At 39.2% G+C, this 60,948-nt stretch overlaps 3 protein-coding genes across 3 annotated transcripts in view; all 3 read right to left on the bottom strand.

Moving 5' to 3' along the window:
* Window positions 1-2,333: 2,333 nt before the first annotated feature.
* Window positions 2,334-9,732, bottom strand: LOC128509205 (BOLA class I histocompatibility antigen, alpha chain BL3-7-like). Its single transcript, XM_053480829.1, has 7 exons — window positions 9,502-9,732; window positions 7,264-7,530; window positions 5,397-5,666; window positions 3,025-3,306; window positions 2,835-2,942; window positions 2,596-2,622; window positions 2,334-2,497 (listed from the first exon to the last, which is right to left on the bottom strand). Exons 1-7 carry the CDS (start codon window positions 9,569-9,571, stop codon window positions 2,424-2,426), a joined length of 1,098 nt encoding a protein of 365 aa, XP_053336804.1. The 5' UTR covers window positions 9,572-9,732; the 3' UTR covers window positions 2,334-2,423.
* Window positions 9,733-17,768: 8,036 nt separating this feature from the next.
* On the bottom strand, window positions 17,769-29,547 carry LOC128509199 (BOLA class I histocompatibility antigen, alpha chain BL3-7-like). Its single transcript, XM_053480824.1, has 5 exons — window positions 29,441-29,547; window positions 23,997-24,275; window positions 22,660-22,941; window positions 22,476-22,577; window positions 17,769-18,223 (listed from the first exon to the last, which is right to left on the bottom strand). The coding sequence occupies exons 1-5, from the start codon at window positions 29,463-29,465 to the stop codon at window positions 18,219-18,221; spliced, it is 693 nt and encodes a 230-aa protein (XP_053336799.1). The 5' UTR covers window positions 29,466-29,547; the 3' UTR covers window positions 17,769-18,218.
* Window positions 29,548-49,285: 19,738 nt separating this feature from the next.
* LOC128509173 (BOLA class I histocompatibility antigen, alpha chain BL3-7-like) overlaps window positions 49,286-60,948 on the bottom strand; it is a 19,078-nt gene continuing 7,415 nt past the window's right edge. The window contains exons 3-9 of the mRNA XM_053480791.1: window positions 59,815-60,093; window positions 59,126-59,410; window positions 58,933-59,043; window positions 58,818-58,844; window positions 52,920-53,068; window positions 49,732-49,964; window positions 49,286-49,609 (exon numbers count right to left, since the gene is read on the bottom strand). Of these exons, the coding sequence (XP_053336766.1) occupies window positions 52,962-53,068; window positions 58,818-58,844; window positions 58,933-59,043; window positions 59,126-59,410; window positions 59,815-60,093 (809 nt within the window). The 3' untranslated portion in view covers window positions 49,286-49,609; window positions 49,732-49,964; window positions 52,920-52,961. The remainder of the gene's footprint in view (window positions 49,610-49,731; window positions 49,965-52,919; window positions 53,069-58,817; window positions 58,845-58,932; window positions 59,044-59,125; window positions 59,411-59,814; window positions 60,094-60,948) is intronic.

The raw sequence follows: 60,948 nt of genomic DNA, 5'->3' as shown, positions 1-60,948 counted from the left end.
CTCTCTGGAGCGACAGAGCAATCCACTGGGCTCTCTGGAGCGACGAAGCCCTCTACTGGGATCTCTGAAGCGACAGAGCACTCCACTGTCTCCCTGTTGAGCTGGGCGAGCTGATCTCGGAGTAGTGCCCCCAACTTCAGCAGGCCCGACATATGTCAATCTGCTCTATGAGCTCACCGGCCAGTTGTTGGAGCTCTAACCACCTCCGTCGATGCTCCTCGCTCTCCAGATTGTTCCGCCGGATGGCAAGCTGGCTACCCAAAATGCCTGCTTGCCCCGGCGTCACAGTCTCAGGCCCCCCAAAAAAATTTCAAGGGGAAGCCTCTCCACTATGCCACTGTTTTGGTCGTGCATTCTGTTGAAGTTATCCTTGTTGAGTTATCCTTGGAATGTTTCTGCGTCATGAAATGCTCCGCATCTTTTGGTCCGTGGTATTCCTGTTATGTTAGCTCCTAGACTGTTATGTTAGCTCCTAGACTGATATGTTAGCTCCTAGACTGTTATGTTAACTCTTATTCTGTTGTGTTTAAGTTTTGATAAAGTTATGTTTAGGTTAACTTCTAAATCTGCTAGGTCAGGATAGTTTATGTTCAAGTTCGGTTTGGTGTCTGTTTATGTTCTGGTTTCCTTATTAAAGACCCATTCCAGCAAATCACCTCTGCCACTATATCTCATGTCATGTCCACACCCCGGTTCCGAAACAATGACCTCCAGACTGGACTATTGTAATGCATTACTACTGTAGGTGGTTGTCCTGCAACCTCAATAAACAAGCTTCAGTTAGTCCAAAATGCAGCCGCTAGGGTTCTCACTAGATCCAGAAAATATGATCATATAACCCCAATATTATCATCCCTGCATTGGCTACCTATTCAGTTTAGAATTAATTACAAAATAGTACTACTTACATACAAGGCTTTAAATGGTTTAGCTCCCACATACCTAACCAGTCTTCTGATATGCTACAATCCACCACGTTCCTTAAGATCACAAAACTCTGGACTTCTGGTAGTTCACAGAATTTTTAAATCTACAAAAGGGGGTAGGGCTTTTTCATATTTAGCTCCAAAGCTTTGAAATAGTCTTCCAGACAGTGTTTGGGGCTCAGACACTGTTTCCCAGTTTAAAAGTAGACTCAAGACGCATCTCTTTAATCTGGCATACGCGTAACTCATCCTATAACCTCATACTCCAGTACCCCTATCCTGAATGGCAACTACGCTAATTCTCTCCATCTGTTCTGTATTTTTCTACCCATCCTGAGGCATCTGGAGATTGTACCAGCTTCAGTAGACAAAGGCCAACCCTCCAAGGTTCTTGAGCCATTCAGAGAAGGACCAGCTCCAGCTGGATTCTGCTTTATGATGGTTGGAGCTACACGTGCTGCTCCTGTGCTTCCAGTAAACCAGATTCCATCTGTCCTCTGCACCTACTGACTCATCCCTATGCTGAACTGGACTTTATGTTAATTTAAAGAACTTCTGTTATACTGCACTTTCACCTGCACAACACACATGATGTTATATAATTTCTATCTGTTATCACCCAAATGAGGATGGGTTCCCTGTTGAGTCTGATTCCTCTCAAGGTTTCTTCCTATTGCCATCTCAGGGAGTTTTTCCTTGCCACTGTCGCCGTCACCCTTGGCTTGCTCATCAGAGACATTTCATTCATTCATCTTATTATTATCTAGACACATTTTACTCACACATACACCCTTCCAAAAATTTTATATAAAAAAAAAATCTTTAATTTTTGTGAAGCTGCTTTTAGACAATGACCATTGTTAAAAGCGCTATATAAATAAAATTCTATTGAATTGAAATACAGTAGCCACTAATTTCCAAAAAACTATATAGATATTCACATATTATAGACATTCAGATACAGACATATATAGAAAATTCACAGATCTGTATAGATATTCACAGATTATAGACATTTCAGACATATAGATATACAGACAGATATAGACATTCACAGATCTGTAAAGCCGAGACACAACATCATCTACTGCTCCACTAAAGTAAACTCAGCCATTTGGATTCAATGTACCAATTTCACTGTACCAGTTTTACAGCTCCCTAATTTATGAAACACTTAAGAAAACAACACATTTCAGTAATAAATGTAAATAATATAACAGAACATGACACCTTTACAGTTGATGAACAAAATATTAACAGAAAAAAATCCAAAATATAATAAACAGATATGAGAACATCTATAAACCAGCTTCTATTTTGTAGCTGATCTTGATAAACCTCAGTATGTGGTATAATAAACACTTTGGTACAATCTTAATAAAAAGTGATAAGCACTGGTGCACATTATTAACAACTTACTGACCGATAACTAACTTAAAAAATATGACAAAATAAATACACTTTAAAAGTGTTTATGAACTCATGGGAGTCATTGCTTTAGTCCAAGCACAGTGTGTCGTTGTCCCCACAGTTACACTTTAAGCTTGTATTTGAAGAATCTCCTTCAGAGGCTGTAAAACATTCACATCCATCAAAAAGTGACTAAACACTGTGTATAAATAATGTAGTGGTTTTAAACATCATTTATGGATTATAAAGGTTCACTTACAGGGTTTGGGTGGAACAGGTCTGAAGCCTGAAACACAGATGATGGACAGACAGTTAGTATCAAATCTGTCTATCGGATTTACTTTCACAAGACAATTAGTCAATATCAGCTTATTGTCTCGTCTAATTTATCAGTTCAACTTGAACAGAAGCAAAATATTCATCAGATCCCCTTTCAGGAATTAGAAAGTGTAAATCTGTTCTCTAAAAACTTCCCATCTGCCTCCTTCCTCCTCTCACCAGAGTTCTTCTTCTTCCAGACCACAATTCCAGCAACAACAGCGACGAGAGCAGCGAGAGCCGCGAGAGCCGCGACTACAGCAGTGATGATAGCAATCGGTGCTCCACCTGTTAAATCAGCACAGAGTCTTTATTATCTGCTGCAGCAAGAAATCAGCTTTCACTCTCTACAGCTCTAGTTTATTAGGACCTTTTGGTACTTCTCGCACTAACTCCTTCTCCAAGCTGCTGTGCTGAACCACGCAGGTGTAGTTGTGTTTGTGCAGCTCCTCAGCTGGGACTTTCAGAATGATTCTCTTCTGGAAGCTTCCATCCTGGTTGGGTAACGTCTCTCTGAGCTCCACGTCCTCATGCACGTCCTCTCCGTCCTTCTGCCAGGTGATATTTAGTGCTTTGGGAAAGAAACCTGTAGCGTGACACACCACCTCTGGATAAGAAGACTGTTTATGGAACAATGACACCTTTGGATGAACTGCAGAGACACAGACATCAATATTAAAGCAATGATGTCCCCCACACTGAAATTAAACATTTAAACATTTTTGACTACTGTACCGTGAGGTAAAAGACAGTTTAGGTCATATGAGAAAAAAATATGTATTTGCAATTTTTTTCACAATTCATGTCACAAATTTGTAAGTATGGTTGTGGTCAATCTCCATGTCTCACTCAGTCTGATGTCTGGAGATGTTGCCTTAATATATCCACATAATATTCCTTCCTCATAATGTCACATTTACATTTACATTTAGGCATTTGGCAGATGCTCTTATCCAAAGTGACTTACAAAAAGTGTTTTAAAGTTTACAGTACATCATTGGATACATACTTACACTGGGTTAACTGGGGGGGGGGGGGGGGGGGGGGCGTGGATGAATGCCGCCCTCGATCCCTTAGAGATGGTGGGATGTGCAGTGCTGGAGGATCGGAGGGAACGTGGTGCAGTGCGTGGTGTGATTAGATCAGAGAGGTAAGTGGGTGCTGGGCCATTTTTAGCTTTGTAGGCGAGCATCAGCATTTTAAACTTGACGCAGGCAGATACAGAAAGCCAGTGCAGGGAGCGGAGGAGTGGGGTGGTGTGGGAGAACTTGGGAAGGTTAAAAACGAGACGTGCTGCTGCATTCTGGATCAGTTGCAGAGGACGAATCATGGACAGAGGCAGGCCTGCCAGGAGTGAGTTGCACTAGTCCAGTCTTGAAATAACAAGGGACTGAACAAGCACCTGAGTAGCCTGTGAAGAAAGAAATGGGCGAATTCTTCCGTTATTCTAAAGAAGAAATGGACAAGAGCGAGTAAGGTTAGCGATGTGTGGGGAAAATGACAGATGATTGTCCACGGTTACCCCAAGATTGTGGGCGGTGGTTGAAGGAGTGATTTGGTGTTGTCCAGGGAAATAACAAGGTCTTGACCTGGGGATGAGTCAACATCCCTTATTGAGCAACATGATGCTGCCTGCTCCGTGCGTCATGGTTGGAATGGTCTTCTTTAGCTTGTAAGCCTCCCCTTTTTCTTCCAGTCAATGATGTCAGCAAGGCCAACAGTTCACTATTTGTTTAACCAGACCAGAGGACATTTATCCAAAAAGTAAGTCCCCAAGTACAGCTTTAAACTTTAGTCTGGCTATTTACTGTATGTTGGTTTTGAAGCAGTGGCTTCTTACTTTCTGGGAGGTGTTTTACTGTGGATATAGATGATTTTGTCCCTGTTTCTTGCAGTGTCTTCACAAGCTCCTTTGCTGTTGTTCTGGGATTGATTGGTGACACCCATGGTGTTTATACTGGTGTAGTATTGTTTGTAAAGATGAACGTGGTCCTGTCAGGCATTTAGAAATTGCTCTTAAGAAGGAACCAGACTTGTGCAGGTCCACACCAGGTGTTCGCTGATTTATTTAATAAATTTAATTTAATTGGCATTCAAGAGGCATTAAGTCTGAAGGTACAGTAGACATTAAAATATACTCAAGTACTGTACACCCAATTTGCGAATTGATCAAATAATGAGACGGTTCTAAATGACCTAATCTTCAGTCTTTATTGTTTATTGAATTAAAAAACATTCTAAACATTAACTTTGTCATTAAATGATGAGGAGAAAAAATAATTGAATCCATTTTAAGAGGAGTGTGAAACATACAATATGGAAAACTTTAAAGGGTCTAAAAACTTTCCAGCAGCACTCTATTTTTGTGTGTGTGTGTGTGTGTGTGTGTGCGCGCATGTACATATAAAAATTACATATATAATACTCACTCACTCACTCATCTTCTATACCGCTTTATCCTGTAGAATAAAGGACTTAGGGCACAAGGCAGGGTACACCCTGGACAGGGTGCCAATCCATCGCAGGGCACACACACACACACTAATTCACACACTACAGACAATTTGGAAACGCCAATTAGCGTAACCTGCATATCTTTGGACTGAAGTACAGAAGTATGCATTATGTACAATTTAAAAGCTGTACAGGATTGTGGGGTGTGTTGTAGTGAAGGAGTGTGTAAGTATTATGTTCAGTATCAATGTACAAGTGTGTGTTACAGTACCAGGTCACAGACTTCACCTTTCCTCTCCAGAGTCTCTCTGCCATAAGACACGTACTGATTTATCCTCTGGATACAGTCGGTGCTCACATAGTTCTTCTGGCCATCAGTACTCAAACCATTAATATAATCCCAAATCCGATCACTGATCACAACTCCAGGTTTGGCTGTAATCCAGGTTTTAGTTGTTACATTCAGACAGAGGAAATCTTCTCCATCATATCCTAACCGCACATACCCGGTTCTGTCATCAAACTCACAGCCATACATCCATTGTAATGTGTGAATTCCTGTAGTTTACACACACACACACACACACACACACACACACACACACACACACAGACGAATGTGATGAGCGTCAGTGAGTCCATGTGCTGCACTCTATATTAAAACATCTCTATATAGAGTGCAGCACATGGACTCTATATTGTAACGTCACACAATCTTTATTTATTTCCCAATCACTCACTACACATTTTATTCATATTTATGTACTCATTCAATTGATCTATATTTTTCTAGTGATTTTCCCACTCATATTACATGCAAAAGATTTGCTTTTTAAGATCACAGCTATAAGGATTAATGACATGTAAGTGGAACCTTGGATTGCGAGCATAATTCATTCTGGAAACATGCTTCTATAGCAAAACACTTGCATAATAAAGTGATTTTTCCCAATAAGAAATAATAAAATAATTTTATCGGGCATGACTTTAGATGGCCTTTCTGTTCTATCTAGTGCAACAGTGAAAGACCTTGGTGTAGTTATAGATTCTGGTTTTGCTTTTGAAGATCATGTAGATAATATTACCAGGATAGCATTCTTTCACCTCAGAAATATTGCCAAGATAAGAAATATATTGTTACTAAACGACGCAAAAAAAAAATAGTTTATGTTTTTATCACCTTTAGGTTGGACTATTGTAATGCCTTACTGTCTGGTTGTTCAACTAGGTGCATAAAACTGCTTCAGTTAGTCCAGAATGCAGCAGCGAGAGTCCTCACTAGAACCAGAAGATATGAGCACATCAACCCTTATCTGCATTGGCTCCCTGTGAAATTTCGCATTGATTTTAAAATACTACTCTTGACATATAAAGCATTAAATGGTCTTGCGCCGCAGTACCTGAGTGAACTGCTAGTGTCTTACGAACCGCCATGTCTACTTCGATCAAAGGATGCAGGCTGCTTGTCAGTACCGCGTATTATGAAAAATACAGCTGGGGGTGGAGCTTTTTCTTACAAAGCCCCAAAATTATGGAATAGTCTTCCAAATAGTGTTCGGGACTCAGACACAGTCTCAGTGTATAAGTCCAGGCTAAAAACCTATTTATTTAGCCAAGCATTTGTAAATAGATTTGCCTTAGGTAAAGGAGCAGATCTGGGAGACTGGGAGAGAGACACATCTCCTAAACTGCCAGTGATCCAGACCCCCTCTGCCATATGCTCCTGTCTGACTCGTCCTGGTGCCCCGCTTCTGGTTGGAAATCTTGTCCCATGGAGGCCCCATGAGCATACAGTATGCTTAGGATATGTGTGGTGACTGGGGACCGTTCAACTTTACCACAAAGACAGTCCTGGCCTTGGCTGATGCAGTCAGCTTTTATCTGAGAACTTGTGACTGCAGTTGTTTAATAGTTTAGATCTGAAATGTCCTACTTTAAAGTCACTTCTGTTTTACTGAACTTCCAGCCTCTTAACACACAGTATGAGTGCAGATCAATCCCTGCTATCCGTTATCACCCAAATGAGGATGGGTTCCCTGTTGAGTCTGGTTCCTCTCAAGGTTTCTTCCTATTACCATCTTAGGGAGGTTTTAAAATGTAACATTATTTGCACATTGTGTGTGTGTGTGTGTGTGTGTGTGTGTGTGTGTTTTACCTGTAGTGTGATTAAAGTCCTTCATTACCATATTCAGACCGGTTTTGAAGTTCTTCTGCCAAAAGTGATAAAGTTCTGTGTGTCTGTTCCAGTAATTTGGTTCATTAACAGTGACCTTCAGTATCCACTCTGTCTTTGGAATCACCTTACTGAGGTCACTGTCGTAGTACTCAAACTCCTGTCCATCCACCAGACCCACAACAGTGAATTCTGGGACATTTATTCCTGGAGTAACTGCAGTGTAGAGGTACTGCAGAGAGTGTGTCACTGTAAATGTATAAAAACACACATTAACACAATGCTAGAAACTCAACTCTCTCTGTCTAACACACACATACAGCACACACAGGAATGCACACACACACACACACACACACACACGCACGCACGCACACATGCACACACAAATGCACACACACATGTTATATGTTTTATATATATATATATACTCAGCAAAAAAAGAAATGTCCCTTTTTCAGGACTGTGTATTTCAACAATAATGTTGTAAAAATCCAAATAACTTTACAGATCTTCACTGTAAAGGGTTTAAACAATGTTTTCCATGCATGTTCAATTAACCATAATCAATTAATTAACATGCACCTGTGGAATGGTCGTTAAGACCTTAACAGCTTACAGAAAGTAGGCATTTAAGGTCACAGTTCTAAAAACGCAGGACACTAAAGAGACTCGTCTACCGACTGTGAAAAACACCCAAAGAAAGATGCCCAGGGTCCCTGCTCATCTGCGTGAACGTGCATTAGGCATGCTGCAGGGAGGCATGAGGACCGCTGATGTGGCTAGGGCAATAAATCGCCATGTCCCCACTGTGAGACGCCTAAGACAGCGCTACAGGGAGACAGGAAGGACAGCTGATCATCCTCGCAGTGGAAGACCACGTGTAACAACACCTGCACAGGATTGGTACATCCGAATATCACACCTGCGTGACAGGTACAGGATGGCCACAACAACTGGCCGAGTCACACCAGGAACACACAATCCCTCCATCAGTGCTCAGACTGTCCGCAATAGGCAGTCCATGAGGAGGAGATGCACTGCAGTACTTCAAGCAGCTGGTGGCCACCAGATACTGACTGGTACTTTTGATTTATTTTGAGCCTCCCTTCATTCAGGGACACATTGGGAAACATTTTTAGTTTACGTCTTATGGTGTTGACTCTTTTAGTGTTCATACAAATATTTACACATTAAGCTTACTGAAAGTAAAAACAGTTGAAAGTCAGAGGACGTTTCTTTTTTTTGCTGAGTATATATATATATAAGCAGTTCAATGTAAAACACTCTCTTGGAACATCAGCACAACTTTAACATCAGCATAACATGTAAGAATGTTGTTTCTTCTTTCTGTACTATGAGAATTAAAATCCAAAGTTTAGGGAGTAAATAAATATAATAAAGAGAGTAAACGTTAACATCATAGAGTAAATAAATATAATAAACAGAGTAAACGTTAACATCATAGAGTAAATAAATATAATAAACAGAGTAAACGTTAACATCATAGAGTAAATAAATATAATAAACAGAGTAAACGTTAACATCATAGAGTAAATAAATATAATAAACAGAGTAAACGTTAACATCATAGAGTAAATAAATATAATAAACAGAGTAAACGTTAACATCATAGAGTAAATAAATATAATAAACAGAGTAAACGTTAACATCATAGAGTAAATAAATATAATAAACAGAGTAAACGTTAACATCATAGAGTAAATAAATATAATAAACAGAGTAAACGTTAACATCATAGAGTAAATAAATATAATAAAGAGAGTAAACGTTAACATCATAGAGTAAATAAATATAATAAAGAGAGTAAACGTTAACATCATAGAGTAAATAAATATAATAAAGAGAGTAAACGTTAACATCATAGAGTAAATAAATATAATAAAGAGAGTAAACATTAACATCATAGAGTAAATAAATATAATAAAGAGAGTAAACATTAACATCATAGAGTAAATAAATATAATAAAGAGAGTAAACATTAACATCATAGAGTAAATAAATATAATAAACAGAGTAAACATTAACATCATAGAGTAAATAAATATAATAAACAGAGTAAACATTAACATTATAGAGTAAATAAATATAATAAAGAGAGTAAACATTAACATTATAGAGTAAATAAATATAATAAACAGAGTAAACGTTAACATCATAGAGTAAATAAATATAATAAAGAGAGTAAACATTACAGACCTGCTGATGAAAGATGGAGAGAAAATGTGAGTAAAATCAGAGCTTTTATAACTACACTGCAGTGACACATCTCTCAGTCTAAAGCTTAAACTCTCATACAGTACAACTCTAAACTAACTTTAATCTCTCATTTACTGATTTAATCTTACACTTTAACTTTGGTGAACTCTGATAACCTCACTGATAGAAAGAAGTTTAAATCCTCCAGCTTAATATTTTACTTTATCTCTATTTAACTCTATGCACATCTGTTAAACTCAGTAATAGGAAATATCGGATCCTCCCACGGTGATGGAATGTTCAGTAAGAGGGAGTGTCCCGGCTCACTGCCGGGATTGTGTAAAAGTATGTTCCCTCTTCCAGATGTGTTTGGCCTACCCTTAACCTGACTCCAGTGAAACAGCGGAGAGAGCTGGACTTTGCTGTTTTGTTTAAGCTCTAGAATGGAAATGAAAGAAGACTTTCATACAAGGAAATAAAACTTACTAAAACCTGTGTTTTAGCGTTTTTTATATTACCAACAAATTACTGTTTGTTATTTTAATAATAAATCAATTAATTAAATTTCGAATGTTATCTTGGATGTTTTTATAAAAAATTATTTTTTTTTTAAATGTTATAAACAGTGGGTCACTATCAGTGCTCATTTAGTGCTCATAAGTTTTATTTTTAGGTGTTTGAGGAAAGTTTGTGCTGATTTAAACAATTGTGAATTTAAAATAAAGATTTGATCCCTTTTAAAAATCACATTTACTCTCAGTGGTAATACAGCGTCTCCTTTCGCTTTACGTTATGGTGTTGCTTTTGATACAACTGCAGTTGCATAAATTGGCCAATAGGGTGTGGTGTTGCCAGTTAAGACGAACTGTTGATGGAAATTACCTTTCTCCATGCTGCAACTTTTTGGTATATGAGACTTTAATAAAACCTTTGTGACTTTGTTCTTATCCAGTGTATGAATTACTTGCCTTTTTAGTGTTTTCACAATTTGCCACCACAGTTCTTGGTGTTGTCGGGAGAAATTCTGTGCTTAAGGAAGTCATTGAAGAATCCCGGGGAGGCGTAATCACTGATGCCTGACGGCTTTTTCACTTCATCTTGAACGCCCAAGTGTCAATCAAGCATGAGAGGGCCGGGGATTCACCATGTCGCCTAAACACTGGGTTTAGGTATTGAACTAATTTCGTGTGGTAAGGAAATTATACATGTATTTTTATTAAAGTTGTCAGAAATTCACTAAGAAATGCGCTTCCTCACAGTTCAATTTCAATTCAATTCAATTTTATTTATATAGCGCTTTTAACAATGGTCATTGTCTCAAAGCAGCTTCACAAAAATTAAAGAAATTCTTTTTTTTCCATAAAAAAAAAAAAAATTCTTTAATTTTTGTGAAGCTGCTTTGTGTACAGTGACTGAGATAGATTTAGACCTGGATTTATCACACGGGTAAGGGACCTGTAAAATACCCAAAAGTGCAAGGTGCATGAAAAGAGAGAATGGGTAATACAGGTTTACAAAAACCTGGCCCCACAGCGGACGCGCTCGGTGTAAGAACCTCCGGAGGTAAATCAAGTCAGGGTGCAAGGTGCACCGGTAGCAGTCAAGGGGACTGAGGTACTGGTGAAGTAGCGACACATATAAATTGACAAGTAAAAATCATAGGTAACAGCAAAACTAAAACTAAGATCTTGTTGAGTTCCTGTGGTAAAGATAACATCTAATTTATGTTTGAGAACTTTGGTCCTGAGTGACACAAGTAGAAATGTTGAATTCCTGTGGGAAAAAAGAAAATAAACAAAGAAAAGAGGGGAAATGTGGAATTATTGTGAACTGACCTGCTTTTGAGATGTGGATCATGCATTAGGGACAAAAAAAGCAATGAAGTTAGGGACAGGTCAAATCTCACAATCTCTCCAATGTGTTAAGACAGATCCTGACCTGGATGACTGTGCACCTCAAAAATGTCCACAACCTACTGCTACTGACTGCCCTCAAACCCATCATATAGCACTGCAGCGCCCGCCAAAAACACCAGTCCTGACCTCACCTGTGTCTTCATATATCAGAGAAACAGAAGCCGGACAATTGACTCAGCAGTGAGCCCCTGAAGGATGAGGAGCTGCTTACCTCTGAAAATTGCTCATGGTCGAACTGGACGTTTTGGAAGATGGAAGGAAACATCCTTGTGCACGATCCATTGAGCTGGAGAACTGGAGCAGGTCAACAAACAGCTGTCAGACACAAGACAGGCTGGAGGACATACATTGGGGACACCTGTATTTTATAAGAAATTTAGACCACATGAACCTACAGAGACTTTCAAAAAACTTTCAAGACAAGGACATGATGCAAAATCCAGTCTGAAAAACTCAACATAATCAGGAGTGTGTGACAAGGATCAAAATGTTGATTACAAACCTACAGAAGCCTACCCAGTGAGAATGGAGCAACTTCATATCTTAGTCATAAATATGAAACATCCACTGTGGGTACATACAGTATGTTAAATATGATCTTGAAGTATATCAGCAAAATGCCAACAATTAAATTGCAGCTCCATGGCAAACAACTATTTTTTGGTGGATTCTGTGCAATGAAAAAATTAAGCAGGTGAATTTGGCGATTTGGTGAAATAGAGTGGCAGATTCTTGAACTCTGTGGGCACTTCAGGACATACAGCTTGTGGAAACTTCATACAGACAAATGTGCTGCTTTTTCCAGGTGTGGATGATAAATTTTTACTTTTTGTTCTCTTATTGCTGCCCAGTAATCTATTTGGGTGAAAATTTCATATGTAAATTAAAAGCCTAAATATTTCACTGTTGTGAAATGTGATCCGTTGCCCTGGTTGTATGTGTATGAATGGAAGCTTTGCACTTCAGCTGTGAGTTCAGTAAATGCTATGATAATAGACAAAACACATGCATGCACCATACCTACTGCCACAGATTATATACCAGTACATGCATTACACTGTATGTGCACACACATCTCAAGATTTTCAGATGAGCCCAGATGTGTAGTAAATGTAGATATAAGCAGTGTGCACATGAGAAAGTGTCACACTTATGTCATTAGATGAATAGAAAGAATTGGGCCTTTGAGTGACATGTGGTACAGTATGAATGAGATTGATTGAGAATGAACCTCTCATCTGACATTAAAGTATAGCCTCAGGGAAACAAATCCTGATGCAATGCTGCTAAATCATGTGGTAAAGTGTTAAATACCTGGGTATTCAAATCCTCGCCAGGGGAAAAAATAGGTTATTATTATGTGAAGCTTTTTCCTTTATTTTGACAATTCATGTTCATCATCACTCACAAAAATGTATGGGCTAATGGCAAGCATAATGTAGGTTTAATCAATGGAAATTACCTAGCAGTGATCACCCCAAATTAAAATTTTAGGTCCTACAACATTCATACTGCATCCCCTTCTACTCAAGTCTTTAATAATTCCAGTGTTTAATTCTTTTAACCTTATTTAAAGCTGGTGTCATAGTACACACCATGACCTCCTTATTGTCCAGCAGAACAAGGTCATAAAGCCAAAGTCATATCAAAACTACAATTCATGTAAAACCAAGTCAAGTCTTTAGGATAGATTGTTTTGGCACAAGATTAAACTTTGGATCCAAGCAGTAATCCAAAACATTCAAAGTTCTAAAACAAAGATGTCGAGAAAAAATTGTCATTGTTGTAAAAGTGTTTTTACTGCAGATAAGTTATTATGATTTTTATAATCCTCGAGGCCCCGGTGAGCTACAGTATACTCTTATGGGAAGGGTCTACCGGCACACAGTGCGCTTAGTTGGACTCCGAAAGCAAGAGCAATTTTTCACTGAATTAAATTTGGCATTATAAACTACTTTAGTATTGGGTATTTCAAATTCTAAAAGGCTTTTTGCAAAAAATATTGACAAAAAATGTTTGCATGATTTCAGTTTTGCTACAGAAGCATAAAAAGAGAAAAAGAACAAGATCCATACTGTAGCTTATTTCTCAGCCAAATCAGATCCTGTAGCAGCAGGATCACCTTTGTGTTAATATGCCCTACCAGATAATAGCCTAAAGATATATAGTGGCTTACAGTAATTTGACATGTTTAATTCTTTGTGCACTTTCAGTACATTTCATACAAAAAAACATCACATTTATTTTCAACAGAGTGGTTAAATTACTTTGCTGAACTACAGTATAAACATCACTGTGAAAAGATGTATAGTTCTAACCCTGTAACTCTTCTTTCTACAGAAGGCAAAGGAGAACACCTCTGCTACTTTGCCCACTGTTAGCACTGTTACCCCTGTTAAACTTTGTTCCCCTCAGATTGATCCATAGGAAGTGCCACTACAGAATCCTGATATACAGTAAAATGATTGTGGATGGATCTGCACTTTGTGATATAAATCCCTGTTATCTGTTATCACCCAAATGAGGATGGGTTCCCTGTTGAGTCTGGTTCCTCTCAGGGTTTCTTCCTATTGCCATCTCAGGGAGTTTTTTTCTCGTTACTGTTGAGTCGTCGTCCTCGGCTTGCTTATCAGGGACAATCATATCATTTTGATTCATAAAGATTAACATTTCACACAAACTTCAATAAATCTTTTGGTGGTGAAAAGCTGCTTTACGACAATGCCAATTGTTAAAATTGAATTAAATACAGAAACAGGTGCTAACAGCAGTTTGCAGTGGTGATAGTACATGCATTTTTTAAAAGTGTAAAAGTAATGTTCACAGTAACAAATTAGATTCAGAAAAACAGATGCAGCAGCGAAGGCATCGGCCAAACTTTCTTTTTTGTATCACTCTTGTCGGTCAAGTACAGGCCTGCTGAAAGTGCTCCTAACCCCTTAAACAGCAGTCAAAGTAGAAGAAACAGAGATGTGGGTACACACCAGCCATCTCAAACATGTTCAAGAAACCTGAGAGAAGACAACACAGAGGTCAACAAGGATGAGCAGTAAAGTGCTAGTAACCTCTCCTGTAAACCCAGACAGACCCTCACCTGCACACAAGGTGGGTCAGAAGAACCAACTAGAGTGACAGGAACAACAAGAACCGCGACTCTTCACTTAAACTCATCGCAAGAATAAGTACACTACATCTTAGGATAACACGTGAAGAAAGTGTAAGCAGTAGCACAGAGTAACATATGGTGACATGTAAAAGTAGCAGCAACTAGAGTTAAAAGTAAGTGTTGTAACTAATGACAGGATAGAAGACTGTTTTACAGGACAGAGAATCTCAGTGACTGAGATTATTTACAGTACAGACATCGAATTGGCTGGACTGGACCCTTGGTTAAAAATGAGAAATCAACACCAACAACACCCCAAAGGAATTTGGGTCATTTTAGAAATGATAATAATAATTGTTACCCTGACATGCCGCCTTATTGAGGACTCAATACTGAAGTATTTTAAGCAAAACACTTACATTTAAACTAGAACAATGGGAAGAGACAGCATAATAAAAAAAAGCATAATGCCAATCTCAGGAGGTGTGCAGGACATATACAACGGCTCGTATTGGATACGCCATGTCATGTTCTCGAGCTGGGTAGCACTGCCCCTAAATAATGTTACAGCAGCAGAAGCAAACACAGACAACACATCTTGTATCATACTGATAACCACCATGGCTGTCCTGCTGATATCAGCATACTACAAACAAACACAGAGTCCAAAGGCAGCAGTTCCTGGGTGTCATTATACCAATACCCTACGTTTTGATGCCCCAGGAAGTTATTGCAAGTTATAAGTGCTTGTTAATAAATATGGAAACAATTGCACCTACAGTGGTACGAAAAAGTGTTTGCACCCTCACTGATTTCTTTTTTTTTTTTGTATTTCACACTTTAATGTTTCAGATCATTAAACAAATTTAAGCATTAGTCAAAAATAACACAAGTAAACACATCATACAGTTTTTAAATAAAGGTTTTTATTATTAGGGAAAAACAAAATCCAAAACTGCATAGCCCCGTGTGAAAAAGCAGGTGTATACAAGACGTAATGTTAAACGCTGTGAAATATTAAATGCTGCAGCAGACTGAAAGCAACAAAGAGCAACAGAACACTGACTTGACCGAGACTAATGGGTTCTACACAATGGGAATGACTGGGAAGACCCGACTCCTGACTGGCCTAAAACACCAGATGACAATTATTATAGTAATGATTAAGATACTGACACAGAGATGAAAGGTCCTATTTAAATTCTCAAAGTTATGAAGCATGTAAATAATATGAGCATGATGCACTTTTTTAATGCTTTTGTATTCTTATTACATTAGAGTATTAGTTGGAAAGACAATGTCTGATGGATTTACCTAATACACAGCATTATTTGTTATTAAATATAGTCTTTAAATGTGTAATACTAAAATGTATTTATTAAATGTATAAAGTTGTCATAAAATGACAAAAGGGGGAAATCGTAATAAACAAAATCACATTTTCATCATGTATTAATTCTGATCTTTGTAGTAATTGTGCCACGTAGACTATAAAAGCTTTAAACCTGTCTGATGAAACATAGAAACACAAGTCCGAGTATAGAACAGAAACATACTGACTTTGGTTGCTATTGAATAAATCATAAGACTAGGACATCTGGTCTGGGTCAGATAAAGAGGCATGAGTTTGAATGTAGGAACTTTATGTTGATTATGTTAGCAGAAATGTTTGTGTATAAAAATGAGACAGCTGAGAGAAAGAGATCACCTTTCTCCATGCTGCAACTGTTTGCTGTATGAGACTGGTCCTTCTGCAGAAGTTATAATAAAACCTTTGTTACTTTGCTCTTACCTACTGTATGAATTACTTGTCTTTATAGTGTTTTCAGGATTTCCACCCTAAAAAATAAAATAGCCATCTGCATATACATATCCTTAGCCCACCGCAGAGAAGCAGGCCTTTCTGGATACTGGTAATGACTTGAACTCGAATCTGAACCGGAATTGGGTTCACAGGTCTGAAGCAGCAGAACACACTGTCCAGAAGCTAATAGAGGCCCTCACCAGTGGCTTGGTCCTGAGGAACCAGAACTTGATCTGCCCATTCTGCTACACAGATGCCTTGGAGAATGACCTGGTGTCATGCTGTCATAGGGTGAGGAACCTCCAGTCTTGGAGGTGAGTTGGAATTTCACCCCAGTAAAGAACAAGCAAGCCAAGGTAAGGCTGTTCATTGAAGTGGCCTTTCCAGTTCTTGGAGATCCGCTACAACATGGAGCTTGCTTATGAAATCATGGATGATTTAACAAATATGTACAGCTCTATTAAGGTCGGGTGCAGAATTTCTATTGTTTTGAGGTCTGGACTTTTGGCCATTCCAAAGCCTTGATTCTTTTACATTTCAGGGATTCTATATGAATGTATAAACAAAAAGCAGGATAACTCATGGTCATTGATTATACAAATAGCTTCAATTGACATGCCAAATCTAATCACTTTGTCATTTCTTTAGCAGCACCTGGCTGCAACTCTTAAATCCTATAATCAGTAATGGAGTACTTAGCACTGACCACATGTTTTTATTTATTTATTTATTTATCTTTTTTAATATCCAAGGGAACAGAGAAGAAAAAAAATTTTTTTTTGCATATCTGATGTGGTATTTTCCTGATATTAAGACCTGTTATGATCAGATAATTTTTATTACAGTTGTAACTCAGCATACTGTACGAATATTAACTTTAAGAACTAAAATTCTGCAAGAAATTTGCCTCAGTATGCAGAGCATTGAGTCCAGTCCCCAGACCTTACTCCTATAGAACATTGATGGAGGGAGCTGAAACTTCTTCGATTTGCGATGCGAAAGGCAAGAAACCTTAAGGATTTAGAGAAGATCTGTAAAGAGTAGTAGACCAAAATCCCTTCTGAGATGTGTGCCTCTGCACCCTAAAAAATGCTGGGTTAAAAACAACCCATTCTGAGTTGTTTTTTAACCCAGCTGCTGGTTAAATATTGGACTAACTACATGCTGGGTTAATTTATTTGTTTAACCCAGCAAAATGGATTAAAAATTCAACCCAAATGCTGGGTCATATTTAACTGAGGTTGTTGGGTTAATTCTACCTCACAAATAGGTTATTATTATTTTCATGTTTTACAGTGAACCTGTAAAAAAAAAAAAATAAAAAAAAAAACTATCCACGTCTATTAAACAGTTAAATTACTTTGATATACTGGTTTATTACAAAAAAAACTTAAAAGTTTTGCAAACCATACATACATGCAATAAACAACATCCTATTAAATGTTCATAGAAAAAACATTTATTTTTCAAAAGCACAAGAACAGATAATCAACAGCGACATCATTACTATACTATTACTCACAAGGGCAGAATGGAGTAATAACACAAATAGGCTGAGGCAGCTTCTACAGAGCAGGATCTCTCTGTGACATTAGATATCTTTTCTGAAGAACAAAACTATCCAGCCCTGGTCCCGTTTTAACATACAAACACTGTCTATGACTTTTCAAGTAGGCCTTGCTATTTCATAGCAACATTACAAAAAGTCCTATACAGGAGCACACTACTTTAAATAGTTAATGTCAAAAATATAAAATGCCTTGAAGCACACATCAACCGCCCCAAGTAGTGTGCATTGCTCCAGAGCCTGTCCCACCAGAATGACGAATGCCTGAGAGCAGCGCTGGTCATCATCTCCCAACGTCAGGATGTAGGGTACGGCCTTGACCCTTCAGCCTGCTTGAGGTATTCCACCATGTTGGTTCCAACCATAGAAAGAAAGAAATGAAAGAAAGTAAAAAATTTTGTTGAATAGCAAAGATTAAACTGAATAAGATCCGCATTGATTTTAAGCTAATTACCAAGGAAATGCATCGTCATATCTGGGGTCATACTGGCACATTACAATCACCCAAATATTAATACTTCCATCTAGTAGTTATCTGTACAGCTGACTGATAGTTAATTTAGCCTGAGTCACAAGCAACTTTGGTTAAAGAGGGCTAACTGGTTAGCTTACATGCAGCAGTCATATTTGCATAGTACTTGCCAAAGGGGGAAAGGTGTAAAATATTGTTATAACTCGGGAGAAACGCGGGGTAAATTACTAGCTCGTGAAAAACGGGAGGTTAGCAGGTGTGTATATTTGTGAGAGGATCAGTGTTTTGTAACACCCCAGCATTTTATTTTCTCAAGCAGTGGGATTAATAAAGTTCTAATGTTAATGTGGTTGCTAACGCTAGCAACCTAACTAAATGCTAGCGTCATGCTAATACTACAGTTACAGTTTCGTCACCCTGCAAACATTCTACAGAGAAAGATAAAAAGCTCAGACATCTTATCCGTTTCCTTCACACACATGTGGGGTTCTTTGGCTAACTATAGCAGCTACTGTCAGCTAAATTATCTTACCTCAGACCAGCCTGAAAGTTTAAGTGTAACCTTAACACGGTAACAGTAATAAATCTCACATATAGTAATAATTTTTTTAGTCATATGTGACTTAGGTGACTGAACATGTGTATACAGACCTTGTATTTAACGTCATTTCCCCTTAAATAAACTGTCATCAGCGGTGTGGGAGCTCAAGAGAGACACGAAGCTCTGACTGACAGCCGCTGAATCCACCGGTGAACTTTGGGGGAGGAGCCAATCAAACTTCAACCCAGCAGCTGGGTTACACAAAAACTACCCAACTCTCTGTAAATAACCCAGAAAAATGATCCAACAGAGGCAACCCAGCGCTTGGGTAGAAAAAACAACCCAGCGTTTTTTAGTGTGTGGGCTCACCAACAAGGATTTCTCCACCAAGTACAGTACTAAGTTATGTTTTTGCTTTGGGAAATACTTATTTTACTCATTAAAACGCAAATAAATTTATAACTTTTGCATTGTGTTCTTTTTCTGGGTGTTTAGTTGATATTCTGAAATTATTTGAAATAAACCTGTGATAAAAAAAAATCATAGACCCTTCATTTCTTTGTAAATGGGCAAAACTAGAAAAATATTTAGGGGGATCAAATATTTATTTTCCATTTTTATTATTTATCATACTAGATCGATCGATAGATAGATCGATAGATGGATAGATAACTGTTGAATATCTTAGAGGCAAAAGCCATTTTTAAAACAGGAATGTAGATTGACAGCACTAAAGGGTATAAGTTATGTTTTTTTTTTGCGGGGTTTCAATTTTCTCCCCAATATTAGTCGTAGCCAATTCCTCCCCGTCACTAGGGGGCTCCCACATTAAGGCTACTACTACCAGTCAGTCAGGAGGACGAAGACTATCATGGTGTTTCCTCCGAACCGCGTGACGTCAGCCGACCGCATCTTTTCGAACTGCTTGCTCACGCACCGTTAGGGGCGGAGTAACACACTCGGAGGAAAGCGCTAGCCGCTCCTTCCGCGTGCGCGAGCTCACAGACGTCCCTGATTGGCTGTAGAGCCGTGATTAATGTGAGAGCGCGAGTACCTCTCATCCCTCCCCCCTGAGAGAGCTCGGCCAATCAGCTCTCTCTGTGCCTCCGGCTGTGAGAGGAAAACAGCATCAATCGGGGTTCGAACTAGCGCTTACCGGATGACGAGCGCTTTACCACTGCGCCACTCGGAGGCATAAGTTATGTTTTTTTTACTTTTGAGACACATCTAGTTCAGGTATTAATAAAACAAGAAGGCTAGGCTTACAGTAACTGTATAAAACTCTACTTGTCACCAAGAAAGTCTGTTTCAAGATAGTGTGGTAGAAAATTTTAAATCAACTATGTGTGTCTTTACTAAAAGTCTACATAATCATGCGTCAGTTAGAGTTGCAGACTTGGTGCAGAATATGTGTACATGCAAGAAAGAACAAGATGTACAGAGAGTAAAAGCCTTGATCTATCTACGTTGGCATCAGAAGATGCAACTCGCCTGCTTATCAACACCCAAGGAAAAAACTCTGTTGTTTTCTTAAACATTATTTGTTTTATTTGATGTCACCATGACCTACTCCGTTAGAATATATAAGGCACTGTGGAATAGGGGGCCCGGGGGACTTACCTCTCTCTTGCAGACGCCTTTGCGGTGTGTGTAACAGTGGTGTCCAGTGCTGTTTAAAATAAACCCCTACTCTTGTTGTGATACTATCTGAAGTCTCCAGAGTTGTTAATTTAATTTCCGCCACAATAGACACTATATGTCAAATATGATAACATATCAGTTCAAACTGATCAAAACCCCATGAAATGCATGTCCATTATAGAAGGATTCAGGTCAGTGCACAAAGCATTAATCCTAAGCGCTACAATCTTATCAATAAAAATAGCAGAAAGCGTATTAAACATATCAGCAGACTAAGAATGATGTAAGATTACATAATGATTTAAAACAGAATCAAAAGTATTAAAAAGCACACAACGATTAGGTTGTTAGGTGTTTCTTTAAAATGTCCAGTGACAAAAGTCAGAGGCAAGAACAGACAGGCCATTTAGGAGCATGGGAGGATTACTGATGCCAGCCAACTGTGTTTTTTTGTTTTGTTTTGTTTTTAATAAGTATTTTTTTTACACTATTGCCCACCTTATGTACTAAAGTGATGATTTCTGAAACTGAAATTCAATTAGCGAATTAAATAAAGTTAACAATGTTAATCTATTCATTAGTCTGAATCTGTTAGTCTTGAATTGCATCATTGTTGTGTTTGCTATGTTTTGCTCGTGGAAAACGTTTAAACATACATGCTAGGATGGAGAGAGAGCAGCCAGGTGACACAGAAAGAGTTCTTGCAAGAGTTAAATTGCTAGCAATTATTAGATGTAGCTCCCCTGCTAAAAGTCATTAATATTATTTATTATAAACTTGAGTTTATAGAGGACAAAAAAAAAAATCACATTCTTTTTTATAGAGTAAGCAGGAAAGGTGCGGGGAAACAGGAACTAGTGCAGACAGGAACAAATAAAGTCTGATTTTTCAATGTGATTTTTCTAAAAATATTTCATCATAATGTAGTCAGACATCATCAGACTAAAGGCTTAACTAGACAAGGGACTAAACATACCAGACTAAACATACTTGTATCAAAACATACTAGGGATTAAACAAACAAGGGACTAAATCTACTAGACAGGCTTGGCTAGGCCTACTAGCTGTTATGCACACTATCTGCTAAGCTGGATGGTAGCTGAACAGACTAGTAGCCAAAGATCCAAGGGACGAACAGACTAGGTACACAGCAGACTAGGTATGAAACAGACTAAGAACTAAACAGATGGGTAGACAAGTTAAACTAGGAGACTCAACAGACTAAGAACTAAGCAGGTTAGTAGCTAAACAGACTAAGAGGTTAAACACACAAGAGGCTAATCCTACTAGAGGCTAACCATGCTAGAGGCTAAGCCTACACTAGGAGACACACAGGCAGCAACAGTAACTAAACAATGTAGACAAACTGACAGAGAGACACACAGACAAGGAGACAGTCTAACATCACATACTCAACCAAAACAAATGTAAACGAAACCAAACAGTTTTATAAAACAAATGCCTAACAAAAAATACCCACTTCATATAACCAACGCTCGACACAGTTTCCCAGAACAAACAACTACAGTGTTTATAAAAAAACTTCGAGTTACCTCGTTCAGGTGAGCGCTCTCATCACCTGACCAAGGTGCATTCTGGGAAACTGACACAAAACACAGTTTTTGGACGCACAGCGCCCTCTAGGGGTGATCCCTTACAGTGCCCCACCCCCCCCCCCAAAAAAAATGCTCCCCCGGTAACGGTAACGGAGGTCCCTGGCACTCTCCCCAATGTCCTGGGTCATTCCACCCGACTGCGACGAGCAGGCTCTACGAGCAGGCTCCACAGTTAGTATCAAATTTGTCTACTGGATTTGCATTCACAAGACAATTAGTCAATATCAACTAATTGTCTTGTCTAATTTCTCAGTTCAACTTAAACAGAAGCAAAATATTTAAACAGTTGTCTAAACACTTCCTTGTCTCACCAGAGTTCTTCTTCTTCTTCCAGACCACAATTCCAGCAACAACGGCAACGAGAGCGACGAGAGCCGCGACTACAGCAGAGATGATAGCAATCGATCCTCCACCTGTTAAATCAGCACAGAGTCTTTATTATCTGCTGCAGCAAGAAATCAGCTTTCACTCTCTACAGCTCTAGTTTATTAGGACCTTTTGGTACTTCTCGCACTAACTCCTTCTCCAAGCTGCTGTGCTGAACCACGCAGGTGTAGTTGTGTTTCTGCAGCTCCTCAGCTGGGACTTTCAGAATGCTTCTCTTCTGGAAGCTTCCATCCTGGTTATGTAACGTCTCTCCGAGCTCCACGTTTTCATGCACGTCCTCTCCGTCCTTCTGCCAGGTGATATTTAGTGGTTTCGGGAAGAAACCTGTAGTGTGACACACCACCTCTGGAGAAGGAAAGTGTTTCTGGAACACTGACACCTCGGGAACAACTGCAGAGACATGGGGGTACAAGTACATTGTACAGGGTTAAGTAATGGTTGCTGTAAATAATGGAATATGTTAACAGTGTGTGCAGTATCTGTGTGTGTGTTTTTGTGTCACATTTTCAGGCTGAGAAATCACACACCAAACCTGGCCATCCTGTGTCCCCAAATAAATTTAGAAACCACAAACAGCTTTATTTTATCTTGTACCTGTCAATTCTTCTGCTCTAGTGTTACAAACAGATCTGTCTTCACTTTAGTGCAAAACGAGCACCTCATTGTAATTAGATTGATCATAATCTAAATAAATGTTTTTATTTATCTTTAAACTACTTCTGATAGCCTGTTTCTTTTCTAATCAGCTGGCATCTACCGCATAACAGAAGCGTTCTAAAGTTTGTAAAGTATGAAAATTAAAGCGACCAATTTGTCCGATTTGAAATTTTGTTCATATAGTCTAATGATAAAATTTAGATAAGTAAATAAAAACACAAACTAATACAGTGGAATCTTGGATTTTTAGCAAAAACAATCTAGTCAATTTTCACTTAATAAACGAGCGAGACTAAATATATAATTACAAAGTATCATCGAGTTTTATGTGGCACACATGCGCTTCTTGTTTTGACTCTGAGCATCACGTGATCACAACTGAGCCAGTGGTTCTTCGTTCCAGTGCTGCAGAATTGTGGGTAATCATCTCTCCTGCATGGTCTCAGTGTGTGTGCGTCACTTGTATAGTCAACATGCGTGTACGTGTACTGTTTAACATTAACACCGTGACCACGTGTGTGTGCGTAAAGCATTTTATTTTATTTATTTATTTTTGTTGTTGTTCATGTTTCATGTTATTGTATTAATTTTCTTCAAAAAATTAAAAGCCAATTTAAAAAATCATTACTTTAGTACATTTGGTGGGCGATAATAATTATATATATATATATAGTAAGCAGGCCAGATCAGTCGCCAGGCCACCGGGGATCCTCCTGGTGCTCCCAATGGCCAGTCCATGCCTGGTGTGTGTGTGTGTGTGTTTGTTTATAACAAATCACATACTTTACCTTTTCTCTCCAAAATCTCTCTGCCATAAGACATATATTCATTTATCCTGTTGATACAGTCGATGCCCACATAGTTCTTCCAGTCTTCAGTGGTCACATTATTAATAAAATCACAAGTCTGTTTGCTGATCTCATCCTGAGATTTGGCTGAAATCCATGTTTTATTATTTACATCAAAATTGAGGAAATCTTTTCCATCATATCCTAACTGCATGTGTCCTCTTGTGGTGCCGTCATTATCAATCTCACAGCCGTACATCAGCTGCAGTGTGTGAACTCCTGCACACACACACACACAAACACACACACACACACACACACACACACACACACACACACACACACACACACACACACAAACAGGAAATGACTGTGATAAGGTTCAACTCTACACACTGTAAACCCCAATTCTTAAAATTCTAATTCTAAAGCTCAGTGGTTAAGTCATTGGACTACGGTTCGGAAGACCCCAGGTTCAAACCCCACAACCACCATTGAGCAAGGCCCTTAACCCTCAACTGCTCAGATGTATAATGAGATAAGAGCGTCTGCCAAATGCTTAAATGTAAATGTAAAGTAATTAAGCATATTGAGTACTGTTAACTTAAACAATTACAATTAGTTCAAATTAATAGATATTTAAGAGTATTTAGAACTTTTTCGTTCTTTCTCGTTTTTATTTAGAAGGTTTTCGCATAATGCTGTAAGTATAATCTTTACAAATCTAGGCACCCTAAAGTTGTCAAATAATACTTATATAATTTGTAACAGTAGCCTGCCATGAGAAAGGCCCAGGCGATCCCCAGCCACTGGATGAAGTGCCTGTACCAAGCCCAGATATAAATGGGCAGATATAAATGTGTTTAGAAGGGCATCTGGCATAAAAACTTGTGACAAATCGCTGTGGCGACCCATTGCCAGGAGCAGGCAAAAGACAAACAACAATTTATTTGATTTATCAGTAATGCAAGTAAAGAATGATAAATATAAATGAGTACAACAAACTCAAAAACTGATAGTTCTGTTTACTTAAAATTGGAAACATCATTACTTTAAAAATTGATGTAACTGATTACCTCAAATTTTTTGAGTTTTGCCAACTTATTCAGGTTTACAGTACACTAAAACATCTCACTACACTTTATTCTTTATTTAGTGCTTAATGAATCAAACAATTACATGTTATTTTAGACATTAGGTAAGGGAAAAGTGGACAAGGAGACTTGGTGGTGGAACGAGGAAGTCCAGGAGTATATACAGGGAAAGAGGCTAGCTAAGAAGAAGTGTGACACTGAGATGACTGAAGAGAGTAGACAGGAGTACAGGGAGATGCAGCGTAAGGTGAAGGTAGAGGTGGCAAAGGCCAATGCTAGGCTAGACAGTAAGGAGGGAGAGGTGGATCTGTACAGGTTGGCGAGGCAGAAAGATAGAGATGGGAAGGATGTGCAGCAGGTTAGAGTGATTAAAGATAGACATGGAAATGTACTGACAGATGCCAGGAGGGTGATGGGAAGTTGGAAGGAGTACTTTAAAGAGTTGATGAATGAGAATAATGAAAGAGAACAAAGAGTAGAAGAGGTGACTTGTGGAGCAGGAAGTAGCAAATATTAGTTAAAGTGAGGTGAGAAGAGCGTTGAAGAGTGGAAAGGCTGTTGGTCCTGATGACATACCTGTGGAGGTATGGGAGTGCTTAGGAGAGGTGGCAGTAGAGTTTCTGACAAGTTTGTTTAACAAGATCTTGGAGAGTGAGAGGATTCCAGAAGAATGGAGGAGAAGTGTATTGGTGCCGATTTTTGCAATGAATCATTGTAAGCATTTCACTACATTTCGTACACTAATGACTGTATATGTGACAAATAAAATTTGAATTTGAAGCTGTGGGAAAGAGTAGTGGAAGCTAGGTTAAGGGCAGAGGTGAGCATTTGTGAGCAGCAATATGGTTTTATGCCTAGAAAAAGTACACCAGATGCAGTATTTGCTTTGAGGATGCTGACGGAGAAGTACAGAGAAGGTAATAAAGAGTTGCATTGTGTCTTTGTAGATTTAGAGAAAGCATACAACAGGGTGCCAAGAGAGGAGCTATGGTGTTGTATGAGGAAGTCTGGAGTGGCAGAAAAGTATGTTAGAGTGGTGTAGGACATGTATGAGAGCTGTAAGACAGTGGTAAGATGTGCTGTAGGTGTGACAAAAGAGTTCAAGGTGGAGGTGGGTCTGCATCAAGGATCCGGCTCTAAGCCACTTTTTGTTTGCTTTGGTGATGGACAGGATGACAGATGAGGATAGACAGGAGTCTCCATGAACAATGATGTTTTCAGATGACATTGTGCTTTGTAGCGAGAGCAGGGAACAGGTGGAGGAAAATTTTAAGAAGTGGAGGTATGCTCTTGAAAGCAGAGGAAGGAGGTGAAGAGGCGGGTACAGGCAGGTTGAATGGGTGGAGAAAAGTGTCACGTGTGTTGTGCGATAAAAGAGTATCAGCGAGAATGAAGGGAAAGGTGTACAGGAACGTGGTGAGACCAGTGATGCTCTACGGCTTAGAGACAGTGGCGCTAAATAAAAGACAGGAGTCAGAGTTGGAGGTAGCAGAGCTGAAGATGTTGAGGTTCTCTTTGGGAGTGACAAGGATGGATATTATCAAGAATGAGTTCATCAGAGGGACAACCCATGTTAGATGTTTTGGAGATAAAGTCAGAGAGGCCAGATTGAGGTGGTTTGGGCATGTTCAGAGGAGAGATTGTGAATATATCGGTAGAAGGATGTTGAGGTTGGAACTGCCAGGCAGGAAATCTAGAGGAAGACCAAAGAGGAGATTTATGGATGCAGTGAGAGAGGACATGAAGTTAGTTGGTGTGAGAGAAGAGGATGCAGAGGATAGGGTTAGATGGAGGCAGATGATTCGCTGTGGCGACCCCTGAAAGGGAACAGCCGAAAGACAAAGAAGAAGAAGAATTACATGTTATTTTACCCTTTTAATTACACTCACTCCTAAAGTGCCTGGTTATTTCTATTGCCTTGTACAAAGTGCATCTCAAAAAATTTGAAAATCACGCAAAGATAATTATTTTTTGTAATTATAAACTCTCATATTCTTGATTCATTACATAAAAAGCAAAGTATTTCAAGCCTTTGTCTCAACACTCTCTTAAAACCCTCTCATGTGCACCTAGAACGACAGCCATGCAATGAATTAGGCTGGTAAAGAGACAGACAGGGACAATTTTTTATTTGTACCTTTTTTTTTTTTTTTTTTATACAATTTTTTTGTCCTAACGTGTTTTGTTTTTTGATGAATGAGGATAATGAAAGAGAACAAAGAGTAGAAGAGGTGACTGTTGTGGAACAGGAAGTAGCAAATATTAGTAAAAGTGAGGTGAGAAGAGCGTTGAAGAGGATGAAGAGTGGAAAGGCTGTTGGTCCTGATGACATACCTGTGGAGGTATGGAAGTGCTTAGGAGAGGTGGCAGTAGAGTTTTTGACAAGTTTGTTTAACAAGATCATGGAGAGTGAGAGGATTCCAGAGGAATGGAGGAGAAGTGTATTGGTGCCAATTTTAAAGAACAAGGGAGATGAGCAAAGCTGTGGCAATTATAGAGGTATAAAGCTAATGAGCCAGACAATGAAGCTGTGGGAAAGAGTAGTGGAAGCTAGGTTAAGGGCAGAGGTGAGCATTTGTGAGCAGCAATATGGTTTTATGCCTAGAAAGAGTACATCAGATGCAGTATTTGCTTTGAGGATGCTGGAGGCAGTGTACTTGAGTACTGATGTGAAAGGCATGGTATGAAACAATAGTGCCTATAGTGTCTCAAGCAGTCTAAGAATCTGTGTTAGTATGGCTCAAGCTCAATATATACTCAGCAAAAAAAAGAAACGTCCTCTGACTTTCAACTGTTTTTACTTTCAGTAAACTTAATGTGTAAATATTTGTATGAACACTAAAAGAGTCAACACCATAAGACATAAACTAAAAATGTTTCCCAATGTGTCCCTGAATGAAGGGAGGCTTAAAATCAAAAGTACCAGTTAGTATCTGGTGTGGCCACCAGCTGCTTGAAGTACTGCAGTGCATCTCCTCCTCATGGACTGCCTATTGCGGACAGTCTGAGCACTGATGGAGGGATTGTGTGTTCCTGGTGTGACTCGGCCAGTTGTTGTGGCCATCCTGTACCTGTCACGCAGGTGTGATATTCGGATGTACCCATCTTGTGCAGGTGTTGTTACACGTTTTCTTCCACTGCGAGGATGATCAGCCATCCTTCCCGTCTCCCTGTAGCGCTGTCTTAGGCGTCTCACGGTGCGGACATGGCGATTTATCACCCTAGTCACATCAGCAGTCCTCATGCCTCCCTGCAGCATGCCTAATGCACGTTCACGCAGATGAGCAGGGACCCTGGGCATCTTTCTTTGGGTGTTTTTCACAGTCGGTAGACGAGTCTCTTTAGTGTCCTGCGTTTTTAGAACTGTGACCTTAAATGCCTACTTTCTGTAAGCTGTTAAGGTCTTAACGACCATTCCACAGGTGCATGTTAATTAATTGATTATGGTTAATTGAACATGCATGGAAAACATTGTTTAAACCCTTTACAATGAAGATCTGCAAAGTAATTTAGATTTTTACAACATTATTGTTGAAATACACAGTCCTGAAAAAGGGACATTTATTTTTTTGCTGAGTACTGCATATATATATTTTTTGCAGTGACATATACACATATATATGGCACTGCAAAAAATTAATATATGTATATATTAATGTCACTGCAAAAAATATTAAGTTCTATACATTTCCTAACATACTAGTAGCTTTTTGTGACATGTTTTAATGTTTTCTGAATATAATTCGCTGTAATGCTGGTAATCAACTGACACTGTAATTTAATATTATCTAGTTAAGTGTTAAAATAACCATGCAAATTAAATGTGTAATAACACAGATATAGAGTACACACCCTTTTAATATTAAACATATAGTCACTGGAAATATTAGCATGGATTTATGGGTGGAGTGCTAAAGCAGCGAAACAGGACATATCTTTGGTATACCAATGCATGGTAAGTGCAGGTAAGAGAGACTTGGTGCACTTAAAGGGTAACTTGTGCTATGGCCTCATTGTAGAAAATGTAACTGTCTGAGCTTTTATAAAAATCAAAAAAAAATCAGCAACTTTGCACGGCCTAAACTTATCACCATAACTCTTAATTACAGTAATACACACAAAGCTGGGGTATACCATTGCAATCTGTGACTTATTATTATTGTAGTCAACAATAGACATCAAAAAATAATTAAATACTTTTGCTGGAAGCATTAGTTTTCTTTTTGTAAGTGAAACACCTGTTATTTACCAGTAATGCTGCTATTAATCAAATATGTCATAATTAAATAATTTTAAATAATATTAATAAGAATGTTTGTGTGTCACTGATTAAAACTGTAAGTGTTTTACCTGCGGTGTGATTAAAGTTCTTCATCACTATACCCAGGCCTTTTCTTAAGCTCCCCTCCAAATGCTGATAAATCTCTGTGTGTCTGTTCCAGAAGTCTGGATATTCATTAGTGACATTCTGTATCCACTCTGTCTTTGGAATCGCCTTTTTGATGTCACTGTCGTAGTACTCAAACTCCTGTCCATCCACCAGACCCACAACAGTGAATTCTGGGAAATTTAATTTTGGTGTAACTGCAGTGTAAAAGTACTGCAGAGAGTGTGAGACTGTAAACATGAAAAAAAACACACATTATACATTTCAACCGAGTAATCTGATTGGACAAGAAACATTCCACAAGTGATATTGGACAATAACAGCACTGAGATGTTTAACTATTTGCATTACTTAGTATCCCAGATGTATCCCAGATGTTCTGCAATCAACTCACAGCCAGTCACAAGCGTAGGTGAAAGTAGGTCATTACTGAGAAAACAGCAGCTGCCTGCCAAATATTCAAAACCAGACACAAAAGCACTTTCAGCAAGAACACACATCTAATAACGTAATGCCATTGTGATGGTGTGCTTACAGCCAGTGCATTACCTAAAACCATAACTTTTTGTTCAACCACAAGAAGGGGAGCACAGCACACGTTTAGCGCCATGGAAAACGCCACCACACGGCCGAACTGTTCACTGTGGCTGGTTCCCAATAACCTTCCTGTGGTCATCTGTTTACTTTTAAAATCTCTCAGGTGCTCAGCATGTACAGTCCTGCACCTATATCCTCTCCCTCCAGATTCTGATCGCTCAGGGGAAGCTCTAGCATGCAGAAAACTGAAGAAAAGAGGCAGTCTCCCTGGCTCAACTCTCTTCATGGCTCACTCACGATTTATTGCTCTGCTTTCGCCCAAAGACGTTGCTGAAGGCTGTGTCATGAACCTCAGAAACCCTAGACATTAACTGAACCTGTGTGTGTGTGTGTGTGTGTGTGTGTGTGTGTGTGTGTCTGTGTATCTGTGTGTGAGCGCAAGTGTGAGTTCTCCTTAAGCGTGAGTTTTCCTTAAGTAAAGAGAATGTATTTTCGCGTAGTCTTGTCTTCTGTCATCTGTGTTTACCTGACACAAGATTGCTTTTGTTACAGTCATCTTAAACAACACTTTGTCTACTTAGTAATTGCTTCTAATTTGTTTCAAATCACTTTTGAAACGTTTCTGTTTAGGGGTACAAATAACTATGTTCAAAGCTAACTATGTTCTAACACAGGACTGAATCCCAAATCTCTCTTCAACCTCTGATCAAGGGCACTTCTTGTTGAACAATTGATTGTAGTTTTTCATTTAATGCTATTTTAAATAACCTGATCATTTAGAGTCCGGTGGTAGTGCCAGTTCAAAACAAACCTCATAAAAACTGCCTTTGTTTTTCCATGGCCTAAAGAGTTACATCATTATGTTGCTGTACACATCTGTGTACGTTTCTACTTTTCCTGCAAAGTTATTGGTAATGCTAGCGGTAATGTGCTGTAAAGTTTTTTATGTTGTATTTTTCTTCACTGGTAAGGTAGGTTTTTAACTTTTGCACTGTTTTTAAACACAGTTGGTTCTTTATTGTACCTAGTTTTTGCTGTTTGGTGGTGTTGATTGTAGTGTGATTAAAGTAGATGTAAAGCAATTTGTACATTGCAAAGATACTAACAAAAAAGTGTACATAAAAAATGTTATAAAAAGTTCATCAATATCATACTGTTACCAATTCTTGGAAGTAAACATATTTTAAAATAATTGTTGTAGGAAATATTTAATTCTTAGTGTGTTTCATGATATTTTGTGTTCGTGAGAACAGATTGTCTTTCTTTTACCACGACACAAGCTGCACTTTCAATAAACAGATTCTATAGAAGTTTATGTTAAAGGTCGTAAAACTGTTGAACGCTCGTAAATGCAGAGCTACTCCCAAATTTATGTTCTTCTTTACCTTATCTTTTAAGAGCATTCCAGACTGGATGTAAACATTCCCACATCCACCTTTTCTTTGGTTCTTTGTGTGTGTGCGTATATATACTCCTGTCTCCCACAATAAACTTTGAACGTCTCACTGAACACTGACTTGTGTGCTTCATTGAGGGGCTCCCTGAGCTCAGGCGGGACAGCAGAATACAGGCGGAGCACTGAGTAGACCAAAGGGGGTCTACCAAAATTCAAGAAATCCTTACAATTTTATTATAGTACACTTTCCAAAAGTAATGTTATAGAAAAATATACTTTAAGTGGAAGATCAGTGTAATTTCCAAAGCATACTTATTTTTTAAATATACACTACTGTTCAAAAGTTTGGGGTCATTTGCAAATTTCTTTGTTTTTGTTTAGTGATTTATTTTCTACATTCTACAACAATACTGGGGATTTCAAAACTATAAACTAACACGTATGGAATTAGGTAATTACATAACAACAAGAAAAACAACAGTTAGTTGTTATTTTAAGACACAGAGGTCAGCCTTTCTGTAATAGTTCTTGCAAGAACAGTATTGTGTCAAATGCATTTGCAAAAACCGTCAATCACCATAATGAAACTGTCTCTCATGAAGGCCATCCCAGGAGGGCGAGACCAAAACCTACCTCTGCCGCAGACGAGAAGTTCATTTAGAGTTATCAGCCCGAAAAAATGACGAATTAACAGCACCTGAGATTAGAGGCGTTATGAAGTCTTTACAGAGCAGAAGTAGCAGAAACATCTCACCATTAACTGTTCAAAGGAGATTAATGCATTTTTTGGACGCCATCAGCCTTTACAATGTAGAAAGAAAAAAAAATCAGGAACCATCATGGAGTTAGAAAGTCACCCCAAACTTTTAAACGGTAGTGTATATTTAAACTTTAAAATAAAAAAAATGCTCAAAATAATCATTATAACAATAACAATGTACAGAAAGCATACATTAGAATACAAATTTTTATATACAGTAGTCTCAGTATATTTTTTGTTACATTTGAATGTACTTATTCATACTTACTTATGCTTATATTTAGTGCACTACTCTCTCTTGCACGTGTGCTTTTAAAATCAGTTTTATACGCTGAATCTTTCACTCGCGCACATGTGCTCTCAAATTTGTTTTTGCACTGAAACTCATTTTAATGTGTTCAAGATCATATATGTGTGTTTGAACTCTGTCTCTTCTGTTCGCTCAATATCATAAAGTTAAACTAGCTTGGACTGCAGCAGCATTAGAACTCTGCTACAATTCCAGCCAACCAGACTCAAAAGTTCTGCTAATCAGAAACTAGAGGCGGGCATATTCTGTTTCTGGATTGGCTCCCCAGGCCTCTGCTTCTAGTTTAAATTCACGTCTGGAAGCTGCATAATTGCGTGCGTTAGTTCATATCATTATTAATTAATTTTCATCGCCATAAGGTACATTTAGTGGTTTCTGTTAGGTGGTTTGAATTTAAGTCAATAGTTGAAGCTATAGAATGTATTGTGTGTAATGTGTTATTGCTAAATCTTATATACCTTGCTTCTAGTATAGTGCTCCGTTGCTATCGGCCTGTTTTCAGATTCTGTGTAACAGCTACAGTAGAATCAACACACCAAGTTTAAACTAATACAGTATATTCACATTATGATGCCTGTCTTTGTGCAGACAAAAGTTTATATTTCTGTTTGTGTGTTTGTGAGGCAACCTAAAGTTTTGTACTAAGTGTATTTAAGTTGTAATTAAATTGTACAGAAACACAATTTTAAGTGTATTAAGTATCCTTTTGTGTGCTAAAGTGGAACAACTTTACAATAAGGATACTTAGTACACTTAAAGTATATGGCTGTGTGTGTACTAACGTACAAACCTGACAGTAATTAATGAAACTAAAGTACTGTATATGTTCATGTACTATAAGTACATTACAGCAATTTTTAACTGGGTTACAAATACACGAGTAATATACCATTGTCACAGGCGGGGATGAATAGGAGTGAACCCAATAGCAGACAGTTCCTTCTTATGAGATTTTATTAGAATCCAGAGAAGTTTAGGATATCAGAGCACTAAGAGTGGAGAAGGGAGGAGGTGCGTGTGTGTGTGTGTGTGCTTAGTGACTGAGGACCTGGGGAAGCCCCTAGTGACGAGAGAGAAGGCGGGGCTATGACGCGGGGAATCTCCACATATACTACACACATAGTGGGCATGATACTATGGGTCTTATCTGGGAGACATGAAATAAAGGGTTGATGCGTCGCATAGTGGACGGTAGGAGCAGTCTGACTGCACAGGGGTTGATGATCTTGACTATAGTGAATGGCCCAATGAACCTGGGAGCGATCTTGCGGGAGAGTGTCTTGATGGGGATGTTGCGAGTGGCGAGCATGACTCTCTGTCCAACGCGGTAGGTAGGGGCTGTGGAACGGCGGCGATCAGCCTGATGCTTGAACTGAGATATTGAATTTCGAAGCTTAGCTCTTGCTCGTAGCCAGGTCCTCTTGCAACGACGCATGAAAGTCTGGGCAGAGGGAACTGCCACCTCCTCCTCTTGGGATGGAAATAAGGGAGGCTGGTAGCCTAGACAACACTGGAAAGGGGAGAGGCCTGTAGCTGCTGTGGGTAGAGAATTGTGTGCATACTCAACCCATGGTAACATTCGGCTCCAGGAGCGTGGGTCTTTGGACGTCATGCACCGAATTGCTGTCTCAAGGTCCTGATTGGCTCTTTCGGTCTGGCCATTAGTCTCAGGATGGTAGCCAGATAACAGGCTGGGAGTGGCTCCCAGTAATTTACAGAATGCCGTCCAGAACTGGGCAGAGAACTGGGGTCCGCGATCTGAGACGATATCTACAGGGATGCCATGAAGGCGAAATACGTGTTGGATGAGTAATTCAGCTGTTTCCTTGGCGGAGGGGAGTTTAACCAGGGGAACAAAGTGGACAGCCTTGGAGAAGCGGTCGACAATGGTCAATATACAATTATAACCATCAGAATCTGGGAGTCCCGTGACGAAATCTAAGGCGATGTGGGACCAAGGTCTATGGGGCACTGGAAGTGGTCTGAGGAGGCCTGCTGGTGGTTTGTTGCTGGTCTTGTTGCGAACACAGATATCGCAGGCGGCCACAAACCGGCGGGTGTCGTCTCTGACAGAGGGCCACCAGAAGGGTTGTTGGATCAGGGAGAGGGTGCGAGCTGCGCCAGGATGGCAGGCTAGGCGTGAGCTATGCCCCCATTCCAGGACTTGGGGGCGAGCTACTGGTGGTACAAAGAGTCTACCCAGGGGTGCCTTTGGGGAATCGGGTACCTGTTCCAATGCCTGCTTAACTTGGGCCTCAATGTTGAGGGAGGTAGCTCCAATAATACATTGTGGCGGCAGGATGGTGGAGATAGGGGTGTCGTCTGTGATCGAGACAAACTGACGGGAGAGAGCATCGGGCTTGGTGTTCTTGCTTCCTGGCCGAAAGGATAGGGAGAAGTCGAAGCGGGAGAAAAATAAGGACCATCTGGCTTGACGAGCGTTAAGGCGCTTGGCTGATCTGAGATATTCGAGGTTTTTATGATCCGTCCAGATGAGAAAAGGGATCTCGGAACCCTCGAGCCAGTGTCTCCATTCTTCTAGCGCCAGCTTTATTGCTAGTAACTCCCGATCACCAATCCCATAGTTCCTTTCTGTGACTGAGAGACAACGAGAGAAAAAACAGCAGGGATGCAGTTTGCTATCTGATTGAGCTCTCTGAGATAGGACAGCTCCCACCCCGGAATCTGAGGCATCTACTTCTAAAACAAACTGGAGAGCAGGGTCTGGCTGTGTGAGAATGGGTGCTGAAGTGAACAGATTCTTTAATCTAGAGAATGACTCCTCTGTCTGTTTGGACCACTGAAAAGGGGTCTTAGTGGAGGTGAGAGTGATGAGTGAACCTGCTATGGTGCTGTAGTTCTTGATGAATCGGCGGTAAAAGTTGGCGAAGCCAAGAAAGCGTTGGAGATCCTTTCGGGTGGATGGTTTCGGCCAGTCAGTCACTGCTTTCACCTTAGCTGGGTCCATCTGGATCTTAGACGGAGTGATTATGAACACTAAAAAGGAGATTGTCTGACGGTGAAACTCACACTTCACCGCTTTAACAAACAGCTGATTTTCTAGAAGTCTCTGTAATACCTGGCGTACATGTTTCTTGTGTTCTTCCAAGGAGCGAGAAAAAATCAAGATGTCGTCGAGATATACAAAGACAAAGATGTTTAGAAAATCTCTAAGAACATCGTTGACCAGGGACTGAAACACAGCTGGGGCATTGGCTAGACCAAACGGTACGACCAAATATTCATAGTGGCCCGATGGGGTGTTAAAGGCTGTTTTCCACTCATCTCCCTCCTTGATCCTGACAAGGTGGTAGGCATTACGGAGGTCAAGTTTAGTGAAAGTATTAGCTCCCTGCAGGAGATCGAAGGCCGTTGACATTAGGGGAAGAGGATAGCGATTCTTGATGATTACTTCGTTTAGTCCTCGGTAATCAATGCACGGACGGAGCGTCTTGTCTTTTTTAGCCACAAAGAAAAATCCCGCCCCGGCGGGGGATAAGGACGGTCGAATGATCCCTGCGGCCAAAGATTCTGTGATATACCTGTCCATGGCCTCCCTCTCATGTGATGAAAGTGAATACAACCTTCCCCGTGGTGGCATAGAACCCGGGAGGAGGTCAATGGCACAGTCGTAAGGTCTGTGGGGTGGCAGAGAGAGGGCCCGTGATTTGCTAAAGACCTGCTTGAGGTCGGCATAGTCAGGAGGGATGGCTGAGAGGTCAGGGAACTCTTCCTTGTTGGAGGACGTAAGTGGGGGAACGTGAGCTGACCTGAGACAGGATGAAAGACACGAAGGGCTCCATTCTTGAATGATGTTCTTGGCCCAGTCGATGCGGGGGTTATGACGAGTCAACCAGGGGCGTCCGAGAACCAGAGAGGAGTGGGCGTTCCTCATGACCAGGAAGGAGGTCTCCTCAGTGTGGTTACCGGAAATCTGTAGGGTTATCGGGGCCGTACGCTGGGTGATAACTGGCAGACGGGTCCCATCGAGGGCCAGAACAGCTAATGGGTTCTCCAGAGTTTGTGTTGGGAGATTAAGTTCCTGAACTTTTGAGGCGGAAATTAAGTTCTGATCAGATCCAGAGTCAATTAAAGCTGAGATCGTGTGAAACCTGCCTTGTACTACGATAATGGCTGGAAGGAGGGGATGTGGGCTAGGGAAATGGTTAGTGGTGGGCCCCTCCAGAGCCCCTAGGTTCACCGGAGGGGCTTTGCTTTTAACGGGCACTGGAGACGATAGTGACCAATCTGGCCACAATAAAGACAGGAACCGGATTGGATTCTCCGCTGACGTTCCTCTGGAGAGATCCGGGCTCGGCCCACTTGCATGGGTTCTGGGTCTGACCTGAAACTTGGCGATGAGACAGAGTTGGAGGGACGTAAGGGTGAAGCTGAAAGTCTGGACTCAGAGGTAGGTCGAGGGGCTCGATGACGGCGTCTCTGTGCTAGACGTGCGTCTACCCGTCCTGCTAAGTCCATGAGACCATTTAGATCACTGGGGAGTTCCTGGCTGATCAGATGGTCCTTAACATCCTCGGATAGTCCATGGAGGAAGGCATCATAAAGTGCTTGGGTGTCCCAGTTAGCAGAAGCCGCCAGAGTACGGAACTCAATGGCATAATCGTATGTAGAACGAGAACCTTGATGGAGCTCCAGCAGATGTCTGGCTGCCTCTCTGCCCGAGTGGGAGCGGTCAAATACCCTTCTCATCTCCTCCGTGAATGATTTGAAAGAGGAGCAGCATGGATCGTTAGCATCCCAAACCGCAGTCCCCCATTTGCGAGCTCGGTCGGTGAGGAGCGTGATCAGATAAGCCACTCTAGAGCGTTCAGTAGGGAAGAGGGACGTCTGGAGCTCCAACAACAATGAGCATTGGGAAAGGAAGGAACGACACGTTCCGGGCTCACCGTTATATGGTTGTGGGTTTGGAAGTCGGGGTTCATGACGTGGGATTTGCGTCGGGGCCGGAGGAGGGTTAGTTAAGAGTTGCTGAAGTTGAGTGGTGATGGAAGAGAGAGTGTGTGTCACCTCCTGGATGCTTTGTTGGTGAGAGCCCAGCAGCGCCCCCTGTTGTGAGAGTGCTTGCCTTAACTGCTCTAGGTCCGCTGGGTTCGTCGTGGCCGATGTATACTGTCACAGGCGGGAATGAATAGGAGTGAACCCAATAGCAGACAGTTCCTTCTTATGAGATTTTATTAGAATCCAGAGAAGTTTAGGATATCAGAGCACTAAGAGTGGAGAAGGGAGGAGGTGCGTGTGTGTGTGTGTGCTTAGTGACTGAGGACCTGGGGAAGCCCCTAGTGACGAGAGAGAAGGCGGGGCTATGACGCGGGGAATCTCCACAATCCCGGAAGTAGATCGCTGAATTGCCTCGGGTCTTTCTTTACTCTTTGCGAGCATATCTCGCTTCTAAAAGCGTTAAACAAGCAGAAGATGCAAGGCGAAAAGCAGCAGTGTGATTCTCTTGATGAGCGCGGAGGTCCGGCACGCAGCGCGAGCGCTCTCCTGAGATCCGCGAACACGGAAGTGCTCGTGTCGCCAGATGAAAAGCTGAGTTCGCGGAGAAAGTGAAGCGAGGGACAAGAAGAGTCGTTTTTACCAGGCAGGGTTCGGTATCCAGAGTTCCAGCAGCGAGGGGGAGAAGAAATCCAAGACGTGAGTACTCTATCCGAGGTCCAGTAGGCTTGCGAGGTCATACACGTAGGCGAAAAAACACTGAAGGATATTCCAAAGGGCTAGACACAAGACAGAATCCAGAAAACGGGCAAGGTCGAAACACAGAATTGAAGCACTAAGACAAATCACTAGGGAAACGGGACAATAGGCACGCGAGTAAGATACATCGGCAATGAGTGGAGCTTTCGGCGTCCTTTTAAAGCCGAGGGTGGAATGCCGGATTAGTAGCAGGTGCGCTCAGGTAATTAACTCAGGGATTGTGGAAGACCTTTGGTGGAGTTATGACCTGGACGTGCTGGGTTGGTTGTGCAGGTTTGTGACAACCATGAATATACGGTATTCTTTTATATCACACAGTACACATTGTCTCCTATGCTACAGTATTGCAAATGTGTTACCAGTACACTAAAGGAGAGGAGTTTAGAAACATTTACAAATGCTGAATTCATTTTCTACACTATAACATGTTTTTGAAACACATTACATCAGTAATTATGGCAGATTCTGTTCTTGAGTTCAAAATATTTATTTTGCACAAGGTTATGAAAAAAAAAAAAAAAAAACACTATAGTTTATTTTTGTTTAACAAAACTTTAGGTTGTCTTACAAACACACAAACAAAAATATAAACTGATGGCTGTACAAAGACAGGCATCATAATTGGTATATACTGTATTAGTTTAAACTTGATTTGTTGATTCTACTGTAGCTGTTACCCAGAAACTCTGAAAACTATAGAACATTATACCAAAAATGAAATACAAGAGATTTAGCAAAAACACATTAGACAATACATTCTACGGTTTAAACTATGTATTTAATTTTAAACTACCTAACAAAAACCATGAAATGTACCTTAATGTACCTACCATATTTGTGTGAGTAAGAGATTTAGTGCGCAAAAACAAGTTTGAAAGCATGCAAGAGAAAGTAGTGCAATAAATATAAGCATAAATAATAATTTTTAGGAACTTTTTTTTTTTAATATTATTATTATAATTATTATTTATTACCTTTATTCTTTATTATCTTTTCTTAGTTAACAACTGTGAGCACCTGTAACCGAGCATGAGCAATTTCCCTCTGGGATTAATAAAGTTATTTGAATCTTGAATCTTAAATCTTGAAGTACACTCAAATTAATCTGAGACTACTGTGTATTAAAATTAGTATTTTAATATATACTTAAATATTTTTATATATACTTTTATATATGTGTACATTGTTATTGTAATGATTATTTAAAAATAAAATAAATTGAACATTAAAGTGTGCTTTGGAAATTACACTGACGTTTCTTTTAAAGTATATTTTCTTAAAATGCACTTTTGGAAAGTGTACTATTATAAAATTATTGTAAAATTTCATTCCAAAAATTGGCAAGCATGATGTTAGTATACTTTTTAAATATGAACTGATGGTACAATTTTTTGTTAAGGTACAGTGGAACCTTGGATTATGAGTAACAGGGTTTACTAGGGTCCTGCAAGACGAGCAAAGATTTTTAATAAATTTTGACTTGAAAAAGTCCTTGCTCACCGAGTATCATGTATTACGCATGCACTTCTTGTTTTGACACCGAGCTTCACATCATTACAATTGAGCCAACGGTTTTTCTCCCTCTTGCTTAATTATTGTAGGTAATCGTCTCCCCTGCTGGGTAAATACACACACACAAACACACACACACACACAAACTTAGTGCTTAGGTCTTAGTGCCTGTGATTCCATTAGTATCGCTCACGCGAGTGTGACTAGCGATGTTCCTTGCTAATTTTTAAATGGTTAACACACACACACACACGCACACACACAGCGCCTGAGTGCAAAAACTGAAACGCTTATCTGTCGGGATTTATTTTTATGTTTTTTTTTTTTTTAAGTTAAAGTGCAGGTTAATTTGTTTTATTTTTACTTTATATCTTGTGTTAATTATTTTTATGTATTTATTTTTTTGGGCTGTAGAACGAATAATTTGAGTTTCCATTATTTTAATTTGGTTTACGAGTGTTTTTGAAATATGAGCCTACTTTCGGAACCAATTATGCTTGTAATCCGAGGTTCCACTGTATATAGTACAATCAAAGATTTGAATATATTTGTAATACATTAAAGTGCATTTTCTATTATGATTCTCCTGAATTGCTGGTAGGTGGGATCTGGGACTGCCAAACTACTGTAAGGTAAGCAGATTTTGTCTCAGCCATAGCTACACGTTACTCTTTAGATTTTTTTGCCACTAGTTGAGACCTGGATATCCCAGGTTTTCATCATTTTACTTTCATGGAGTTAAGGTAACCTCTTCAATTGACGTCCACAGCCTTGGTATGTACCGCCCTCCTGGTCCTCTAGGGAACGTATGCTGATATGCTTCTTAGTCTTTTTCTTTCTGATAACACTCCTCTCACTGTTGAGACTCTAAGGCTAACGAAAATTTCTTTTACCTACAGAAACTTACACTCTGTCTCCCCTTCCTCTGTGTCTTACTGTACCCCATCCTCCCTCTCAGACCGAGACTTTGGATACATAGTGTGGATACATCGTAATGATAAGAATATAAAATTACTTTCACCTATTAATTGCTCTAACTGTCAGTCACTAATTATTGGTCACCAGCTCAACCAGTCATGGTTAGTTAGTTCTGCCTGGTTAAATAAAGAAAGAAATCATAATCTGTTGGTAAAAAAAAAAAATGATGTTTTGGAACTGTTATATAAAAGCAATATCAGACTTAAAGGTCATGCTTTTGTACTTAATACAGTAATAGCATGGCTGTTATATTTTCATTCCTCAGGCTGCGCCCTCATGCCTACGACCACGTCACAGCTGTGCTGATATTCAGAACAACAGCACAACCTTGAGTGTTATTTTGCTTAATTAGCACACACATAATGTAAGCACACATCCTTCTTTTTTTAGTGACTTTAATAAAGTAGAAAAACTGTTCAGTAAAAATTCCCATCTGTAGAATTATCATCAAGTAAATTGGAATAAAAAAAGGTTAATACTTTTATTTAAAAAAAAAAAAAAACTATGTGTTTTCTCATTTTTATTTTCTGTATAGTTTTCCCTTTCTCAACATATAGTGATGACTAAAATTCAAAGTTTGCCCTTCTGAACCTGGGTATATCAGATTTCATAGGAGTGAGAGGGAAGTGAGAAAAACTGTGGTACTTAAATAATTTAAACATCTACAACACTCTAAAGAATGATCCTGTGGATTTGTAAATTTCACATTTAAATTTCACGTTATAAAAAGGTTATGTTACCTTAATAAAATCTCTAAAAGTCACATACATGATTGTTTGAGTTAGACCAGGGGTGTCAAACATACGGCCCGATTAAGCAAAGTTGTAAAGTAGCTAAATATTCCAGTAACATTATTTCCCTAGCCAGTGTTTATTTATTTTATTTTTATTTATGTTATATACATTTTTTGGGCCATGTTTCAAGGCCATGCGGCTTTAGTAATTAAAGTATTGTTGTGTTTGTGTGCGTCCTAATAATTACTGTTTATTGTTAATAAAACACTTTCTCTTACTGCATTACTTACAATAAATGTGAAATGTATTTTTGATGAACCTAATGAATGTGAATTTTCTTTAATATTATTTATCTTTTTTAACTGCACATTCCAGGGTGGCCTTTTATTGTAGGCAGTATAAGGTACACCTGTGCACTACTCATGATGTCAGATCAGCATCTTGATGTGCCACACCTGTGAGGTGGGATGGATTATCTCAGCAAAGCAGAAGTGCTCACTATCACATATTTAGACTGATTTGTCAACAATGTTTGAGAGAAATGGTAATATTGTGTCTCTGGAATGAATTTTAGATCTTTAAGTCCATCTCATGAAAAATCGGAGCAGAAACAAAGGTGTTGCGTTTATATTTTTGTTGAGTTTAGAAAACATTCATTGAAGAATAACTGTTACTTTTGAACAGTAAAACAAATTAAAAATCAATTCTGGTATTTAGAAAGACTAAATACGTTATTTTGTTTGTTTTCTACGAATTCTGCTGTAACTCATCTACATAAAACAATTATTTGAAAGGTGAATATTAAAGAAAAATATTGTAGCAGACAACCGTCAAAGTCACCAATAAATAACACGGATATTAAAGCAGAAATGCTTGCAAATAAATAAGCAAGTAAAAATTCACAAGCATTTTGTATGATCTCTCAGTCCTGGGCGTCTAAATGAAAAGCGCTCTGAAAGCGCGTTCTCTCTGTGTTGTTCCTGAAACTACCGTAATCACTCAAATCAATCGCGGCTGGCTTGACCGTGTTTTTCTGAACTGCGGCTGGCTTTACCGCAGTTGTTAAAAGGAGAGCTTTAACACCAATTAGCAGCGCGTGCATGTCCGGGTTTCTCGGTGTAACCGGTCGCGGTTGTGCCGCAATATTTGAATTTCTCCCGCCAAATGCGATGATTTTCCGCGGCCTACCGCCACTGTGGAGAGGATATAAAACTAACATGTTTAAATAAATAACGCATGTGTACCGGTCCACCTCACACACTGAACCGCGAGTCTGCTCGGTCACTCCGACACTTTAAGGAGGAAACGCGGACCAAATCCGGTTTAAACAGCAGAAATGAGGTGCAGTGTCCGGGTTCTGGCAGTGTTTTATCCGTTACTGTATATGAGTATTTTTAACATGATTAAACACTGAGCACGCAGCAGCAGATGTTATAAATAAATGTGCTAAGTACTGTACTAGTAACTAAAGCTATGAAATATAAAGATTTAGTGAAAATACAACATTTCTCTCAGAATTAGAATTGGGAGAAAGTAATATGAAATTTAAATATTTATATTTACAATGTTATGTATGTTCTGATATGTAAGTAAAAGCAACTAAAACTGATTAATTTTGTGTGTGTTTTTGTGAAACATGTTATATATTTTCTATATCTCTTTCACAGCACCAACACCACTAATGAAGAGAAGTTGAATGGAGATAAAACAGGAGGTAAATGTCAGCTTTTTAAATGTTACAGAAGTATTAAATGTGTAACCATTGAATCAAAGATAGAAATTAAAACAAGGCCTGAAATATTTCACTTAACCTATAATAAGTCTAGACTATACAAGTTTTCCACTCAAGTATACTAGATTTTCCATTAACCAAAGTAAAAAAATTTATATAGTTGATAGTCATGCGTAAATAAAGTTGGGTATCATTTTTATACAAGGGACAAAAACATGTACAAGGGACCGTTGGTTGTGCAGAATAACAAAACACACTTATTAGAGTAAAACCTCCCTTTATTTCTCTCTATATTTTTTTCTCTATCTATGAGGTTGTGCATTGTTCTGTAAGAGCAAAATGCCTTTTGTGATCGAAGCAGTCCGTTTTGTGTAAAAGCATTCCACTGAAATGTTCACCGGAATTTTACCAGCAATGGGCTACGTAAAATCAAATCAGTTTTACGTCTTCGTTTTAGAGAATTTTCATCACAAGTCGCGCTTTGACTTAAACACCACTCGTAGATCAGTGTGATGATGTATATTAGTCCAAAAAGTATGTATTTGAACGGAAGTACTATTTTACCAGTCTGGTAGACTTTATATTAACAGTCACACTTGTACTTACTTGTGTACTATTGTTCCTTTTTTAAACTGTGCATTTGTCGCATCATCAAAAGGAATTTCGATCATTATGGAGTGAAGCATGGTACTGTTGGTCATGGATATTTAGTGTTCTGTGTTCATTTAGACTGTCATTGCTTCTTTAAGACCTGAGAAGGTCTGCACACACATTTGTCTGGATCCCACAGTTTGCAGGAAGCTAAAGTATGAAGGTGTGCAATCTTTCAGATGTAAAATGTGACTCATTAGATTCTAATACAAAAGTCTACTTTCCATGTGTTAACTGTATAATACTTGTGGCAGAAGTATTGTTTCTGAGACTGTTTACTAATAAGATAAATTCAGCTCTTTGTTTATGATCTTGTTACATGTCATTTGCATGTAAACCAGGTTGAGTTTAGACTTCATGTCTTGTCAAATTTGGCAAATAAATGTTTAATTAAAATGAAAATGTGTGTATTGTTTCTTTCATACAGGTAAATATTTAGTAAATGTAGCATATTTGTTTGTTAAATAATAGTGTAATTTTCAGTATCTTCTACCTTCCATTTCAATTATATCTACTCAATTATTTTACTCATTTTCACTTTGCATTATGATTCAAGGGACTGATTCCCATCTCGATACTGTGTGCATTCAGTTTGCATTTTCTCCGCAAACTTGGTGGGTTTCCTACAAGTACTCCACTTCCCTCCCACATTCCAAAGACATGCAGTTTAGGCTATTTGGCTTTAGTTTGTAACTACTGTATGATAGACTGTGCCCTATGATAGACTGGCACCCTGTCCATGGTCTACCCCGCCAAGTGCTCAGGAAACAGACTCCCTGGACCCTGTACAATATAAACGCTAGAGAATGAATGTCTGAGCAAAATGTATTTATTTATTTATTTATTTATTTACTCTGCCAGATCTCCCCTTATCTCAGCTTTAGCATTTTAATATTAGAGAGTAAACATTACAGAACTCACCTGCTGATGAAGGATGAAGAGAAAATATGAGGAAAATCAGAGCTTTCATAACTGCACTGCAGCGACACATCTCTCAGTCTAAACTCTCATACAGAACAACTCTAAACTAACACTAATGTCTTATTTACTGATCTAATATTCTATTTTAAGTCTATTTAAGTCTCTGTGTAACTATGTTAAACTATTTACAATATCATAAACTATTTAAAACTCTGATAGAAAGTAGTTCAGATCTCCAAATATCCTCCAGGTGATCCTGTGTTCACATGCAGCCAGTTGCCTAGAACTTAGAAATCTGAAGCGGATCTCAGACGGTCGAATGGCGCAACAGTGATTGCATTAGTTTCACAGCAACAACAAGCTGTCGGGGCACGTAAACTCCCTCAGTTGCTCACATCTGTAATCTTACAGATGCACTCATTTACTAACACACCTACCGCCGGGGGAAAAAGGGAGGGGGCTGTATAAAATAAGGGAAAAAATGAGAGTTTGGTACAGTTTTTATTTTATTTGATTATTTTTATATTTGGATTGGAAGTGAAAAGTTATTTTCATGCTAGTCTAGAAATCTGTGTTGCAGTGTTCTTATAACTGTTTGTTACTGTCATAATTAAATAATTTTCTCCTATTTTGTTGGGTACTTTGTAAAAAAAAAAAATACTTTTAAGTCTTACCAAACAGTGGACCACTATCAGTACTGAGAATAAGTAGCAGCCCCATCTCAAAATCAAATGTAGAAACAAATAAAAATCTGGAAAGGCCATGGTATTAAAAGATGTGTCCAAACTTTATACTGTATATCCATCCATTCATCCATCTAGGAACCTTTGTAGTCCACTTAGGGACACTAGAGGCCAATTGTGACCAACGTCTTCTTCTTCTTTTATGTCTTTCAGCTGTTCCCTTTCAGGGGTCGCCACAGCGAATCATCTGCCTCCATCTAACCCTATCCTCTGCATCCTCTTCTCTCACACCAACTAACTTCATGTCCTCTCTCACTGCATCCATAAATCTCCTCTTTGGTCTTCCTCTAGACCTCCTGCCTGGCAGTTCCAATCTCAGCATCCTTCCCAATTGTGACCAACGTATTTACTTCTATTTTCATAATGTTGTATGACCCTTGATCAACATTCATATACTACGGGCAATTTGGGAACGCCAATTAGCTTAACTTGTCTTTGGACTGTGGGAGAATACACAGAGTAAATCCACCAAGCATGGGAAGGTGGGAATCAAACCTTCGACCCTAGAGGTGCAAGGCGACGGTGATAATCTCTATCACCATTGTGCTGCCCGCTATATATATATATATATATATATATATAGTCTCTAACGTCACTTACTTTTGCTTTATGGACATACACACACACACACATGTGGTCACAATGTTATAATTAGCAGTACAGACGTGTAATGATGTTGACTATACAAGTGACGCACGCGCACTGAGACTAAGCATATTACCCTAAATTCCACAGTGCAAGCGAGAGATCAGTTGTGATCACGTGACCCTCGGCAGACAGAGTGCATGCATACTATATGTATGTCAAGACCTCGTTCGTTTATCGATTTATTTTTGTTTTGGTTGAAGGTGTTTGATCTTATAAATTTAAGGGAAAACTGTAAAATAAGTGTTTCTCTGCTAAATGTCCAATGCTGTTGCTTTATTCAAGGTGTTTGACTGTAATAATTTTAGAAACCTGCCAATTTTAAAATTGCTAAAGCTGATGCATTTTTGATAGAGTCCAATAAAATTTCACAAAATCATTGGTGATTCTGACAATTCTCTTACAATCCAAATGTTTTACCTTAAACCTCATGCACCAGTGGGACTGAGGTAACCCCGGAGTCTAATTCAGCAGGAAAAACAGCTTAGATGTGAATGTGAACCCTGAACCAGGAAACATATCACTAAAATTTGTCAAACGTTAATGTTTAACCATCTGCTACCCTGTGGGCAGCGGTTCATTAATCCTTGAGAAAATGAACTAAGTCTATAGTCTATACAGTAGTTATAGCTTGAGAGGCTTGTCCTTTCCCACATCAAAGCCAACATCCCCACTGATCTGGACAACCACCAGTTTGCCACCACATAAGCCTGTTTCATCTGGAGCATCCCAACACATATGTTAAAATGTTATATGTAGATTTCAGCTCTGTTATTAGTATATTAGTGCAAACTTGCGGACAAACTGAGCAACCTGGGACTAATCACCACACTACAGTATGTTCATGGATCCTGGATCCTCACTATCAGACCACAGAATGTCAGGCTGGGCAACTGCACATCCTCCATTCTCACAGTGAATATAGGAGCACTGCAGGGCTGTGTCCTCAGTCCAGCTTTTTTCAACCTATTCACACATGACAGCAAATCCATTCACTCCTCTAACACCATCGTGAAGTTTACTGATTATGTATAAATGTTGTGCCCCTCCCATCAGGCAAAATATACAGGACAATCAGGACACACATTAACATACTGAGGACATTCTTCCCCAGAGCTGTAGCCTGTATTACCTTCGTATCACTACAATGACAATAAAGTCTTTTTATCTTATTTTATCTCTTTATCTTATCTTAAACACACATGCGCATACTGTACACACTGATCTACAAGCATCCAGCAAATTTCAACGCCAAAATTATTTTTTTTTCACAAATATTTATATGATTAGCTGCTATTTGCACAAGGACTCTACTATTTTCTCTTTGCTGTTTACTGTTTTTTTTTGTATCATGCTATTAACTTGCACTTCCTCAACCCACTATCGCACTATTGCATTGTGTTATGTTGTCATGCACTTTTTATTGTCTTGTGTTATCTTTTGCAAGTAATGTCTTTTGTATAGTACTTTAGAATAGTTTTTGATAATTTATGGTGTAAATTTGGTTTGTCTTAGATAGCCAGCTAATTTGGTGTCCTACTTAGCTAGTTGCTGTTGTTGGTCTTTCGGCTGCTCCCAGCAAGGGGTCGCCACAGCGGAATACCCAGTCCGCACAACAACTTGGCACAGGTTTTACCCCGGATACCCTTCCTGACGCAACCCTCCCATTTTATCCGGGCATGGGATCGGCGCTGCATCCAGTGGCTGGGGTTTGGGCGCTGGGAATCTAACCCGGGCATTCCGACAGGCGAAAAACCTAACACTGAGCCACCAGTGCCCCTGTCCAAGTTAGCTAGTTAGTTTTTGTTAATTTATTTGTATGTATGTAGCACCTTGGTCCTGGAGGAATACCATTTCGTTTTACTGTGTACTGAACTGTATATAGTTGGAATGAAAATAAAAACGTATTTCACTTGACCTGACTTGACTTGAGTACTTTTCTTTCTTGGGGATCAAAGCAGGTTTGAACAGACACTCATTCTGGCAAAAAAAAAAAAACTCGAAAAAATCATGGAATGCCATTAACCTCTTTTTCCAACAGTTTTTTTTTTTTTTTGGTCCTATGCAGGGCCTTTAAAATAGGCAAAACATAGTCACAGGTGGCAGGATTGTCGTTGTGGTGTTAAAGCTTGTTAAAGGGACAGGTCATTTTCTCCAGACAATTGCTTCAAGTTTGGATCTATTTCAACCCACTCATAGTATGTGTTTATGTGTATAGTATGCATAAGCTGCCTTTTGCTCTCTTGCTTACCAGCTTCATGTTGAAGTGGATGATGAATACCTGTCGTAGCATGCCCACTCTTTCCTGGATGGATGCCCTGAATGGTACAGTGAGAATTATGTTTTTTTTTTAATTCTCCAGTGCCTTCAATACAATACAGCCATTTTTAGTGAGGAAGATGGGACTAGAGGACCAACACAGATGCTGTGTATAAGAATGGGTTGAGCAGACTTTATTTCCTGATGAAGCTCAGGTCCTTCAATGTACGCAGCAGGATACTGGAAATGTTTTATCAGTCTGTTGTGGCCAGTGTCCTTTAGAGTGATGTGGTCTGCCAGGGGAGCAGCATCAGTGCCAGGGATGCAGGCAGGATAAATAAAATCATCCGCAAGGATAAACACATAATTAGTCCCAACAGGTCCCTGAACAAACTCGTGTCAATCATGGAAAATCCATCACACCCACAAGATGATTTCAGACAGAGGCAGGGGAGTTCAATCTCTAACAGACTGATGGGGGTTTGCGGTCACAAAGATCAGTTCAGGAAATCATTCCAACTCTTCGCTATTGCACTGTGCAACGACAGATGACAATAATGACAATACTCAAATGTAACTTTACACACACATACATAAACTCACAATTTGCAAATGTAATTTATTTTGAAATAATTTTTTTATGCACACATACATACACTGGCAATTTGCACATTCCATCTCTTTTTCTTATTTTGTGTGTGTGTAGATATATTATGTGTAGAGAACATAAGAGTAAATGTAGAACTGATATTGAGATTATGTCTTTTAAACCTCAGAGCGCCACTTTATTTTTTATTTAGATTGTTACACAGAACAGATGCAATTCAAATTTTATTTGTCATATATACAGTCATACATAGTACGATATGCAGTGAAATGCTTAGACAACTGCTCGTGGCCTTAAAATAAACAAAATACACAATTTAAGCAAATATATGAAACAAAAATAAAAGGACAAGAAAAACAGCTGAACAAAGTAGAAATATAGATTTTATGGAATTTTTGTGTGGAATGAAGTTGGATATATAGATTTGTGTTGTACAGATGTGACAAGATGTTTATTGGATTGTTTCAGCTTTAAACTGGCATGTGGTTTAGTTGATTTGTGTTTCCACTTGTGGAGGAAATAAAAACTGATCCTCCAGCATGAACTCCTGCTTCTGCTGTGTTCACTCCTGTTCTTTTACACTTTAGTCACTTTATCTCTTCAACACCTCTTACATCTGAAGAACCCAGGTTCTGTTTCAGACACACAGATCAGATCCACACACACACACACACACACACAAATATATTGAAGACAATCTCACTGTGTTAAAGATCTGTAATGTGTGTGTAAATCACACCTGTCATGTACTGACCTCATAGGTGTACAGGTGTATCCATAGCTCCTCAGCTGGGACTTTCAGAATGATTCTCTTCTGGAAGCTTCCATCCTGGTTGGGTAACGTCTCTTTGAGCTCCACGTCCTCATGCACGTCCTCTCCGTCCTTCTGCCAGCTGATCATCACTGCTTTGTGGAAGAAACCTGTAGCGTGACACACCACCTCTGGAGAAGGAGAGTGTTTATGGAACACTAACACCTCAGGAACAACTGCACAAAGACAGATGGACAGTAAACTTAAAACATTCTGTCAGATACAAATTATAATGATTTTCCTTCTAAAGTTATGTCAGTTTAAAAAAATATATTTTAAATATTTTATATAATACTGGATCACGAGGATAATTCGTTCGAGAAGCCGGCTTGTATTTCAAAAGACTCATAAATCAAAGCGAATAAGAAATAATGGAAACTCAAATTATTCGTTCCACAGGCCAAAAAAATAAATACATAAAAATAATTAACACAAAATATAAAGTAAAAATAAAACAAATTAACCTGAACTTTACCTTTTAAAAAAGTACAAATAAATCCCAACAGATAAGTGTTTCAGTTTATGCGCGCAGGCACTCTGTGTGTGTGTGTGTGTGTGTGTGTGTGTTTGTGTATGTGTGTGAAGCTAAAGTAAGATGAGAGGAGGAATTTGCCATCTCATCTTACACAGAGCCTCTTTCTGCTCTCTTATTTGAGTTAGTTTCACACACACAAACATTAACAGAAACACTATTTTATCGAAAAAATAAACAAGAAATCTCTCTAATAACTCTCAATTGAGCGACACACTAACAAAATCACTGCTGTAAAGTAAAAATAAAACAAATTAACCTGCACTTTACCTTCGCAACAGAGCAGTGTTTCTGTGTGGAGCAGAGACAAAGAGTGTGTGTGTGTACAGATAAAAGGAGAAGGGGGTGGGTGTGTGTGTGAAGGTGAGAGGAGGGTGTGTGTGTGTGTGTGTGTGTGTGTGAAGGGGCACAGTGTCCAATTATGCGTGTGCACACAGATAATGGCATGCTGACACAGAGAAAGAAAAAATTAATCTTAACCTCTTTTACTTTACACGCGTGCACACGTTTGTTATAACAAACAGTATACGCGCGCTGTACACATGCATACAAATAAAATATGTTTTACGTGCGACCACACGTCACACATGGACGATGACCCACAATTCTGCAGCACAAGAGACAGAAAAGCCACTTCGCGTCAAAACTAGTACCAAGACTTGTTCGTTTTCCAAGTCAAAATTTATTTATCTTTGCTCGTCTTGCGGAACACTCACAAAATGTGTTACTTGCAATCTGAGGTTTCACAATATATATATATATATATATATATACACACTACACTTTTATTTTTGCTCCCATTTTTCATGAGCTGAACTCAAAGATCTGTAACATTTTCTACATACACAAAAGACCCATTACTCCCAAATATTGTTCACAAATCTGTCTAAATCTGTGATAGTGAGCACTTCTCATTTGCCGAGATAATCCATCCCACCTCACAGGTGTGGCATATTAAGGTGCTGATTAGACAGCATGAATATTACACAGGTGTGCCTTAGACTGTCCACAATAAAAGGCCACTCTGAAATGTGCAGTGTGATCACACAGCACAATGCCACAGATGTCACCACCATTTGCCTCACGCAGTGCAACACATCTCCGTCGCATAGAGTTGATCAGGTTGTTGATTGTGGCCAGTGGAATGTCGGTCCACTCCTCTTCAATAGCTGTGCAAAGTTGCTGAATATTGGCAGGAACTGAAACACGCTGTCGTATACGCCGATCCAGAACATCCTAAACATGCTCAATGAGTGACATGTCCAATGAGTATGCTGGCCATGCAAGAAGCAGGATGTTTTCAGCTTCCAGGTATTGTGTACAGATCCTTGCAATATGGGGCCGTGCATTATTATGCTGAAACATGAGGTGATGGTCATGGATGAATGGCACAACAATGGGCCTCAGGATCTCGTCACGATATCTCTGTGCATTCACAATGCCATCAATAAAATGCACCTGTGTTCTTTGTCCATAACAGATGCCTGCCCATACTAGAACCCCACCGCCACCATGGGCCACTCGATCCACAACACTGACATCAGAAAACCGCTAACCCACACGACGCCACACTTGCTGTCTGCCATCTGCTCTAAACAGTAAAAACAGGGACTCATCCGTGAACAGAACACCTCTCCAGCGTGTGAGACACCATCGAATATGAGCATTTGCCCACTCAAAACGGTTACAACGACAAACTGCATTCAGGTCCAGACACCGATGAGGACGACGAGCATGCAGATGAGCTACCCTAAGACGGTTTGTTCAAAAATTCTTTGATCATGCAAACCGATTGTTGCTGCAGCTGTCCGGGTGGCTGGTCTCAGACGATCATGGAGGTGAACATGCTGGATGTGGAGGTCCTGAGCTGGTGTGGGTAGACGTGGCCTGCGGTTGTGAGGCCGGTTGGATGTACTGCCAAATTCTCTGAAATGCCTTTGAAGATGACTTATGGTAGAGAAAACATTAATTTCATGAGCAACAGCTCTGGTAGACATTCCTGCAGTCAGAATGCAAACTGCACGCTCCCTCAAAGGTTGCGACATCTGTGGCATTGTGCTGTGTGATCACACTGCACATTTCAAAGTGGCCTTTTACAGGTGGCCAGTCTAAGGCACACCTGTGCAATATTCATGCTGTCTAATCAGCACCTTAAAATGCCACACCTGTGAGGTGGGATGAATTATATTGGCAAAAGAGAAGTGCTCACTAACACAAATTTAGACAGATTTGTAAACAATATTTAAGAGTAATGGGTCTCTTGTTTATGTAGAAAATGTTACAGATCTTTGAGTTTAGCTCATGAAAAATGGGAGCAAAAATAAAAGTGTTGCGTTTATATTTTTGTTCAGTATATATATATATATATATATATATATATATATTTTTTTTTTTTTTTTTTGGGGGGGGGGGATAAAATGCTATTAATGTTCTCAGATTCAGCAGTCAATGTCCCACCTGGGATACTACTCAAAAAATACAGACATGGAATCTACTCAGTAACATGTCAGGGCATTGCAATGTGAATGGCAAACAGTAAAATGAGAAATGTGTAGTGCAACTTGCAGGTGTGATCTTGCAACAGAAGATCCCATTTTACCTTTCCTCTTCAGAGTTCCTTTGCTATAATACAAAACCTTCTTCAACCACTCAATACTCCTCTTCCAGACATTATGGTCGTCTTCTTCAGACTATGCTCATCAACCACACCAACAGCTGTGAATTCTGGCAACTTTATTCCTGATGTGACTGCAGTGTAAAAAAAAAAGCAGAGAGTGGTTGTCTGTAAACGTTGAAAATGTTTTAATATCACTCACCTCAAACAAATTTTACCTAAACATAACTATTAAAAGACCAGAAAAACTATTTCATTAAAAAAAAGGAAAATAAAAAGACTTTATTAAAGTCAAATATTTTTCATGACAAATCTGTAGAACATGATGAAAGAACCTGGTTAAAAGGCCTTGTGGTTGCCACAAGTCACCACTTCAGAAGCATCAAATTATTGGTTTTCATCAAGCACCGAAAACAACTAAGGAGATTTTGAAATGACTAGAACTGTCTAATACACTATTAAAACCTGTTAGAAAAGTGCTTCTTCAACTTCATAGAAGAAATGTGGTCACAAAAAAATCATGAATAGAGATCACTTAAACACTAAGTAAAGATGTATTGTAAAAAAGAAAAAAACTATAGTAATCAGAGCTATCTTTAATAGTAAAAGTAAATTAATTTTCACACACACACACAATCTAATGACAACTCACATGATTGGGACTAAACAGCTGTGTCCATAAGTAAAAAAAAAAAAAAAAAAGGCATTAAGAAAAAAAAAATGTCTTCAGTTTGCTAGAGAGCATAAAGACTGGACTTTGGAACGATGGACAAAGGTCATGTGACCTGATGAGTCTAGACTGACCCTATTTGAAAGTGATGGGCGTGTCAGGGTGAGAAGGGAAGGACATGAAGTGATGCTCCCATCATGCATAGTGTCCACTGTACAAGTCTCTGGAGACAGTGTTATGATCTGGGGTTGATCAGTTACTCAGGTCACGACTCAGGTCGAGTAACGTTATGGGGCAATAAAATTAAGTCAGCTGACCACCTGAATGTACTGAATCACCAGAGAATCACATCAAAATTACTGGTAAAATAAAGAAACAAATCATAACCTGTTGATTAATGAATGGTGTTTGCTGTCCTGTTGTATAAAAGCAATAACACACTCGGGTTTGTGCTGTTGGCTGAATATCAGCACATCTGTGATATTTTCAGTACTCAGTGTTACAACCCTGGCTCACGGGAGCAACATCAAAGACAAAACACAGGCTTGCCAATCAAAATGATTTATTAACTTATATTAACAAAAATAAAAATACACAACTAGAGGGGGGAAAAACCCTGCTGCCGTGCTAATAGCACAGCCAGAGAGAGTGTGAGAGCCAGTCCTGGGATTTAAAATGGCTCCCTTTCAGGTGCCATCAATTAACAGCTGATTGCAGGTCATTCTCCCAGAGACTGACAAACAAAAACTAAATCAGATCACACCCACTTAGTTAAACAGCATGACCTTCAGTGTGATATTGGTAAAAGGTTATGGCTGCCCCAAGCAGCATGCAACTGTGTGCTTATCTAAACTAGATATATATGAAAACTCTACTTAAGTACAATAACAAACTAAATATATATAGCCACCTTCCACCTTTACTACGGTGGCCCAGAAGGGCAAATCATCTTTCTTGTATATGTGTGTGTTTTTTCCCCCTTGAAAATATGTTTCTTCCTGTTTGTGCGCAACTGCTTTTTCCCGTGTGAGAACTCTCTTTCTCCTGTATTTTGCAAGCTAAAAGCTAAAGCTAATGCGCAAAGGACTATGGGAGTGAGGTCAAAATGCAACTGATCACAGAACCTTTCCGGATATCAGCTCCAGGACTCAACATCATGGAGTATACAGGGAATTATAGCGTGATAAAGTTATAATTTTCACTAAATTTTCAACTGCACACACTTACCAGGTAATGTTTAATATATAAAATTAATCAGATGTTACTGTTTTAGGCACTAATGATAACTTTGTAGCAGTGTTAATACTGTTGGAGTGTAAAGATATTGGAATGATAAAGGAATATTATCTCATTTAGACCATTAAACACTGATGTAAACCATCAGCTCCATGGCATCTCTGTAATATACATCCACATATGGATTTATAAGCAAGCTAATATCACTATATCGCGTTTAGAATGGGGAAACTAGCTTGTTCATTAATATATATTAGTTTAATAGTGTATTTGGACACATATACGTGATGTAAACAGTTAGCTCTATTGTTTTTGTAAAATGCCTGTCCAAATATGAATTTCTAAGCAAGTTAATATAATTATGCTAAGCGCTAGCTTACTAAAAGAGCTAAGATAGCAGACTATTAATTGTTGCCTATCAACTATTGCTAATTATTCCTGAGCTGCTCCTGTTATGTGCTAAATGTTACAGATGGTTAACGAATTGTTGTATGTAGTTTATTGGAGCTCCTGAGTGCTATATAATGTATACTGCTCTATAATGTAGTTGTTTTATCATAGCTAGAGATCTTCTGAATAGTTAGTTATGTGCTTACACAATGTATGTAACAGTCAAGAAAAGGGGCTTTTGTTCAGGTTCTATCTATTCTATTATAAAGTCATTAAATATATGTTTATACTCCTTATAATATGTATGATTGTGTGTTTTTCTTCTCACAGTGAACTGTGTGTAAATCATCAACTGCCTGTGTATCAGCTGATATCCACACCAGCTTTACATCCTGAGCAGAAGGTGAGTGCTCTGAAGTATTTACCTCTCTTTTCAAGAACACCACTGAGCACATCTTAATCAGGGGACAGGGACACATTTCTCTTCATGGACATGTGTGTGTTAATGAATGGTGGAGATGGGGCCAAATTTTGCAGCAATCCTTAATAGCAAAACCAAATAATTGGTTTTAATACACAGCATTACTAAAAGCTTGCATTCTATGAAATTTTGTGTGCGTGCCTGCCTGCGTGTGTCAAACTGATGTCATATGATGTCAAACATCATGAAGTGATATTAACTTGCTTATAAACCCATATGTGGATGTATATTACAGAGATGCCATGGAGCTGCATAGTAACACCATGAAGTCTTTTTACTAGACACTTATAATAACATGTCTTTATTTCTCCCCTGTTGTAGATTGTCGTGGAGAGGACGGACCCTTGATGCTCTGCCTTCTTGCACCACTAATACATACATGTATTATATTAATTTGTAAATAAAGTCTTTAATGTACTTTATAGTTGAGTATTTATCTTTTTATAGAAAAACAGTTAAAGTGCATGTAAAGCATTGCTGCAAATGACACTGAATAGAATCAGATGTTACTCCACTCTGTGTGAGGGTACAGGCTTATATACAGTATGTGATTTTTGCATCAATAATGTTTTTCTGCTAACTAAACCATGCTGCCTTAGAGATATTAGTGACATCTCTGTTTCAGTTCGAACAACATATTCCATAATATTTATGAATACATTAATCCCATATGTTCAGCAGTTAAAACAGAGGTTCTTAAACATTTTACAGCGAAGGACTCCTTCAACTGTAAAACAAACACTTCTGCATACATTTACTTATAGTGCATTTCCAAAAAAATTTTGTTATTCAAAAAGTAAAACTTTGTTTTTATTTAAATGATTACTGCTTACACCTCCATGAAAATCAAAAATCCAGTATGTCAAAATATTAGAATATTTCACTGCGATCATGGGGAAGACTGCTGACCTAACAAGTTGTCCAGAAGATGATCATCTACACCTTCCAGAAGGAGTGTAAGCCCCCTAAGGTCAAACTTTACCACCAACTATTTCGCTGACCATTTAGTTGCTTGATTGGCCAGCCAACTCACCTGACCTGAGATTTCATGGGAAAGATGAGCTGAAATCTGGAATAAATTTACAAGCTGAATGCTTCAAGTGTGATCTGCAAACATAACCAGGGTGTCATGTTTAACAGCAATGGGTTACATAAAAACACCATCTATTTAAAAACATGTAGGCTTATGAATAGTAGCAACTTATATCTATGTACTGTTAATGGAATGTTTAAGAATAAGAGTATCATAAATTGCCAAATAATTACAATGCACACGTATACAATGAGTATGACATTTAAAATACAGTTTATCTAAAACAATTTGAATATCATGCAAGTGTTTAAATTAAATTATGGGGGAAAAACAAAAAAACAAACATGCACAAGGGAAACGTCATACACATAGAAAGAAAAAAAAAATCATAGACCACAAAGGGAATTTTCAAGCAAAAAAATAATATACGTACACGGGGAAAAAGCACACAATTACACAGGAAAAAAATACACTTACATGGGACAAATAATACACCACAAGGGGGAAAAAAACATGCTCCAGAAAGGCAAACCATCTCTCCCGTGCGTGAGAATTTACTTTCATGTTCAAGTTGCAAGCTAAAGCTAAAGCTAATGCACAAAGCACCATGGGGTTTTAAGGCCAACAAGGAAGTGAACACTTCTGATCATGCGAGGGTTATGTGTATAATAAATAAATTATTTATTAATTAATTTATTTATTTACTGTATTAGTCTGTTTATATATTTGCTATAACTAACCGTATAGAATGATTGAGAATTTTTTTTTTTTTTTTTTAAAGGTTTTTTTAACAATATATAAGCTTAATTAAATCAACTTGGAGCCATCAAAACTAAATACATGCATTTAAACATGCAACTGTCAATACTATTTTTTTATCTTTTCCATGGCTTTCAATCTGGGGAGGATTAGAGTAGAATAAAAATCTACATGAACATTATGTAACGGCACGGGACTCATGTGAGGTAGAGCAGCGCAAAACTACTCTGCAGGCTCATAGGCTTACAGTAAGGAGCTTAAGGAAAGGTTTTTTAGTTTTATTTTTTAGAGCCCCGCCCAGTCTCGGACAAATGGCGGAGCTCTGTTTATTCCGTGTTTCCAGTTTCCTTTTGTTTCCATTTAGTTCACGATAAATAATCCCATGCTATCGCCTAATGGGAAGGTCTTCCCATGCATATCATAAGCACTCCTACAAACTCCTATTTCATTGACCCCCTCTGAGGACCTCCCTCCTGCAACACATAACACATTAGTAATGAAATAATTTAATTTAAATAGTATTGTAGTTTTATATGACTACACATCAGTCTTTCTCTCTCTCTCTCTCTCGCTTACATTTCACATTCAAATATCAGTAATAAGCTTATCAGTAATCATTAAATATCAGTAATCAGCTATTTTCAGTAGCATCTTTTCTGGTTGATGTCCTGTAATACTGTGTATTTCAAGCATTGGCATTATTAACAAATTACTGACAGATACCTGTGTCCAAAATAAGAGTCGGGCAGCTATTAAACTGTGACCTCATGAAGTTTATTTTTACACTTTGGTCAGTCATCATGTGTTTATGTGTGTGTATGAGTCCTCTTCCCCCTCTCAGTTCAGCAGAAAGTCACACAGTCACACTTGAAGAGTTGTTGTGGTTTTAAACATCGTTTATGACCGATTAGCCCCCGAGTCGCCCTATCATACGGAGATCGCTGGTTCGACCCCCGGGTGATTGCTGTAGCCTCTCGCAGCACAGGGCCTAGAGAGAGCAAAATTGGCCGAGCTCTCCTAGCGCTCTCACATTAACTACAGCTCTACAGCGGCTGTGAGCTCATACAGGCAGAGGAAACAGATAGTGCTGTCCTCAAAGTGTGTTATGCCGCCCCCAATGGTGCCTGAGCAAGCAGTTTGAAAAGATGCGATCGGTGAATTCACATGGTTTGGAGGAAATAGTGATAGTCTGCAGACCCCCCGACTGAATGGTCATAGTAGCCCTAATGTGGGAGGCCCCTAGTGTCGGGGTGGGATTTGGATATGACTAAATTAAGAAAAAAATTTTTTTATGGATCATAAAGGTTTACTTACAGGGTTTGGGTGGAACAGGTTTGAAGCCTGAAACACAGATGATGGACAGTTAGTATCAAAAATATATTATTATATATCTATATAAACTTCTCATCTGCCTCCATCCTCCTCTCACCAGAGTTCTTCTTCTTCCAGATCACAATTCCAGCAACAACGGCGACGTTAGCAAAGAGAGCCGCAACTACAGCAGTGATGATAACAATCGGTGCTCCACCTGATCCTCCACCTGTTAAATCAGCACAGAGTCTTTATTATCTGCTGCAGCAAGAAATCAGCTTTCACTCTCTACAGCTCTAGTTTATTAGGACCTTTTGGTATTTCTCGCACTAACTCCTTCTCCAAGCTGCTGTGCTGAACCACGCAGGTGTAGGTGTGTTTCTGCAGCTCCTCAGCTGGGACTTTCAGAATGCTTCTCTTCTGGAAGCTTCCATCCTGGTTGTGTAACGTCTCTCTGAGCTCCACGTCCTCATGAACGTCCTCTCCGTCCTTCTGCCAGGTGATCATCACTGCTTTGGGGAAGAAACCTGTAGTGTGACACACCACCTCTGGAGAAGGAGAGGAATATTTCTGGAACACTGACACCTCAGGACGAACTGCAGAGACACAGTGTTGGAAATTTATGAAAAAGGGATTTTATACATGGAAAAACATTTTAAACATTATTTTCCCGACAGTGAAACTGTTAGTTAGTCAGAAAAAGTTTGTACAAAAAAGCATATTTATGACTATACATATTTATATTATGTATATATTTTAATAACGTATAATATTTAAATGCATTTCCAAAGAATAAAGTTACTAGGTTTATGTAAGTTTGTATATATAAATGGAACAGGACATAATTGTGTGTGATGTAGAGATTAAATGCTGCATATTATTAATGATGTATGCAGTTTCTGTGTGTGTGTGTGTGTGTGTGTGTGTGTGTGTGTGTGTGTGTGTGTATATGTGTGTGTATGTGTGTGTGTGTTTTAGAACAACAGGTCACACACTTTACCTTTCCTCTCCAGTGTCTCTCTTCCATATAACATGTACTTCTTTATCCTGCCGATACAGGTGGTGCTCACATAGTTCTTCCGGCCCTCAGTACTCAAACCATAAATATGATCCCAAATCTGTTTGCTGATCACAGCTTCAGGTTTGGCTGGAATCCAAGTTTTATTCTTTAGATCCAGACTGAGGAAATCTTCTCCATCATATCCTAACTGCATGTGTCCTCTAGTAGTGCCGTCATCATCAAGCTCACAGCCGTACATCAGCTGTGCCGTGTGAACTCCTGCACACATACACACACAAACACACACACACACATGTGTAATAAGTTTCAGCTGAGCTCTGTCTCCTTCTACACTACTGTCACAGCGTGCACCTGTGATGGGTGTGGGCCCAAATCCATATCGCTCCTTGCTCAATAGATAGGCTGCAGGTGTGAGAATGAGTGGGGCCGCGGAATTAGGCACGGCTGGTGAGGCATCGCTGCTAATGGTCTGGGCTTCTCCCCGCGCTATAAAACCTCAGCGGGGAGGGTAGCTTGGGGTCTGTTGGGCTACTGGACTTTACTTAATAGTGTGAGTGTGACGCGTGTGCAGAATGACGAGCGGCATGCAAGTGGGGCAATGGAATGCGCCCCAGGGACTTCAAAAAGCAAGTTCATCTGTGATCTCCTCGCGGGCCCACGCTGCCCGCTTTCCACCACTCACCAGCCTGTGCCCGCATGCTAGCGGGGCACTGCGCACCAGAGCTGCACGTGCACATTCTCTCCTTCCTTTTTTTTCCTTCATCCCTCCTTTAACCCTTTGCTTGTCTTTATAATATTTTCAGAATTTCCACCACAACTTGGCACCCCAGATGAGGCTCCGTATTTGAGGAGGACATCCCAGGGAGGCGTCTGAGCGCTGGCGCCTTGGAGGCTTTTTTACTTCATCTCGAATGCTTAATTGGCAATCAAGCGTGAGAGTACTGGGGATTTACTTTGTCACCTCAACACCGGAGTGAGTTAAAAGAACCAAAAATCTTATTGGTGTGGTAAGGAAAATTATATTTCTTTAAGTTTTCAAGTGAAGTGCGCTTTCTCACAGTGACTAAGATAAATTTAGACTTGTATCTATCACACGAGTCAGGGATTCGTGAA

Source organism: Clarias gariepinus, chromosome 21 (assembly GCF_024256425.1).
Source record: "Clarias gariepinus isolate MV-2021 ecotype Netherlands chromosome 21, CGAR_prim_01v2, whole genome shotgun sequence".
Taxonomy (NCBI): Eukaryota; Metazoa; Chordata; class Actinopteri; order Siluriformes; family Clariidae; genus Clarias; species Clarias gariepinus.
The sequence above is the reverse complement of the archived record's forward strand: the minus strand, read 5'-3'. Positions and strand labels throughout refer to the sequence as shown.

Excerpts from the sequence above, each read along its gene's own strand:
- LOC128509205 (XM_053480829.1), bottom strand. The coding sequence starts at position 9,571 with ATGTGTCACTGCAGTGTAGTTATAAAAGCTCTGATTTTACTCACATTT. Across the intron at positions 2,623-2,834 it reads CTGGAAGAAGAAGAACTCTG|GCTTCAGACCTGTTCCACCC; the intron begins GTGAGAGGAGGA and ends TCTGTGTTTCAG. Across the intron at positions 2,498-2,595 it reads ACCTGTTCCACCCAAACCCT|CCTCTGAAGGAGATTCTTCA; the intron begins GTAAGTGAACCT and ends AATGTTTTACAG.
- LOC128509199 (XM_053480824.1), bottom strand. The coding sequence starts at position 29,465 with ATGAAGAACTTTAATCACACCGCAG. Across the intron at positions 24,276-29,440 it reads GAACTTTAATCACACCGCAG|GAGTTCACACACTGCAGCTG; the intron begins GTAAAACACTTA and ends GTGTGTGTGCAG. Across the intron at positions 22,578-22,659 it reads AGTGCGAGAAGTACCAAAAG|GTGGAGGATCGATTGCTATC; the intron begins GTCCTAATAAAC and ends CTGATTTAACAG.